General features: G+C 34.8%; 1 protein-coding gene across 1 annotated transcript; it reads right to left on the bottom strand.

Annotated features, from left to right (window-relative positions):
- Positions 1–16787: 16787 nt before the first annotated feature.
- Positions 16788–59611, bottom strand: LanB2 (Laminin B2). Its single transcript, XM_053767696.2, has 29 exons — positions 59369–59611; positions 46651–46769; positions 45860–46011; positions 45461–45578; positions 45041–45224; positions 44082–44287; positions 42997–43100; positions 39423–39608; positions 38786–39011; positions 38195–38409; positions 37858–38072; positions 37389–37752; positions 36917–37102; positions 36388–36585; positions 35997–36166; positions 35765–35889; positions 35163–35318; positions 34880–35000; positions 34212–34396; positions 33838–33955; positions 33454–33695; positions 32682–32886; positions 32019–32256; positions 30874–31076; positions 30408–30489; positions 29349–29437; positions 28679–28808; positions 17766–17859; positions 16788–17231 (listed from the first exon to the last, which is right to left on the bottom strand). Exons 1-29 carry the CDS (start codon positions 59522–59524, stop codon positions 17081–17083), a joined length of 4938 nt encoding a protein of 1645 aa, XP_053623671.1. The 5' UTR covers positions 59525–59611; the 3' UTR covers positions 16788–17080.
- Between the last annotated feature and the right edge of the window lie 4219 nt (positions 59612–63830).

The following is a 63830-nucleotide window of genomic DNA, read 5'->3' as shown; positions in this document are numbered from 1 at the left end:
CAGTTACTAAATAAATCAAATTTGGGAGTCCATTACCCATTCATTTGGCCATAAAGTGGTGAAGGGCCGAAAGGGCGAAGTGTACACAATGGCAACTAATTGTTGTTATAAATCATTAGACGTTTGTGGCCTGTGTTATTGCACTATATTCTGCCCACTGTTTCATTCGTATGAAATATACGTTTAAAACTTGAAATTATTGAATCAGTGACGCCGGGACGGGATGATAGTAACAATATAAATATACTTAGGATAATATCCGGCAGCTAGATGGGTCGATGATGTGAAGGAAATTGCTGGCAACAACTGTATGGGGATGGCCCTGAACAGAGGTCGTTAGCGGAGACGTAAGGAGGCCTATGCCCAGCAGTGGGTCACGGAGGGCTCATGATGACGATTATGATGATATACATCAGCTATCTACGTCAAAATTTAGTTAACCACAGATTTTTTGCCGTAGTTGATCGCGAACGGACAGACAGACACGTCAGAGGACTTTGTTTTGTAATGTGTAAGGATTTATTATTATTAACACACGAAACAAATTACAATCCAATATTTTTTTGTGTTAAGAGCATTAGTTATTAGTATTGTTTTAAATTATAATCCAAATCATTTGTGCCTAAAAGCTTCTTATCCTTATTATTAAAATAAGTTTTGTCTCATCTGTATGAACGCGGCAATCTCAAAAACTACAGGATAGGTTTTTATATAGTTCTCATTAATAGAGACAGTGATTCCTGAGGATGGTTTGTAACGCCACGCATTATGACCTCTTTAGTCACATCGCGTGCGCGCTGCCATGATTTTTATTTCTTTCAGTCTAAATTCAAAATTTTAAATTATTGTTCCACTTGATATTTTGAAATCACATTTTGACTCATTCATTACCATAACGATATCGGCACGTACCACAGTACGGTGTAATAATAATAAAATATATATATATATATATATATATAATAAAATATCTTAAATTATTTATGACCCTTGAAGGGTAAGTGTTTTAATATGTTTCGGAAAAGTGTTCTAAATTTTACAGTGATTTAGTGCTATAGTTTATGTATTTTTTTATTGTTCACAGGTCTGTATTTTACTTATCAATTATACTTTTATACAACTGTCTGCCTTTGCATATTTCTACTCCAACCTACCCTGAGATTACCCTACCACCTAACAATGGCGCCCAACCTGGGGCCACCTAACAGGTACCCTACCACCTAACAGGTTTAGGTTTATTATTATGGTTTTGTCCGATTGAAGCCGTGAAATCACAGGTTAAAGTCATTATCAGTCAGCTTTGACGTTGACTTTAACCTGTGATTAATTTAGCTAATTTAAAAAGACCACACAGGACATCTAAACGAACGACCTAACATCATTTATTAACACCTAAAAATTTACTTGAAACTAATTCTGAAATATTGGCACATATCGTCTGACGTTCCAAACTAGTGGAGGAACAATTTGCAGAGATGTCTATTAAAAAGCAAAAATAAAACGGAGAATTTGAACAATACTCGGGGAAGTAAAAGAATAAGCCAAATCAAATCACTTTCAGAGTAAGTGGTGTATCTGGTACGGAACTGGGCTATAAATAAATCAATTCAATTCGAGTGGGTGTCCGCGCCGCCTGGGGAACCCTAAATTTAGAAGGCGCGTCAATGTATCATTGTTGTTGAAAATGTTGTGACTGGTGCAATGCGTTGCGCGCTTTTAGATCATTAGCCAGGTCTATGGAATTAGTAAGCACAAGGTACAAGTACTTACTAAATCCATGGACAGGATATGTGACAATGAGCGTCGATATTACTTCTCAACTTTGGCAAATTCATCGTTTTGGCGAACGATGGAGCCACAAAAGAAAGAAAATTGGTTTGTTAGGTTATGATTAAACTAGCTTTGGCCCACGGCTCCGCCCGCGTGTATTTCCCACGGGAGTAGTCATTTTTCGAGGATGGAAGGTACCCTATTGGATGGAAGGTACCCGATGGAAGGTATCCTTCTCCGTACTTTAAACTACAAGTATACAAAACTTCAAGATGTTTATTTAGTTGAGCAGGTAAAGCATGAAGAGATAACAAACAAACTTACGTTCACTTTCATCATATTAGTTGGGATTTTGTCACTAGATAATATTTTAGGTAAAATCTATGTCATAAAATAATATGGATTAAAAGGAACGTCTGTTACCAGCCCTACAAAATATTATTATCCCGATCTTTCAGATATTTTTGTATATTATTGACAACATAAAATATGTGGTTTATAAGTTCTCCTTTTATTTAAAATTTCGGATAGATTCAAATTTGATACCAAGAAATATCTTATTTTTGTCATTAAAAAAATAACATGTTCACCGTTTGCATTATAGAACCAAACTATGTTTTAAAAAGCTATATCTACTCATCTGGTATATAGTAAGCTGAAACGATTGACACCAAAATCTAAATTTTGTCACGATTTAATTTGTTAAAAACGTTTTCGCCCGGAACGCAAAGTTTATCAAAAATACACCTATACGTCAAATTCCAAGTCACGCACGATCAGCATTAGTCACCAGCACAGCGGTAGTGATACTCGTAGCATTTTTTTTCTAAATACCTATTTCGTAAATATTCAATTCGCTAGACTAAGAGCTAAAGGACACGTTTTACCTGACGTGAAACAATCTCTGCTCGTAGCCCATGGAGCGATTACTGTCGTAGCTTGAAGTATTACTACGAAGCACTCCGAAGTGCCCGTGCAGATACGAAGTGCTACGAACTTTGTAGCGAACGCTATTTGTATATTTGTAGCGAAACAAATGTAGTAAATAACTATACAAATCGCCAGTTTTACAATTTATGATTTTGATAGTTTCTGCTAATGTCACAAAGGGATAAATAGTAGAATTGACGTTGTTCAGGTGGCCAGTTGTAAAATCGCAGACGAATCTTTAAAATTTTAAATTTATTTTTACGCTAACACCGGCCTTCGCTGCGTCACAGCCCCGAAGGCAACTAGAAACTTACAGACATGAGAAATAAATACGTATTTTATATTTCAAACACAAAGTTTAAATACCATATAAAAACGCAAATGAAAAATATACATATGTAATGACGCGCTTAAATTATTTTGGCACTTTACTCTCGAAATCACGCTAAATATCATTTGAAACAGCTATCAAGCTGGTGTGATAAATTTCAACAAAATTGTGTTAGTGGTTAAGCCGCGATCGAGTAATAAGCCGGCAAACTTTCGTTCATAAAATATTATTGGCATACTAAGTATCTAATTTGACGTTAGGAACTAGGAACCCATTAAAATGAAACGACAGTATTACAAAAGGGAAAACATGGCGTCGTCGGGATTGAAGTGAGGTTTAGCGACGTGGAAAAATCAGTGGCTGAAGTACTGAAGTATTCACGCGAAAAAACGGATAATGAGGGGAGCTGATCAAAGTTTCATATAGGCTAGTGTTGCGCCCTGTCGATATCGATGAGGGGTGATAAGTCTGTGGTGATGCCGCTGAGAAATTCTTTGTTCTCGAAAATTTGTCACTGGAACTTCCGCAGATTTCCAACTGAAATTTTAATTAAACATTTTATTGAAGGGTACTAATAGATAGAAGGATTGATAGATACATATAATATATTTTGTATTTATTTCAATCAATAGCCACTAGCGCAATTTTACAATAATAACAAAAGTATATTTGAGATCCTCATAACGAGCCATTTCAGTTGACACAATATGACTCAATAAGGTTCACGAAACTTTATAATTTCCCCGAAAATCACTCTTTATTTTTATTTATTCTGCACGTCTGTGTTTGGATCATAGGATTACCAACCTTTTAACAAATTTCACCTGCTTTAGTCCAGTAGATTCGGTGCGAATTGTCTGTATCGGACGTACGACAGGCGCACGAGTGATCCTATAAGGGTACCGTTTTTTTTTTTAATTTTGTACGGAACCCTAAATAAAATGTTGAAAAAGAATATTTCAGAAATAAATGTCCACATATTCAGAATAGAGATCCCTATTTTAAATTAATATTTCATTAATGTGGAAGTCAGTCGTTAAATATTTTATCATAATGCCTATACTGAGTAATATTATTATTTTCTGTACTGAATTACATTTGTCAATATCTATCTGATCTTTTTAAGAGATGGCAGCTTAAGAAATAATATGTTTCATAGACTCAGACAGAATTATGTCCCATCACTACTCCGGTCTTCACTACGCATCGTGGGTGGGTATTTATGAACGTGGTTGATGTATAGGCATTCACTGGTTTAGGTAAGTGCTTAACCTGTATTGTCTATCTTCGATTAAAGCTTACTTGTCCACTTCAATAACTTAATAGACATAATGGCTTTAACTGCGTATTATTAGATATGAAACACAGGTATATAGGTTTTGATTACGCATTTTTATTACGACTTTGTACGTGGGAAATAATCACGATTTTCCCTGTTTTCCGTGGGAGAAGAACTTTGTTCATTGTTTAAGTATTTTATCAATCAATCAATTAATCAAATCATTTATTTCGTGAATATATATAACAGTTATCAATACTCAATACATATAATAAATTTGAAGAAAGGCCAAATTTGTACATTGGATATTTTTATTAAATTCTTCATGGAATATACTTAGTTACTGATATAGAGACGAAAATATAGTTTTGGAAATTCTTGTCTGTCTGTCTGTCTGTCTGTCTGTCTGTCTGTCTGAACGCGCATCACTCGAAATCTACTGGACCGATTTGCTTGGTATGTAGGTACCTTATATACCGGGTTAACATCTTCGATACATTTCATCCAGGTAAATGGTCAGGTTCCCGTAGGATAATTTAAAAACTAATTATGAATAAAAATGCCTCAGAATCCTGGGTTAACATCTTATAGACATTTCATCCCGGAAAATGAGGAGGATCCTGTAGGAAAATTAGATACATTTCATCCCGGTAAATGGTCAGGTTCCCGTAGGATAATTGAAAAACTAATTATGAATCAAAAATTCCTCGGGATCCCGGGTTAACATCTTATAGACATTTCATCCCGGAAAATGAGGGAGACCTGTAGGAAAATTAAAATAACAATCCACGGAGTCGATTTACTTTAAAATGTTGTAGAAGGGTATAAACAGAATATAAACAAATTGTTTTTATCGATTAAAGTCTGATATAGATATAATGGGCGCAGTATGTATCAATATATCAGAATAAAACTCTTCCGTTAGTGACTGACTGACTGACAGACAACGTACACCCGAAACTGCTGGGTGGGAAGCTGAAATTTGGCATATAGGTGAGTGTAGGTGAGCACTAAGAGAGGATTTTTGGAAATTCTACTCCGAAGGGGGTGAGCGAGGTGAAAAACTGTAAATATGAAAGTTCTGTTGTTGTTCAGTTGTTTATAACAAAGTAATGAATAAGTGTTTCAGATTTTTTTGAAAATTAACCCTCAACCCCTTTATAAGGGTGCTGAAAGATTGTGTGCGACTTAATACAAATTTTCAAGATAAAAAGCTGAAAATTGGTACACTTACTTTTTGTAGTAAATAACACATAATAATAGTAATAGTAAATACAAAAAAAAATTAATTTACGTTTGTGGTTAATAAAAAATCGAGACGTAAAACGTCATGGAAAATGGGACGGCATGCGTTACAGAAAGCGGGAGTGTGAATAGGAGCGGGAAATGGGAAGGACACGTAGTGGGAAACGGGACGGAACACATTGCAAAAAACATGATGGCACAATATGTAGGAAACGGTACGGGATATCTACTTTATATTACATAGCAGGAAGCGGGATTGGACAAGTTTGCGGGACGAGACACGCAGCAGGAAACAGGAAATGGAACTAAAGATGAGAAAAAATGCGAATTTGAATCATATATGTTTACCAGTCTTACAGTGTACGCGATAAAAAAATTTACTGAGATTTTGCTATGAAATTCACGCGGGCGAAGCCGCGGGTAAAAGCTAGTTATACATAAAGATGCACTTCTCTATGTCCCGCCATAAGGCATACGATATTTATTTAAATAGTTATGGTTAAGTTTACGTTGTTAGATTATAATAATATTTAGGAAATATTGAGGAATATAACAAGAAATAAATAATTGAATAAATTGAAATTACCATTTAGATATTCAGTGATCTGTCACTGATATAATGAGCTTTGACAAGTAGCTTTGATATTTTTGATTGTTTTATATAACAAAGTATTATAATTTTGTAAAATAAAATGGCATAGAATCCTATTGTCAGTAAAAGTAACTGTATTTATTCATGTGTTTTTTTATGTTTATTTGTAATTTTTATGTTTATTTGTTCTTGCTGCAATTTGATTTAAACTAATATTTAGCATGCTATGTGTAATATTGTTGGTCAATTTGGTTAAATATAGTAATTATATTTTTTAATATAGTGAGTAGATACTCACTATATACACTCAGACACATGCCGACGTGAACGCGTGAATATTGCCTTGTTAGTATGAATGCTTTTATTTACAGCAATGCAGAAAAACCAGCAATGTTTACCGAATCCTCCAAAGTTTGGCAAACTGTTCGGCGACTGTATAAGGAAACTGTATAAGTGACACTAAGCATTCTTTAAGTAATGAGTGTGAACATAGGTATTTTCGCTATGAAATCGCGTAGGGAGCAACATAAAACGCGGCGGCGCGCGAATATCAAAATTATATTTTTACGACAACTCGAAAGTTACTTTAGTATTCCCCTCTTGCGCAGTTTTATTACTGCGAAATTGACTAATTAATTTTTTTTTTCGAGTAAAAATTACCAGACCGACGAACCGAGACATTCCGCCTTAAAATTTACACCTTATTTTATTACTTGGGCTTTTAATCACTTTTCTTTTGAGTGGCCTTTTCTAAGGCAATATTTTTTAAAAATTCAAATTAATTTTGCTTTTAATTCCCTTTTGAGTTTTGCCCCGGGCGTCGGATACATTTGGGACATTATCGAATTTGCGTTACTTTGTTATGTACATTATAACCTAAAATATGTCAATATGGATAGACAAAATTAATAATATCTCTTAATTAATAAAAAGTTAATGATTTTAACCAAAAAAACGTCTCAATGTTACCGAAATCATGTTTCAGTACAATACATAATTAAAATGTATAAAACAAAGTATAAAACAAGCCTTCCCGCCGTCTGTCTGTCCCTATGTATTTTTAGATCTTCAAAGGATTTTCATGCGTTTTTTTTTTATAGATACAGTTATTTAAGAAGAACATTTAGATGGGTATATAGTTCAACATGGATTCACGAAACCGGCACGAGCCGTCAGATTTTCTTATAAATGGAAAATTTAATATTTTGGTATCCGAAGCCGAATCTTAAAATCATAAGGTTTTTATTTACACCGACCCTGGGCTTCGCGGCTTCACAACCCCGAACGAAACATGCAGAGATGAGAGAGAAATTAATAAGGAGTAGCAAATGACAACTAAATGGAAAGAATTTATAGGAATACTATGAACGTTAAGTGAGAAAGGTCAAGAAGATGAAGAATTAATTAATTAACCTGCTGAAATATATAACTAACTACCATGAATCTATACATAATTGAAGTATTATATACATACTGTTACCGTTTTATAACATTCATCCAATCAAAATGAAATACAAATCTAAAACAGAGAGTTTTATATTTTGTATTTCTATGCATAGTTGAACAACTGCGATTGTATGGCAAAAGTCGTTATTTTTTTATGAAAATTCCTATTGGTTCGGTTCAATAGTAGTATGATATTTGATGGCAGGTATAGGTACGTGTAATTTGTCCAGTATCGACTTGCTCCGTACATTATGACTGTGTCGGTAGCCGCTTGTGTACTCGTATACCGCATCGATTTTCTCATCAAATAAGGTCTAGGCGAGATTAAAATGATATCTAGTTTTATGTCTTCGGTATATACATACTGAGTAAGAATACTTTAGTGTTAGGATCTTGTGAGCTGGTTTACTTAATTTGCGGCTGCATGTTCTCAACAGCTTTTGCAATATTTGATTTAAGACCCGCCCCGAGTTTGCACGGGCGTAATATTATGTATATTATACACAAAACACCCAAATATTGAAGCATTCATTTAAAAAAATGCACCGCAAAATCAGTTGCGTAGTTTTACAGATCTAAGCATACATAGGTACAGACAGAGGGGAGCTACTTTGTTTTATATTCTCACTAGCGACCCGTCGCGGCTTCGCTCGTGTAATATACTGAATTACACACCTAAACCTGGAATCACACTATATATTGATGAAAACCGCATGAAAATCCGTGCAGTCGTCGTGGTTATCGCAGACAGACAGATGCGTCAGAGGACTTTGTTTTATAATATGTAGGATCTAAACTATTATTATAAAAAGGTAAGCGTTTGTAAGTTTGTATGTTTGAGGTGGATAATCTACGAAACTATCGAACTGATTTCAAAAATTCTTTCATCATTAGAAAGGTACTTTATCCAAGATTGCTATAGGCTATATTTTATCTTAAAATTCGCAAGGGAGCGAAGCCCCGGGCAACATCTAGTCATCTATAAATTTATGAATTGTTTTATGTTCGTGTTGATGATAGTATGTTCCATTCTACTCTGTTACCTGTCATAGATTTTAGCTCCCATTTTATCTTGTCTTTTATTTCATCTATGAATACCCTTCTTGGATTTCCTTTCCCTTTTCTAGCTTGTTATTACACTATGCAGCGATGATAATGATAATCAAAAATGAAAATTTAAATGCTACCAAGGCTGAGATAGTTATATGTCAATTGCAAACGATTTCTAATGTATTTACAGATTTTATTTTACAAAGTTGCAACGTTAGTTTTTCATGCCAGCAGTTAACTAAGCCCGTATCGTCCAGTTATTCGGTTGAAAGGCAATTTTTCATAAAATCCGTCTGCCATCAACTATTCCATTAAGTGAGATTTTTGGAAGCCTCGCGAGCGAGCTAGCGAGCCGCTTCATAATCTCTACCGGATTCACCCAATTCCACTCACTCTTAATTCGTTTAGGGAGTTACTTTGCTGCAGATGTAATTAAGAAAAGTTTTCGGATTAACCGCCTTGTTTTTCCACTTGCAAACGCCATTTTTTCCTGACCCGTTTCTCCCCTCTTCGCAGTCATCGAAACGGGGCCTTTAGAGGAGGTATGTCACAAATGGGGTGTCACAATTAGATGGACGGTGGTGTGCCATTTTTCGGCTACTTATTTAGTTTTGCAGTGCCACATTATGGTAGTCTCTGCCCTTGGACATTGAGGTATTTTCTAATTTCCCGTGGTGAATTTGTTTTTCCATTCCTATCGTGAACTCGTGTGTCTCGTGTTTATTTTGTAATGCTCGAATCGTTTTGTTGAAAAATAGACAACTGGAATACTGTGTGTTGTTAAACAAATATGTAATTCGTTCAGGTCTTTCATAGTTGTTTGCAGTTAATTAAGGGCGTATTTCAAGTACCTATATATTCTTTCACAAATGTTCACTGTATTACCCAAGATTGGCTGTTAGATTTTAGCATCCTTCTAGAACTACGATCTGTTAAAGTTCCTTAGTCGCCACTACAGATATGGAATTCAAACATAATCTTTATGTTATGTACTTTATCTAAGCATAAGAATATAAGTAAATACGCCAAATAATTGTACATACTTGCGTTCTTTCAATGAACAAACACATCATCTACAATCCTGAGGGTCTCAATCCCTAGAGGGTTATATACCAACATATATATAAGTTTTATATGTAACGCGTGTTTAAGGAGCTGTGTCTGAAAAAAAACAAAAGAAAATTCCGTAGAATGCGCCACATAAATTTGTGCTACTCCTGAGGGTACTACAGTTTGCATACAGTCGTAGTATGGTGCATACGCTGTTTGCGGAAACGGGACATTCTTTAATTTAAATTGTTTGAGTCAACGTGTGGAATACTGACGAGGTTACGTGCCCAATCCTCAATCCTCATATGTACCTATACATCACTTACATTTTACATAACTGATGCTCCGACGTCCGTGCGCCTCGATGTCCTGTAAACTGCGACGAATTACATCACAGTAGTGGGGAGGAAGTGAATATACCTACGCATTCACTACACAAGTAATTTCTTTTCTTTTTATTTGGGAAACCTAATAACCTTACATAAAAAATCTGAACAAGATTAATAAGATGTACCTTCGATATTAAATATTATATATGGTATTCCACAAGGTTCTGTGTTTGGGTACCTATGCTTTTCGTAATTTATATCAAGAGCTGCTATCGTCTTTACACTTAATATGACATTATTTGCAGACAATATATATAATAAATATATTAGGACAAATCACACAGATTGAGCTAGCCCCAAAGTAAGTTCGAGACTTGTCTTATGTTGTGTTAAATTTGTTTGTTTTCGGTTCAGTGGCAAGAACTTTACCACTGCGCCACCGAGGTCGTCTTAATCGTAATAAATCTTATTACAACTTAACAATCCATAATTAAACTGCTTGATAAAAATAATTAAAACATAAATCTCGAAAAAAAAACAATGCATTTTAATAAAATTGATTCAACAAAAGCTAAATAAATATTAAAAATTAATTTGATACAGCTAAATGAATTTTATTTTCTAGATTCTATGTTAACAGACAGAAGTGGTTACCCTACCTCACGCACACAGAGACAAGCCTTGCCGATACACACCCCCGCGCGCTAGGGTCGTGTAACGCGCACTCCTCTGTTATTGCAGGCAGCCCTGATTTCCCGCGTGGTACAACCCTAGTGCAGCACTTAAACTTTATCATCTCAAGTTATCTACGTACATTTTCTTAAGACCTTTTACTATTCCCATACTCTTTATCATTTTATTTGACATAGGTATATGTTTTTATGTTTTGTTTTATGTAAACTCACCTACATTTTGTAGGCAATTTATCTATATAAAAATATCTGATAATAATATATCTTTTAGTTTTTACCGAAGGTCTACTACTTAATAATTTACAAGCTTTTATTTCATTTGCAATGTATGTCCCTATATCTATTCGGATGGAATCTCGATACTCAATTTTGAAGCAGATACCTTGAATCGATTGAGCTGAAATTTTGTACACACGTGTAGTTTGGACGACAACACTTTATTCTGATGATTTGATAGTGCACCCAAGAACGGCTCCATGCATTATTTAATTACATGTCACATTCTCAATGCAATAAGATTTTTCTGACAATAATAAATGCTTGTGTCAAAAATGTCGTTTTTTAAATGGAATTAGTAGTTACTCCGTAGACCCTACTAATTCCATGCTTATACCGCGTCTTGATAAATATTGACATTAATAAACCTATGGGTTTTATATTATTAATCTCAAATTTCGATTCTCTTAATACTTACAAGAGGAATTTTGAACAACGCAAGTACACTACCTGCTTCGCTCGGGTAAAAACATAAATAGCCTATATTACTCCAGAATGATTCGTCTGTCCCTTTGTCAAATATCATCAGAATCTAAACTCAAAAACTAAAAAACTATAAACTAAAATACTACTAAGTTTTTGAGTTTATGCATTACAAACAAAAAAAACATATCTTTGCTTTTTATAATATTAGTATGGATTAGTGTAGATATGGATATGACTTACTGTTGTACTTTAACCTGTGATCCTGAAGATAATAAAAATAACTGAACAAATAATAATACATGGTTACAGGTATCAAACGCAAAACCTCCTAAAGACTACTTGGGTACTCAAAACAAGCAACATTTATTCTACGACTTCGTGATTCGTAATTTTTTCTTTCATATAAAAAAAAATACAATCTAATTTGCGATTCTACACATCTTAACTCTATATGTTAAACGTGGCGGAATCGAACATAGAGTTAACGTTACAGAAACGACATTGCAACTAAAAAAGGTTTATATTTTTATTTATTACGTTTAGACAAAAATCGTGGAACAAAAGGTATTAGTCTCTATGTACCTTATGCGCCTTTGAAAGGTTATGCGTTAGACACAAGTAAACCTGTATAATTGATAGGTTTCATTGGTTTGTTTGTACCCACTGCTGTATAAAGGCCTTTGCCTCATGTCTTCCGTCGTCTTTCACTCATTTACGTCCCACTATTGGGGCACAGACCTTCTCTGGATGGCCACTATCCACCACGCGGCCCGTTGCGGATTGGCGGGTTTAACGACTGCAAATACAATTGGGACCAACGGTTTAACGTGATTTCAAAAGCGCAGAGGAGCTCAAGATAATACATTTTTTGTTACCTATCCAATTACTGTGATAATGGCAGTTAAACCACTCTGACTTAACCGCCATTATCACATTGTGTCTTCGGTAATTTATTGCCAGTTGAAAATAATGTAGGGTTGTGTATCTTGCGTCAGTCGGGAACTAAATAAAAAAAACTAAATAGTACAATTAAACATTTAATATCAAATAAATAAACATTAATTTAACGGTTCCGCGAACGAAACATTTAAGTATGTTTAAATTGAAAATTATTACATCTTTGGCGAAGTGAAATTAATTTTTCGAGAGCAAACAGTTATATTTCGGAAAATTACAGAAATTGTAAACAATTATTACCATACAACGACAATGAGATGTTACTATATAAGTGGATCGCACATAGTATAGTGAATTATCATTTTAGTTCAATTTCGAAAGTAAATTTGTTATGGGTACCTAAGAAATTCAACAAAGTATTGACATATAATCGCGATTTATGTTCCCAATGTGATAATGAGAATTATTTTTTTCGTAAACAAGTAGGTACCCAACATTAATATTAAAAATACATATATCTTGCACAACAGGTATACACTTAGCTTAAGTTTAGCACGATACAACATCTATGACCATCAATTACAAACAGGTGGGACACATGGGATACATTCCCACAAAAATGATAAAGAAAATGGGATATTTGATACATTTTTTTGGGGGGCAATAGGTATTAGTAATTCATGTATACTTTTGAAACGGTTAAGCGGTACGAGCTGTCGACGGTAGTCAACGCTGTTATGTACAGTCGACAACACATCAGCACATCCAAGTACACAGCAAATTATACGCTATTACCACGGCATAAAGTTCCATGTAGTAATATGATATGCGGTCGATGGTACTCGCACCGTTTAGACAAGAATCTTAACGACTAAACATTAATGTGATACTCAGGCTCATGGGAGCAACGCCTAAACTAGATGTTTTAAATTTATTTACCTTTATATTTTTGAAAAGAAATTAATGACCAACGTTGTGTACTTAAAAATAAAATCAGTTAAAAATGACATGAAATTATAGATTCAAAAAGACAAGGATATTAAAATTAGACAAGGATATTAAACTGGTTGGTTCTTAAAAGTTCGTAATTTTGAGAAATTCTTTATTAAACAAAAATATGAAGCGAAAAAGTGCCGATGAATCTATAATTCCTTTATTAATGCTTTCCTTCATCTGGCGAACGAAATTGGAAGCTTTCAAAAGACGTTGTAAAATTAAAAAATCTGCCATTCAAATTCGACAGCAGCGACGCACATCGGACCCGATATCCTTGTCGACCATTACTATAATATTAATATAGATCTTAATTTACGATTAGATAATTTTACAGACAAATACCATGTTTTCGGTTAAGATTAATGCTTAACTAAGTTTGAATTGAATAATAAGTGCAATATTCTTATAACTTAGTTACTACCTGGGTTGAATTTGTCAACCACGCTACTGAATCGGCCAAATATGCCTATAACTATTAAGTCGTACTATATGTACAATTTCACCGACTGTTTACTTATGAATCTAATTTTATCCGCTAAGTTATAACTTAAACCAAACATTATACTCGTTAAGTGTTAAAAATAAAAATAAAAAAAAACATCATTCATGATATTAATCATGCATCGCAATAAATAACTATGATAATATGAAAAATATTTTTGGAATTTGTTCGGATAATCCTATCGAAGGTTTACGTATAAAACAATTGAAACGTTCATTAATCGTGTACACACAATATTTTTCCAAAAGTATTTTTTGACAAAATTATAATAATACGAACTAAATATATATTTAAAAAAAAACAAAATTATTCTGTTTTTCAGTTACAAAAATCATTCAATACAATTAAAATATAATTTGTACCAAATTATGAATCAAACTTTAACTTGTTTGAATAAATAAATCTAATAAAAATCCTTCATGTTACACCTCAAATTCCTAATTAATAACCATGTTGATATCTAATTGTACTTTTAAGTACATTCTTTTGTTATGATATACTTAATCAATATGGCGCTTATGTAGTACATAGGACTTTGCTTATTTAATTTAAGAGTTATACAAAATTAGTATATTACTACAGATACATAAATGCTTATGCCACTCCAGTCATTAATTCATATTTACTTTAAGCTTATTTTATTATTTTCATATTTAAATTGCATTACTATTTTTCTGTTTCAAAAATATATTACTTTTCACAATGACAGAAAAATATGATCTCATTTCTTATTTATTTAATAATGAGAGACATTGATTTCATAGCATTTGTATACTATATCTGATTAATTTATGTTTGATTGAAAGGCGAAACAGTACTATCTAACGATTATTTTCAAAACGAGAAAATTAATTTTCTTGAAAAAAGAAAAAAATCTAACGACGGACCACAAATCATGTTTTCCCTTCAAGTAGATGATAAAATTAATGTTTCTATAGATTAGAAAATGAGATTTTTCAAAAACAAACTACTAAAAATATTGATTAAAATAATTCATAGTGCATCATAGTACGTCAATTGGTAATTGACGGGTTTTCATTAAGTTTACGTAGGTTTAATAATAAAATAATGTGAACACCTAATTTAATCATTACTAATTTAATTTATTCTAAGAAACCAGGGACGTATGAGAATTTTGTTACAAGTAATTTTGCCGTTTGTTATAGAAATCAAAGTTTCAAAGCTGAATGCAATTTATCTTTGGATTCTGAAAAAAATAATCGAATGTTGTTGAATTCGATTCGAACCGAATCGAAATCTGAATTACAAATCAAAATTTCCACATTGTCAGATGCAGCAATGAAGCATTATGAATCACTATAAGTATGGTGATGAATTTAAAAAAATATATAATACAATAATGGACAAGCTTCCTGATTTTAGAATATTTTGCTATTTAATTTGTTAGGATTTAAATTTATGGATATAAGTATGTTAAAACTCTTAAACTTATCTCAAAATACCTGAACGAAATGGTAAGATATACTATATGTAGTAATCAACCGAAAATAACCTTTTTTTTTTTTAATTTGTATGAAAGTCAACTCTTTACCATATATCGCTATAAAAATAAAGTTTTTGGAAAATTATCTATACTATACTATTATTATGAAGAGACCGAGACGAAACTACCGGATAGATTTCAAAAATTCTTTCACCATTAGTAAGGTACATTATCCAAGATTGCTATAGGCTATATTTTATCTCAAAATTCCCACGGGAGCGAGGCCTTGGGCAACATCTAGTATAAAATATAAACATGGCGTCATAATGTCAAGATTCTAATTCCGTAACTTATCCAAGAAATCCATAAAATAAAGATGAATATTGTTTTTTTTTTATTTGTAAGTTAATGATGACAAAAACAAGTAGGTACATTTAATGATTCATCCAAATACTTAGGTAACTTGTCCATTACGTAAATTAAGGGAAAAAATGCTGGTTTAAATAATCAAAACATCAAAGATGAGGCCATGATCGATATTTTTAAGATTATGAAATATAACTTTTTCTTATATGGTTCATTATTTATGAAATAATAGTATAAATAAAACTATTACGATGCAAAATATTATAAATGTTATCGTTATTAAATATAAATACGTCAAGAATAAACAAATAATTACTTACGTAAATCGCAAATAAACAATATTAATTGTGAAAGTGCAAGGAATAAAAATATCGATTCATGCAACATCGAGTATTTAATCGTTAGGTATAACTGGGCAGCATGGGAAATATCGACGAGAATCGATAGGCAATCGATTCAGTTTGTTCGTTACAGACTGGAATTATATAGTATATAGACAATGGCTTCGCGTGGAATTTTTCGCTTTCATTATATTTTTTTTCTTTTTTATTATTATTTTTTACTTTACATTTTAGTGATGCAAAGATAAAAAAGACTTAAGACCGCCAAACCCGTTTCTTCTCATGTGTTCATTTGCTTTCTCTTTCTTGTGTGAGCGAAACGAAATATATGACAGTATCTAACGTTTTTAAAGTCTACGTAATGACTACATTGATATCGTGATCATTTAATAGCACAATATGTTATGGACCTGGATTATTAGGACGCTCAAAAAAAAAAGATAATTCAAAGTGCACGGGAATTATTAATGGTATCGTAATTAGTAATCGGTCCATAACATATTCTTTGATAATTTATGGCCACGCAAAACTGTTCTCTATGATCTATAATTATCGTGTCTACGACTAACAACCGAAGTCGGTCGCTATCTCGACTGACATTCATCGACGCTCCCAGGGCAGGCAGCGGTGAATGCCTTTCGAATATCAGCATTCGAACACTACAATATAATTTATATACGACACCTGCAAAATAAAGGTGACCCTCGCTGAATACAAACTTCATTTAAACATGTCCAAACATAATTATTTCGTGTTATATTAACACTTAATGACAGCGATGAGCGTTTTTTGTTTTTTTTTTTCTTCAAAATAAGAACTCACAAAGCAGACTGGCAGAAAATTTTATTCTACGAAAAAAAAAAACTGGAAATGCGAATATATGATGGACGTGGGACAAATTGAATTTTATTATTATTTTCTTAATATCCGCATGCAGGCGTCGTACAATGCACTATGTATCACCCGAAAGAAAGTAAGATTCACGACTCGGGTATTCGCGGCCCTCGACATGCGTCTCCGGCTCTAAGATAATATACCCTTGTTAGAAGATGCTTTCTTTTCTCGGTGTACAATGTGCTATTAAATATATGTATTTATGTATCTATATGTCGTATATTCTATCTAAGGGCTGCTGGCCGGCTGGGTCCCTCGGTTGGTTCCAATTCGATCCTCTTGAAACATCCATTCGGAAGTTGTTCCAGAATATCCTTCACATTATCAACCTCAAGACGCAAATGGTCATGCTCGTCTTGGTATTGTTTCATCCATCTGGAATCATGTCAGGTGTTTCAATGATTTTGTCTAGTTTATAGTCAATAGCTTTTATTTCTAGTCGGATAATATTAAACAAGTGTTTAACTTTAATATTATTTAAAATCCATATGTAGTGAGACGATATTGTTTCCTAATCTAAAAAGTGATTATAAACTGTCGAGGAATTGTGAACTGTATAAACATTGACAACAATAATAGTTTACAAAACTGACTGCATTGTCTGGTCTGTCATAATTAAGCGATGGTAGTCCTATAAAAATGGTTTAGACTAGTCCTGATGATAAAACTACCATATTGGTATAGCATCAGTCGATTTTGAATGTTGAACCTTTCAGGACGACCGTCAGGATTTAACCTATGGACCACCGCGCTTCGTTTAACTCAGTGACGAATGAGATAGTAGATATATTTACCTGTATTTAGTAGATATATTTACCTATATTTAGTAGATATATTTACCTATATTTAGTAGATATATTTACCTATATTTAGTAGATATATTTACCTATATTTAGTAGATATATTTACCTTTGATGGTTATTCTTAGCTTCTGTGAGTGACTTGATTTTCCCCTCAAGGTCTTCGGCCATAAGAGCAGCTTCGGCCTTATCTAAGCTATCCTCTGAAAAACGGTGTAATATATAAATGAAATATTCGACAAATATATATTACATCCACACAAACATTCGCCTCACAGCAAGTAACAAAAGAAAATTATAATTCCTACAAAAACACAAAGCCACATTTTTAAAAATCAATTAATGTATTTCATTTTACTTTTCAAATTATCAAGAATTATATGTAATTCGGCATGCATTATTCAATTTACAAATTGAATTCATGAATATTTTGTGTCCGGGGATCGAACCCGGAGTTTGTGCTCATTGTGTGTGTAGAGAAATATTTTGATTTTTTAACAATATTATATCACAAAATACCTAGTCTGATTTTTGAAAATTATTAAACTAAGTTATCAATCTAACCGTCTTAAAAAGCTATTAAAGAAAATTAATCTAAGAAATTAAGTAAGAAGCGGCTTAATATTATTGTTAACTTACATGTTATCGTAAATCTCGCGAGCTACTGTGGTGCTTGAAAATATAATTAAAAAGCAGCATGCAACCGAAATATAATATATATTTACATATATATACATATATATACATATATATACTATCTACCAAATAAATTACATAAAGATATAAAAGTGCCTGCAAAAAATACAAATAAAAAATAAATTTAAACTATTTTGTAATAATACTCAAAGTATAAAAGTAAACTAAAACTAGTATGATTTGAAAAAGTAAACTAGTATAAATAAAAAATAATAAAATAATATTATAATATCTAAATTTATAGTCTAATCCCTTGTTTGATGCTATTTAGAAATTCTACGCTTTACCGTGTCTTTTAATATTCACATATTGTATATCTAATCACTATAATTATTGTTTTTAGAAAAATATATTTTTCTAACCTACATTTTAATTCTAATGTTACGACTAAATGGATGAAGTCGCGGATTTTGACTCTGACTTTTGATACCTCCAGAAAATGAAACGTCAAGCATATTTTTTTTTTTTCAAAAATTTGGTCCACTTTTGTTTAATTAAATAATGATACTAAAATTGCTACGCAAAGGAATAGGTAATATTAAAAAAACTTGTTGAAATTCAGACGTTAAAAAATAAGTTTTCCTTTTCCAAAATAAAACTTCGTAAAAGTGTTTTTGAACTTTACTAAGTTTTACTTACATTTTGATATATAATTTTTGTTCAAACACAAAACTTTTAATCCGGCTTCTCCGCATCGATTTTTTGTCAGGTTAATATTGAAAATGATTTTATATAGGGGGATGTTTATATACATTTATATCATTATTAATCAATGTATGTATTATATTTATTTACTTACTACTTAACTTCAGACTTTGCCACATATACTATACATAATATAAACTATTTTATACACAATACAAAACTTATTATTTACTTAGTCTTGTCGTGGCAAAGTTTAAGGCTATCCGAATGCCTTCCAAAAATTATATACAAAAACAAAAATCTATTATCTATTTATATGTTGTATTTATTATTGTATTTATTATTACGATACTAATAATAAATAATGTTGTGCCGTATTGTATGTAAAATTATCCAATGGAACTACTGAAAAGGATTGCAATAAATGCTTTAAATTGAAAAAAAAAAGAAACAGAAACATTAATTAGGTCCTGCAAATGTGTTGTAGATTTTGAAAAGCAAGTTTCGGAATGCTAAATACTTACTACGCGTGTGTTTGTTTGACAAATTAACCGAAATTTAATTTAATTTAAATCTAATCTAATTTAAATTTAATTTAATTACAAAATAATCTAGACATTTATTTACAGTTTAATTTTAATCATGAAGACGCGGCATCTTTTAAATGAACAGGGTCTTATATGTACACGTGACAAATAACTCATTATTTTTAAGTCTAACCTAGCATTGCCCTTATTATTCAATTCATTTTCATATGTTACACATCTATTTTTAAAGTTAAAATTACCAAAGATTCTTACAATTATTACATTTATTAATTTTTTTTGTTCTTTTCTTTTTTTTATTTTTTATTTTTTTATCGAACTACTGACAATGTATTAATTTAGAATAAACTTAATATCACAAAAATGTAAAGTCTTCATAGACAACAAAAATAACACGTTTTTTTTTATAGTTTTTCAAACTGTCTTTTTTATTGTACGGCTTTTGAAAAGTCAAGTACCTTAAATAGAAATACCCAATTTCTTAGAAATAACTAAACTAGGTGACATTTTTAAATATCAGTCAGAAAAACACTAGAATTAATTTAAACAAGGTACAATTTACATTTAAAGATATATTTAGCTCCCTGTTTTGAATAATTTGGTAAAACTTATTTTTAATTTAAATTTTTTTTTGTCCATTATAATTGACTTAAAGTTCAGTATAAAATAATGACATTTTAATATCAACCTGCACATAAAACTAAATTACACACCTTCTCGCATAGAAGTGATGGCATTGCAATCGGGAGGGTCTCTTAAAATGGTATTCTTATATTTTTTTTATTATTCCTCATGGCTGAGCTCCGTGGCCATTATATGAAACACGCGTAACGATTTCCTGGGCAATATTAATGGGTTGATTTGCCGTTACCTTATTCATTTTATACCTGATTTATCATTAACCCAAAAGGACATTTATTTCCTTTCTTTCTTTATAGTTTAAAATAAAATATTACATTTATCAATTTATAATTTAATTTTAAATGGGATTGGAATAGTTGTAATAAAATAACCATAGCGTATTTAAAATACACACAGCGCCATCTAGCGCTTTAATTGCGAAGTTTATTTCATTAGCATTTAGCGCCACCTACAATAGAATACAGGTTTTTCGCAAATCCCACGGGAACAATAGCTTTTTCCCGGATGAAAGATACCCTATGTCCTTCTCCATATGCACGCACGGGTGCAATATCATTCATGTTATATACGAGTACATATAAACCTTTCTCTTGAACCACCTTACGTATTGAATAAAACGGTCAAGAGCAAGTTAGACTCGCACACCAGGAGGTTCCGTACAAAGTTATAAAATGTGTAAGAGATGTTCCTTTACAAAACAATTTTTTTTTTCGGCCAACTCCGAACCGTTAACTCTGTTAGTCTGGGAACTCCTTCATCAAACTTAATCCCAATTCCACACCCTTAACCGCTGGGCCAGCGAGAGCTTACTGCATTTGACGAAATTTCCAATAGGATTGAAGAATTTTTGTTTCGAAAATGTTAAATGGTAATTTTTTAAACAAGCTTTAAATTACGACGAAATTCAAATTATGACGACCTCGGTGGCGCAGTGGTAAAGTTCTTGCCACTGGACCGAGAGGTCCCGGGTTCGATCCCCGGTCGGGTCATAATGGAAAATGATCTTTTTCTGATTGTCCCGGGTCTTGGATGTTTATTTATATATGTATTTGTTATAAAATATAGTATCGTTGAGTTAGTATCCCATAACACAAGTCTCGAACTTACTTTGGGGCTGGCTCAATCTGTGTGATTTGTCCTAATATATTTATTTATTTATTACATAATTTTAAATTACTACCCAACTCTTCCAAATTTAATTACTTTTTTACACTAACTCTGGGCTTATAGGCGTCATAGCTCAGAATGAAACCGATAACACGCGAATATGAGTAAGCTTTAAGTTGCTAACTTTCGGATTTATTCCTCTTATACATATATTTTAGGTCTATCATTTCGTCAAATTTCATTATTCTAGGTCCACGCACCATTCGAGTACATTAGGTTTTCCTATGTAGTCGTGAAATTTGCGACATTAAATGGTAATTGTTATATAATATGTAATGATCATAAGTAATGATGAATTTAGGGTTCGACGTCTCATTAACTTCCCAAAATGTCCCATTTCATAAAATGTCCTGTATCTAAACCTTTTATTAACAAACTATAGTAGGTAGTGTATTACACTATCGAAAATTAAAACTAAATCACACATCATACCACACATCACGCATCACACATCATATTGCACGTCACATCGCACATCGCATCACACATCAAATCACAAATCACATCACACAAATAAATAAAATAGAAGTGTCAACTATATTTTTTAAATTGTATTAGAATTGTGTTCTAATGATAATGATAATTATGAAAAAATGTTTATCTTTATTATTATCCACGTTTCTTGGAGACAACTCATGCTTTAGGAGCAGAACTACCTACAGACAGACAGCCAAACGGACAGATGGACGGACGGACGGATAGACGGACAGGTGGACAACATGTCCGTATGTCAAGGGCCCTTTTCTCAGGAATGCGTACACATTCAAGCTGAAATTTACAAGAAATATCCGCGTCGATGGTAACTTATGGCTGTGAATAAATCAAACTTGTAAGCCAATGCATTAATAATAATACATTTATGTTAAAAATTTCGCAGGAAACTAAAAACCTATAGGGTACTTCCTTTTAACTTAGAATCATGAAATTTGTCAAGCAATTAGAATTAACAATAACATATAAAGGAAAAAATCCGAAAATATGTCATTTGATCGTTAGAAAAAAAAAAAACGACCATTTGAAGCCGCAAATTTTACGACTAAGTACATATGGTAAGTACTTCCCGCGGACCTAAAATAATGAAATTTGACATAGTGATCGACCTGCAAATGTTGACTTGGAATCAATTAAATTTTAACGTAATTTTTTTTTTATATTACGGCACAACACTGTCTCATATTCGGATATGAATATAATATTATAGAATTTTGTAGACACACGCTGCTCTTCTGCTACTGTATACAGTAGCAGCATGCGTCCAAATTTTTAAAATAATTAAGTGATGTTTCGTGACAAAAAATATTAAAGAAAATAATCTACGTCAGGATCGATACGTGACGACCTCGGTGCCGCAGTGGTAAAGTTCTTGCCACTGAACCAAGAGGTCCCGGGTTCGATCCTCGGTCGGGTCATGATGGAAAATGATCTTTTTCTAATTAAATAAATAAATATAATTTATTATTTATTTATTTATATATATAAATAGGTTAATCCACGCTCTTAACCGCGGCTCCAGCGAAGGCCAACCGCAAATGGCAACATTTCAAATGGGATTTTAGAACTTTTGACATGTTAGAAGAACGCAGTAATAAGTATAGAAATTATTAAAATAAATATCAAAAATCCATTATTGGTCTAAAGTATAATACGTAGGTTTGTAATAGACTTTGTAAGTTTGTAATGGAAAATACACATCTTTTAAAGATTCGTTTTCTCTATCCGCTTTTTTTTTCATAGTCGTATTCCTCGTGGCTGAGAGTTGTGGTCATTGCTTGAAAATAAACACACATAACGACTTTCTTGGCACTATTAATGGAGTGATTTGCCATTGCCTTCTCCATTTCACACACAATTTGACAATCAACCAGAGTGCAGGTGACCTCGCCGTGTTTTCCTTCACCGGAAGCAAGTGGTGGTCGTAGGTTTCCTTCACCGGAAGAAAAATTACTACACATGATTTAGATTGGTATACAAACACATATGGCACGAGTAGGGTTCGAACCTGGGACCTTTCGGTTCACAGGCGGCGTCTTAACCATTACACAACATCACCACCGCTGCGCTTCTCTTTTATTATATAGTTATTAACATTATAGTATTTAACTTTGAACCTAATTTCATTATTCTATGTCCACGGGAAGTACTATATAGATTTTTATTTTCCTGTGTAAAATCTGCGACAGACGGTCAACGAAGTTATCCTATAAGAGATCCGTTTTTCCTTTTGATGTACGGAACCCAAAAAATATAATCAAAAGCTGTTTATAATATCTACACAGGTGGATGGATCCTGGATTTATGCTTATAACTCCGAAACTAAGCAACAATCAACAGTTTGGGTGAACCCAAACTTTTTAGACTATTTTTTTTTACTATAAATAGACACGTGGCTAGTGTAACACTAGAAAATCGTAAATCTATTAATTCGGAGTGTACACGACCATTTGTTTGTCAGAAGTATTGAACAGAAATTTAGAAGAACAGAGTCCTCTTCGAACACGACAATGCAAGCTGTCACGTTTCGGGTGAAACGGTGGAATTAACGGCTTGCTCCGCCATACAGTTTTGATTTGGCACCGAAATACTCCTTTTTATTTTCAACTGTGAAGAATAAAATAGAAGACCATCGATTTCCAATCCAAAAAGCCGTCCTAGGCATTGGAAAATCATGTTTTGGAGATACAGCCTACCGATTATAAAAAGTGCTATCAAAATTGATTTCACCGAATGCAAAAGTCTGTGGCAAAAGTGCATCGATCATCACGGCGAATATTTTGAAAAGCAATAAGATATTATTGCTTTTCAAAATATTCGCCGGTGCCAAATCAAAACTGTATGGCGGAGCAAGCCGTTAATTCCACCGTTTCACCCGAAACGTGACAGCTTGCATTGTCGTGTTCGAAGAGGATTCTGTTCTTCTAAATTTCTGTTAAGACTTCTGACAAACAAATAGTCGTGTACGCTCCGAATTAATAGATTTACGATTTTCTAGTGTTACACTAGCCACGTGTCCATTTATAGTAAAAAAAAAAACTATTAAATGTGATAACATTTAATAGTTTTTTTCATTCCGGATATAGATGTAACTAACGGTCTACGTATAATTCTAAATTTTGCAAATAAATATATGTTTTCTAGCCCGCTGTGTGAGAAGGTGTGGGTTAATAGGACAATTCCAAATATCGTATAGGTAATCAAATAATTTACTTAATGTAATTATAGAATTGCTACCAACCTAATAATTCCGTGTTTTTTACTCTACGAGTATCGAGTATTATACTCAATTAGCCACCATTTAATAATTAACTTCAACAAGAAGTTTACTTAGCTCGTACGTTACTATGATATATCTACCAAAAAAATTTTTTTTTTGAGAAATATACAGTTCCAAAAGTTCTTACAAGTTATAAAATTTATTAAAACTACGTACCTAATTTAATGTTAAAAATCACACGTCTTGATTATAATACACGTGGTTTTACTACAATTATGAACTAAAATAATTTGGACAGTCTTTTCATAGTGGGTGTAAAATTTATGTACATTCTTACTCATTAAAGTAACACCTATTAATTTAACTCCTATATCTATTCATTTTAATTCTATACAAGTCCAAACTCTCCAAAAATTTTACAAGTTAAGATTTTCCTGGACCACAATATGTTTTCAAAACCCTTATTTTATGAAAATTAATCAAATTTCGTTATTTATGGATGATTATTATTATTATTATTATTCATAAATTCTTATAAATTCTTCCAAACATTTTAAAATTATTATTATATTTATTTTCATTTTACTTTTTTGTATGACCGACATCTTAAACAATTTATTAAAGAAACATTTTAGAGCCAAAATAATATTACATAGTGAATGTCATGTTTTGTATGTTTCATTATGATGGTGATGACATAAGCCTATCTCGTTTTAAGACGTTCACCATAACTCCTCTTTCCATAAAATGTATGGTTATAATTATATTATACCTAGTGCTGTTAAAGCGCGTACGTTAAAATACTCGAATCGAGTTTCATACTTAAACGCATTTTTTGAATTTGTAGTATGCACTGTTAAGTTGGTTTAATGATATTACTAGAATTATATTATTTACAAGTTATTAGTTAGATATTTTGCAAAATCACATAAATAATTCTGACAAATATTAATCACACGTCTCATAATAAATAAATATATGTATAATGTTAAAAAAAAAGTGACTTTCATTATTATAAGTATAAATATGATTATAAAGCAATAAAATATTAATCATAAACGAAAATGCGATCAAATAAATATTTATATCACGTGTACCATTGTGTCTAAAACTATTATTTTAAGACAAATTATTATATGATTATTATAACATGAATATGAATATACTGAGCATAGTCACGCTCTGTGCCTTAACTATTATTAATTAAGTAGTTTATTTCGCAGATTTCGTGAGAAATTTTAGAATTATATCAATCCGTATCGGACACAATGGAACATTATAACAAAAGCTATAAAATTACTTAAACATATAATACGAATAATAATAGCCAAATCAGGCTTATGATACGGCGTGTACGCTAGAAAATTAATAAATAAAATTAGTAAAGTTATTTACTGGGATGAACGAAACTAAAAGGTTAGTAAAATATTATAATTCTCTTCATAGCTTCTTTTAAACCAGTTCTTTTTGTTTACGCAATATGTGGAAATACCAAATCGAGGATCACAGATAAATTGGGAAAGGCATGTGGTCAACCGCAGCCTTCAGACACGCTTACAACACTAGTGGTGTCACATTCGCGTTGTCGACTTTATGTCCTATGTATTTTGCCAAAGTACACTGCGTCTCTCAATTTCTGTTTATGTATTACAATTAATTCAAAATTCCAATAAAATTTTTAGTTTGATAAGATCATTGATTTGATTTTGAAAGAAGCTATTTAAATAAAACCATTTTCGCAGTAGTCCTAGAACGCGTCTAATCTAAGAATTATTATAAGTTTTAAGCTTTAACGGAGGAGGCTTTAAGGAAGCAAGCTAAAGCGAAAAATTTCTAATAAAAAGTATCTATTCTAAGACCACTACGTAGATGATTTATGCACTAAAGTTAAAAATTATATATTTTTTGCTTTTTCTACAAAACAGTCGAGCGAATTGATGATGATACGATGAAACAAGATTCGCTCAACAATTTTGAATTTCAAACGCACCTACGAATACAAAGTTAAATCACGCTCACGTTCAATTTTAACGTGACATAAATTACTAATTCTTGGTTCCTCGTAGGTATCGCAAAAAATACGAATCATACTTATCATATTTCACTAAGCAAAAAATTACTATGTAGGTAGTGCCGGTACTAATTGCGTATAAGATTTTTAACAGCTTCTATTCGTCAAATTAAACTTTCTCTTTCTCGTCTGTTATTGCTTGTATGTTTCTGAAGACCTGCCACGAAACATACAAACAAATAGCACACATAGCATTGTGAACGTCCATATCATCGTGTAAATAATAGAGAGAACTTATGGACGCAATAACGTGCTACGTGTTGTATGTTTCATGGCAGCCTTTTTGATTCGCCATGAATTTTACGGTCGCTACGACCATATAATATAATTATAAAGACCATAATACAATTCAATATTCCATTTTATAATTCTGTAAGTTTTTTTGTACTATTATTTTTGCTTAGTGAAATCGATAGAGTTTAATAATTAATAGCATTGCTTTTTTTAATTTTGACAAATATAATATGTAACTCTTAAGGAACACCGAAATATTAATTCTTACTGATAAGGATATAATGAAGCCCTTGGTTTGTAGAAAACTTCTTCAATATTAAAAACAAAAATGAATTTACGAACAAAATATTTTTACTTAAGTACTTAGTTAAAATTATTGAAATGTTCCATTTTAAAAGTAAATTTTATCTGTCAAAATCATTTTCATATTGAGGATATTAATATATATCTTGGCAAAATATAGTGGAGACTAAGCACGTGAGTGTGTTAGTAATGATATGTATGTTATAATTAAGTATATTTACGAATATATGTACATTTCAATAAAAATACTTATGTATACTCTGATTTATTATTTTGTTCTACGCATATCCCACTATTTTTTTACAAGATATATTTCGAAACAGATTGTTTTCTCCTGTCTGGCCATAAGTATTGTTTTGTTATTTTCTTTTTTAAATTGTAACGCGTCGTTAAACTAAAAAGTTATAGGGTAGTTGCTTGGTTACAAATAAAATGTAACACATTCACACAATGAAACACGACAATTAATTGTCACTTTAATATTATTAATCGTATGATTTATGTATTTTTAGTTCTCAAGAACAAATTAAAACTTAATATTCGGACAAATTTGCACATGAAACGTAAAAATAAATAATAAGAAAAACGAAACTCTTTACTAGTTTTTGTTTTTGACATAAAAAGTGTCTAATTTGACATAAAGGCCCTATTGTAAAATACCATTACATAAAAATACAAAAAACACATATGACCACACTCATTAACAGCCCAAGAGACGATGACATGAAATAATTGTCATTATTATAAGTAGTAAGATTATCTTTATTATAAGTACTAGTTAATATTTCAAAACTGACGTATTTTTTTTTTAATGGATTCTGTGTCACCGGCTCCTAGGTTATTAATACATACTCCCAAATTTTGAGCCCTCTGCCAATCACTAACTACAGAAAAATATCGATATATGACGCTTTCATTAGTTTATCGATAACCTATTCAATTCGATATGACTATGAATAGTTTTAAAAAGGACCGATTACGCGCTTTTTAATAATCGAAAAAGCAATATTAGTCCAATGAAAATTATCCAATAATCATATTATTTCTAGAGGTCAACTATCGATAGTGGAATTGTAGACAGTTCAGAATCACGAACTTTTAAGGCTGGTTGTCTTCATTGAGATAAAGCGGCGCGATGAATGGTCGCATATGTATTTGTCTTGTTCTATGGAATTAGTAAGTACTCCGTAAAGTACTTACTAAATCCATGATGGATACAGACATATTACTATATGTCAATATTTGTGTAGTCTATGGACACAAATATACATCAATTTATCTGTTAGTAGCGTGTAATTATAATACTAAAGCCATTGTTAGTACTTTGTAGCTTGTGATAAATAACTATTTAATATAGAAATTGACGTGAAAAAGTGCCTGCGAAGGTCTAATTTCTGAATATTTTTTTTTAATTTGAATTTGTTATTTTCCGGCCACATCGCGCCACTTCGGCTGAATGAAAACCCTTTTTTTTTCTCTAGATTTTATTTCTTAGACTAAATACTTACTCAATTTATCCAAAGAATCATCGTCCAATGTGGGAAGATTAGTTAGTTCATCCATAATGACCTTCAGGTCTTCCAGTCCTTTGGAGACCTGTTTCTCGGCTTCCCTGGCATCGGTATTTGCCTGGCCAACCTATTGTGAACAAGCAAGCAATCCTTGATTGTCAATATACTCGTTACAAGTTTTTGGTTTGAAATTTTCCCATCGAGACATTTCACAAGATTTTAATTTACATATTTGAATGTTTTCGTGAAGTGAGATCCAGCTAACCAAACACATTGCAATAATGTTCGTCGTCGTGTCACAATAACACGCTATATGATTGGTTGTCTGCGTATCACTGCTAGCAATCGCGACAGTGGAACGTGAATTGCAAACAAGCCCTCAGATATAGCGATGTTGAGTTCGAAAATAAATCACGATTATTGATAACATATAAGTCTCTCTAATCTAAACAAAAGCCAGCTTCGAAACACAGGGTCCTTTCAAGAGGCAGCTGTATACATTAGATCGACCGCCTATCTAACGTTAGTCCTCTTTGGGAAAGCACTTGTTTCTTATGTGATGTCAAATATTGAATACTACATTGTATGATATCTCCGGGAAAAAATGCAGTGGTTCTATAATAGGGCAGAAACTACACGCCGCATTATATAAATAAACATTATTTACTTTAGTTTTGGCATCATGAGTGAGTTTCATGTTCTCTGCAGCATCTTGTTCCAACTTCTTTAACTGTTGTTCCGTGCCTTGAACACGGGCTGAAAGAAATAAATCATCAATATATATTAAACTCTTCCGTAGCTGATGAGACAAATCAGAAGATACTATTGTGGTTAGAGAGCTAAAATCTGGTAAGTTAAGACAGAGAGAGAATGAAATATATTCTTGACAAATTATACCACAAAAGATGAAGGTTTTTATTAGGAAGTGTTGTTAGGAAGTGAAGTTTTCTGTTACGACCGTGTTATCTGGTGACGGTTGATTACATGGATTTATGAGCCCACAGTTTAGTCAATTTGGACTAAATAGAAAGAAATATAAAATTGATCTATGGAAACAACAGGACATCTATCGTGCTTGGATCACTTTTAACTTGAAACTTTGTAAATATCGACAGTACGGCAATTGTGGAAAAAATATCGATATCCTAATTATATTTTGAGGTGTCATCGTGATTGCAGCCTATATATATAATAAATATAAGAATTCGTCTTTGGTTCAACGATTTATAAGTATTTTTTATTTCACTATCAATTTACTATTCTACTGCTGCTAATTATTAAACTATTTTACTACCTATCATATCTTATACTATAAGGATAATGTCTTCTAAAACGACTCTAACGATTTATTCGAAATCCGAGCATTACGGATCACAATGCTTACCTACGGAGCACAAAATCAGTCTATTCAGATTTTCCTTGAACCATTCAACTTTATATTTTACTAGCAGCTCCCCGGAGCTTCGCTCCTGTGTGAATTTCATGATAAAAGTACCATATAAGTTTTCCTAGGTTATATTCTACCCGTGTACCAAATTATATAATAATCGGTCCAGTAAATTTTGCGTGAAAGAGTAACAAAGAACATACATAGACAAGACACATCTTTACAAACTTTTGCATTTATAACACTAGTAGGAAATCTTTGGTTAATCTATGAGGTGAAGGTAGGTACCTAGTATATACCTAGTAACGATTAATAGTATAAAAGAACTGAAGTACTTACTAGACAGTTTATCAGCTTCGTCTCTCAACCTAACGGCGTCCACTCGAGCTAAAGATGCTTTCTTTTTAATTTCATGTGCCGCCTGTGAATGTACACTTTATTATTAATACAAATCTTAGAAATCTTCCTTAAAGAAGTAAAATCAATCAATCAGTACACGGTGTCAATCGTCTCTGATTCTGAATAAAAGAAAGAAATAATTCCATTTCACACGTAACCATGTTGTCATGTTCCTTTCTCAAGTGGTGGTTATATTTTTAATGTTGGCTCCACACTATTGCCAAAATCGGACAGAAGCATGTGCATTGCGTAGTTAGTATGAGTGCTTTAATATATGAAAAATCAGCAATGTATACAGAATCCGCTGAAATTTGTCAAACTGTTCGATGACAGTGTGGAGCAGCATCTGCCAAAGTTCGACGAGAGTGTGGAGCGTACATGATAATTAAACACTCTTATAATTTACCTCGGAAGCCTTATCGGCATATTCCTTTCGCGCCTCTTGAGCCAAGTCCCTAGCTTCCTTCGCCTTTTCCCCAGCCGTGTACAGCTCTTCAGTGACGAAGTTGATGCTCTCTTCAGCGACAGTCAACTTCTCCTGGATTGAAGGCACGTCTTGCACGGCCTGGGCTGCTTTCTGGCGGGACTGCTCCACTTGATCAGTGAATTCTGAAAATTAGATGAATACTTCATACTGCTAAACGACGTGTGATTCCCGCGATAAAATAGTAGCCGCGCGCTACGCTACGCCAACGCCGCAACTAACTGCCCAACGCAGTAATGTAAAATAAAAAAATGTTATACTTTTTATTGCAGTCATAGATTTAAATTACAAGTTAAAAACAAAATAAAATGCACAAGTAAATAACAACAGCTCAGTGACTACAACAACTTTTCCAAAGAGGGTAGGCGTCAGGCAGTCAGCCGGTAATAAAACCACAGCTGTTTTAAAATTTTAAGATACTTTCTTTACTTTTATCATATATGCAATTGTATTCAAGAACACTCAGAGAACAAGAAAAGGGTGAGCCATGACTGCCATCTATCGGAAATCAGTTGCACTAACAAATCCCGAATTCTCCAGAATATACACGAATGATTGAACCCATTGCTTCCTTGTGATTGTCAACTACGTGCAAATGACCCGAAACTCCACTAGAGGGCGCTAACTATCGTGTTTCGTGTTTACTCACTAGTTGGCGCTACCTGGACACGTGAGGTCCTGACATTGCTGATATTAAAAAAAAGACTGGAATTTTAGCACAGATTTATATTTTGCTTTGCTTGTCTGCTCTAACTTCGAATTCAATTGCATTAGCCCTCAAAGTCAGAAAAAGACGAATAAAATCAAATTCATCGAACACAACAAAAACTCTTCGGCAAATCTAAGAAATACTGGCTTGATGTCGTCAAGAATTATATGTACCTGCACCTATAGTCTATGATAAGTATTAATCCTTCACGATCATCTTTGACGCATCTTCGCGTAGAAAAATCATCACGCAGAAAATCTTCGGAAATTGATGAAAAAAATAGGAAAATGGGATCTTCGGCTCCATGGCTGAGGAAATAAAACGCTCAAATGAAAGAGAGAACAGTTCACAAACATACCTTTCAGAGTTTTGTAGATTTCGTTGGCTTCTTTCAACGTGGCATTAGTTAGCTCGACGTCGTTTTTGGCCTGAGCGTGAAGCTCGTCGAGCTTAGCCAACAAATCGTTGAGTTCGTCCTGTCTATCGTGGCCGAGGTCCATCAGTTCCCTGCCGCGTTGCACCGCATCTTGGAGGTTATTGAGTACCTCTTTATTGTTCGACATCAAGCGGTCCAAGTCTGCAGATTTATCCTCGATCTGTTTTGATGAATCGTGAAATGTGAGTTGAAGTTTCCTTTGATTCCGTTTTTGGTTTTTGTTGCGAGAATGGAAAGAGTGATGTGTGTAGCAAGCAAGGGTTGTTCACACTTGTTTTACTTTCCTATGATAAACTACTACTGTCCAGTAGAACCGACAAATCTGTTAGGATTTCAAGTGAAAATCTAGGTTCCCATACAAACAGGGGTGAAATTTCGAACCATAAAGCTTGGCTCCTCATATTGAAACCGGCAAGCTTTTTAGAGTGATTCTCGTTCCTCCGATAGGAAGAATATTAAATAGTTCCCATCAAAATAGTTCAAGAATTCACTTTTTATTATGTACACCAACTGTTCCAGATATTACGTTTTTACGCAAAGGTTTATAGATCAGGTAAGGTTCAATAAATAAAAAAAACAACCTACCGTTTTATTCATAGCAGTAGCTTCCTGCTTCAACTTGTCAATGTTGATATCTGGCAGCATAGTTGTGTTGACTTGGGCATATAGTCCTAAAGCCTCATCGTACACGTCTTTAGCCCTGGCGAGAGCCTGGTCAGCCAGCTCGACCATACTGTTCAGCTTGCCAGAAGCCGCGTTCAGTTCCGTAGTAAGAATCTGGATCTCGTTGCTTGTGGAAAGAATTGTATATTTAGATCGTTACAAACATAATATTTCTTTTATCTATGGTTACAAACAATGAATTCAATATTTTTGTATAATCTAAAGTTTGGTAGATAATGTTAATTGCCATTCCATCCATCGTGATTTCACTGCTTGTAGGTATTACTGAAAGAGCTATTATATTGACGTTTATTGAATTTATTGTAAGTACGTGAAGAAAATACGGATTTATTTTTCCCGAAATGTCACTAATATTCAAAATAATCCTTTCCCGATAAAAAATCCTGATTCTAACCGTTTAAAAAAGTCCAAGTCCACAAGTTTTGGTTCATTTTATGCTATTTTTATAAAACCTCTTTACCAAAGTTGATGCGATATTTACTTTCATAACGAGGATATTTTAGAGTAGAAACATTTTGGGAAAGAACGTTTTGAAACGTTGGTAGTGGGAGATTCCGGATCCCAACCACGTGTACATCCAAAAGCGAAACAATTTTTAAACAAAATGGGGCTAGGTATAATAAAACACAAATAGACATCATTTTTATTGAAAAGATAAATAAAAACCGCTTACCTAATATTAGCTTGCTTATTGATGCCGTCTTTGGCGTTCTTATTGGCAGCTATAGAGTTATTGAAGGCGCTTACAGCTATGTCTCTGATATTTCTAGCCTCCGCTTCGATTTTCTCTGCCAAGCGACGAGATTCCTTAGCGAGATCCGACATCTCACCCGACTGTTTACCAAACTGGTCGGATCGATCTCGAGCCTTGTTGAATGCGGCTGCTCCTTCCCCATCCAAGTACTCCAAAGCGCTCTGTGGAGGATTAACTTATTTATTTTTAAAGTTGATCTATATAGTTATTATTCTAGACTTGAAATCTTCTAATGAAAATGAAATAACACAAAATGTCGTCGTCGGCGACCAATCAGCTCGTTTGATGGTTAGGTTTACTTACATTGATCTCTTTACCAGCTGCTTCGATTGTGTCTTCAGCTTTAGAAAGACTGGCCCTGCTCTCTGCTACCGCTTCTTTACCATCGTAACTCTCGTCTTCAATCTTTCGGAGCATGTTTCTAAAGAAAAAAATCACCATAATTTTTGGTTTACCATTTACAAATCAGTGAATTATAGACGAAGAGTTGAGAATAAAAAAATATGTCGATGATCAAGTTATAAATATTTTTTTCTAATATTTGATCTGAACCAGAAAAATGTGGATTCTTCGAGTGGAATAGTAAAAATGTTTTTTTTTCCTAAATGAATGCAGCAGCAACTACTAATTTATTTTCTAAAATTGAGCATGATTTTCAGATGAGGATAGGTACTTACTTAACATCAGAGAGCCTATTGGCCAGTTCAGAGAGGGTGTCAGTGAGACTTTCTCCAGAACCGGTTCCAGCTTCAGACTGCGCATCCCTAGACAGAGCCTCGATTTCAGCGCGTACTCGAGCCAGTTCGTTGTCGAAATCGGCATTCTCCACCACAGTTGGAGCTTTGGAGATCTTCGAAAGAATCTGTGGAGATGACATGTTACTACCTATTTCTATTTTGTTTGTTAAAACTCCTTCGTGTGGAAGGGATATAGTCTAATTACCCAATTTGATTACCGATTGAATTGGGTACAATCTGATCGTCCGTCCACACGTGCACAACTTAATCGCCAATTTCAGTATTTGACTGAGCAATTCCAAATCGAGCGATACCGACCATCCAATTGACCTTGAACTTCATATTTCCGTCCACACGACCCAATTTGATTGTTAATCTAATCAAACTGGGCGTAAAATCGAGTCGTGTGGAAGGGGTTTTAGATGATCATACTGACAAGTTATAACTGTAATATTTTAGAGGTTATGATTTTAATTCCCTCATTCTTTTACGATGCAAACAAGCATGTGCATCATCGAAAAAGAGGAAATTATCTTCTATCTCTTTTTGCTCTTCGACTGATGATTCATGGCATAATTTATTTCAGGAGTACCACCATCATTACTTACATCATCTAATTCCTTGAGCTCTTTTCTGTGCTGGTTGACAGCATCCAACACAAGGTTATAGCAAGCAGGGCAGTCTTCACACCCAAAACCATCACCTCGACGCCGCTTGTTTTCCATACATCTGATGCGAAAAGCACATTATTTTATAACAATAGAAAACTTAACTAAGAATTCACATTAAAATTTGTACTACGTAATTATTGTTGAGCTGTTTCGACAGCTGCTAAATTATCTGTTTTCTTTGTGTTTGCCTGTATTGAGTTTGAACATGGGAGTAACTTGCCTGTCACAACGACGTCCCTCCACATTCTTCTGGCAGGAGCACTGTCCGGACATGTCACACTGGTAGGTGTTGGAGCCCCAGTCGTCACAATCACAATTATGGCAACCATCGGGAGAGAAGCCATAGTGGTATTGTTTGCAACGGTCACAGTGGATCCTGTGATCAGAAGTAATGTGATATTAAGGTTATAAATATTAAAATAAAAAATCTATTAGCTATGTAAATCTTAGCATATCCACGGCATGGTTGCATCATCGTCCTCTGCTGTTTTGACAACGCAGATATTGTATGAACTTAAATCAAAACTTGTGGAAAACAACGGAGCACAACAGTCACGACACGTCACGTCGCAACGGTGGAACAAAACCGGGCTGCAGCAAATTGGCGAAAAATAAAAACGATATCATTAAGAATATAAGGATATAGAAGTACAGGTTTTTCATCAAGTTCAAGCTACAGCTCCCACAAAATTTCTCTAGATCCTATATAATTCAAGCATTATTCCCTTGTTATTGTTTACTTTAAAGATTACTTGTAAAATACCCATAAATGTAGTAATAAAGATTTTTATATTTATATGTTTTAATTTTTTATTTACTTACCCGTCAATTCCGGGCTTGCAGTAGCACTGGCCGGTAAGAGGATGACAAGTGGAGTTAAACGACCCTTCCAAGTTGCATTCACAAGGCTTACAGCCTTCCCCGGAGAAGATATTGTAATATCCGTCCTAAGAAATTAGAAAATATAAAAACAAAGGGTGAGTGAGTTGAGTGGAAATAAAGAAACGAAAACAATTAATTCTTCAAGTCTAATGTTTCTGTTCAAAGATCTTACTTCACACTTATCACAGTTTCTCCCAACGACGTGAGGTCTGCACGAGCAATACCCCGTCAGGCCGTCACACTGAGGGGCTCCATCAGGGCTCTCCAGGGTACCAGCTTCGAGGCACTGGCACGGCTTGCAGTCGCCCTTCTTCTTGGGGTCCAAGGCATCTCCAAAGAAACCTATTAAGCACAAACCAAGTGAATCACGCTTTGTTTAAAGCTAGACAAAAAACAAGGAAATATTCATGCCAATAGCTTGCACTCTTGTACGCCAACTACCGGTATGTGTACTCGACACACATTCAAAAAGAAGGCCAGCTAACTGTCCGTTTTTCTTGCATGTGTATCTTCGCCCTTAGTAAAAATAATATTGTAGATATAATAGTAGAAAAATAAATTACCACTCAAGCACTTGTCGCAGTGATCGCCGGCAGTATTATAGATGCACTTGAGACACTCCCCAGTAGTTCTGTTGCAGTTGCCGACAGCGTTTGGGTCCACGTTAGCGTTGCATTGGCACTCTGTGCACTTCGAGGGGGGCCCAAACTGGCCCGTAGGGTCACCGAAGTGACCGTCAGCGCAGACCTCACATCGCGGCCCTGATACATCAATAAACTTGTTTAGACCTGTTTAGAAGTCGTTGAATTTGACTAGAATTATTCAAATTCATCAAGAATATTTTTTTTATCTATGCAGTTTCTCGAGTAAGTAAATCCCTATTTTAACCGTTTACGACAAGTTATTCTTTATTTTTTTTAGACATGTCTAGAAATTAAAAATAAAACAGCCGAATCTTTGAAATTTTCATGTTTATTGTTTAGACCACACTTTTCATGCTCTATAGTCAGGAATTTAACCGGATACACATAAGGATGAGAGAAAGAAAGGTCCTTAATATTTTTTAAAATTACCCTAAGATTGTAATCTTACCAGCATATCCTACAGGGCAGTCGGTACACACAATGCTGTTGTCCATCAACTGGATACACCCGCTATCTTCAGGGCACGGGCAAGGTTTGCAGTCGTCGGGAGTCCCCGTGATGGCGTTCCCGTAGAAACCCTTGGCGCAGAGCTCACAATTACTGCCGGTTGTGTTGTGCTTGCAGATACAGAAACCTGAACGATACACCAAAGAGTGTTGAAGGTACCGATGCCATGAAAAAAGCATTTAATTTACTAGATAGTTTTGTTAAAAGAACCATCTAAAAGTTTATTTAAAAAATATTAGGAAATGAGAAAATTTTGAAAATGAGAAAACTCATTTTCTAAAATAAAGACTGGAGCAGAGTAATCTAAATGTTCACTGTACATTATCGTTATCGCACATTATTAGTTAAACTATTTTTTTGTTATACTTTTGGGCCACTTATTTAAGTCATTTTCGAGAAGTTTCACAACTTACCAGTAGCTGTATCACAAATGTGGGCGTGACCATTACAGTCACAAGGTATGCATGTAGAATAAGGTCCTCCATTCGCGGGCTCATGCTTGTAGCCAGGGGCGCACTCTTCACAGTAGTCACCCACATACGCGCTTGGGCAAGTACACTTCTCCACCCAGTTAGCCGGCGCCGATCCCCTCTCCCTCCCAACTTTGGCGGTCTCTAATTTGAAATTCATCAAATACCCTAAACCTCCCTTATTGTACGTCCCTCTAACTTTGATAGCAGTTAGGTTTTGAAGTATCGACATGAATTCGAAATTTGACAATGTAGGCGTCCACCCATATTTAGGATCTTCATGAAGTCTGAAGGTATATTCTTGAGCCTGAAACAAAATTCACGTTCCAAATAAACTGTACACAGGATGAAAATAAAAACAATCGCATTGCTTCAGTCGCCGAGCAAAACATTGATCTGGGAAGCTGCTTACCTGATCTGAAGGTTCAGGGTTGTTTTGGCCGTAAATGTTGAGGGAGACAGACGTGCGAGCTCCTTCAAGGATGACGTCTTGCGAAGATGGATAGCCTCTTGCCTCGCCAAGCCGCAAAGTGAACTTGAGATCGTGATTATACGAAGGTCGTTGGTCGCCAAGGAAGTTGTTAGAAGCCACGAAATACACCACTTCGGGGCCACGTGCTTGAACGGCTGTTGAAGAATTAGATCAATCCGTCATGAAAACTGTTTTTCAATGAATCCGGAAGGAAATATTGCAAAAATTGCGAGTTTTGCAACTCAATTACTGATCATAAGTTCAAAACATTCTTTACCAATATTTTGCGTGTTAGCATTGAATTTCAGCTCAGCAGAATTGGAGTTTTCATCTTCCGCAGTCCACTTCTCGGCGTCCCTGATGTAGTGCGCGCTGATCTCGTGGGCCTGGTACTTCGGAGCCGAGCTGCATTCTGATGAATGGCCGAAACAGAAGCATGGCGTGCATCCGAACTCGTTGTCCAAGTCCAAGTTGAAGAAACCCGGCTTGCATCTGAAATTTTAAGCATTGTTGAATCACTTTGTACCAACTAATTTTGTAGTATTTCAAATATGTGTTATTGGCAGTCAATCCAATTAAAGTCAAAAACAGAGAGATCTCTCCTGACGTAGTGTCATGACACAAGTCCATGACGCTGGTTTTCAGGGAGACCTAATGAAGTATGATACTCGTAGATAGCACTTTGTAGTCAGAAACTAACCGGTGTAAATATAATTTGAATGCGGAACTGGGGTTTATAATGTTTGTTGATAAGGATATTATTCTCTCTACATTATGTATGCAAAAGGTCGTCACTAAATGGGTGTTAGAGTGACTTGTATGATTATGGTTACCCAGACAAATACATGTCATGTAGTCGATAACTTACTCTCTACAACGCTTGCCCTCCACGTTCTGTTTGCAGACACAAACACCCGTGTCCGGATGGCACTGAGGCGAGTTGCCGTATGAACCTGGTTCGTAACAATCGCATGGCTTGCATCCCTGGATGGTGAAGTCGTAATGGTTGGCTGCGCATACGTCGCACTTGTCGCCTGTCACTCCAGGCTTGCACGGGCAACGCCCTTCAGCATTACACTGCAGACTTCGAGAGCCTAGAATTGGCAGATGTGAAAATAAGTAGTGATTTAAGTTGCCAAGTGCTTGGAAGATTTATTTCAAGCGCTTGTTTGGATGTGTAAATTATTTCTAGACTTTGGCATACATGGGGGGACGTCTGGGGATATCTGGGGGCACGGCACTGCCACCGCCAAGTCGAGCATTATAGCATTATATACACATTTTCGTTTATGTAGACTCTATTCAACGTACCTAGTTAAAAATTTTGAGTCTCAGATAACCTGATGCTGCCAGTTATATCCTTCTTGAGCTTTTCCCCACTCATACGGAGTTGGCACAGTATGTCGACTCCTTCAATTTAACTCCATTTCACTCAACCCAATTCATACTTTTTTTGGTGCACTCAAACCACTAGTTCTACAAAGAGATGAAAGGTCGACTCTTACCAACAGTATCGCAGTTACACGGCAAGCAAATCTCCCTCTCTCCTTGATAGTAGTTCTCGCGGCACCGCTCACAATTGGGCCCGTCTCTGTTCTCAGCGCAGTCAATGCAATGTCCTCCGTGACCTGACTGCTCATACAACTCCTGGTCGAAGTAGCACTTATCGGAGAAGCCGTTGCAGTTGCAAGCTGTTGACAATAGCTCAGGTGTAACCAAGCTGCATTACCGAGCTGTCAGCTCGGTAGGACAGGATTTCGCAGAGCTGGCATTTTTTTTATTTAGAATTTTTTTAGCAAAGCCCTGGTGGAGTTCCAGTAACAGAAATTCATCTCTTGGTGTGAGAATGAAGGTAAATATTTCTTTTATTAACAGAATACGAAATTCGCGGTCATACATTACATCATTATTGAATTGATTCAAGATTTAAAAAAATAAATTGAATTGAATTAAAGAAACAAATGACAGCTTCGTCCAGCAGTGGGACGTGTGATTGGAAGGTAAAAAAAATTAGATAAATTATTATCAAACGAACTAAAACTGAAAAAAACGTCTTACCTTCACACTTGCACACAGCTTCACACCGATAGTGTGTGACAATAAATTCCCCAGCCAACAAAATAGGCATACCTACGTATAATGTGAAAACATTACACATACGTAGGTATTTTTAATGTTGAGTGTGAGGTTTAACATAGCAGGACATAACAGTGTTAACATGGAGAGTACAAATTGTTAAAGTATCAACAAAATCAATAAATTTTATTTCATAAAACACGGGAAATAAAAAAAAGGTAAATTAACAATACCAAAACATTTATGTTCTGAAACCAGTCAACAATAGTACCTACGCTTTGACATTTCAAAAGTTACGCGTGGGTATTATTGCAATCATTATCCCCTAAACCTTTACGAATAAAAAGCCAATTGTATTTTTGTGTTGTTAGCATCTAAACGACATTTATCGATACTTTTAACCTATTTATGTTACTTCGGGGTTTAGCTTACTAATATTAATAAATTAAAAATAAATAAATAGTAAAGTCTGTATGTCAGTTTCACTTTCACGTCTAAACCACTGGACCGATTTTGGTGAAATTTGGTGTGCATGTAGTTAAAGACCTCAGTTCATTACCGCCGTTGAGCCATGCATGGCGAATGCATGCACATTGTACGTACAAACGTAGTATGTATGAGTGATTTTGTTTGCCGCAATGAAAAACCAGTAATGTATGCCGAATCTGAAGTTTGGCGAACTATTCGCGGATAATGTGGAGCCCGCATGAGATAATTGTCTAATTTTATCTATTGACCTTGTTTAATATGTAGGTACCATTCTAACTTTTGATTTTGGTGTAATTAGATAAGAAGAATACCCAACTAATGAATGAGTTGATACATCATTAGAAATAATTTTATTAAGATACTAGAGCTGCAACTTGCTATTGTTTTCTTTTTAAAAATACTTAGGTTTTAATGCACACTAGCGCCATCTACTTTATAACGTTTTATATACGTTGACTATCAGAATTTTCGACCAAACCCTTCGGGAATCGCTTTCAGGATCAAAGTACCCTATATATTAATCCAAGGTATCAGCTACCTCAATAACAAATTTCTCAAAAATTGGCCCACCCGTTTTAGCGTGAAGAAATAACAAACATACTCAAGTGGGTTATTATGAATGATACATCCTAATTCATACACGCCCACGTTCAGGATGCTCCCACATATTTCCATAAAAAACCTATTGTTCACAACATTAAGAAGGGTGTCCACAGTTCACGGAATCAAAAATCTTTATCACAAGCACGTTTCGTCGGAAAATTTAATTTTGTTTCTCTAAATCTAAATAAGCTTGAATTTAAATAATCGGTAAATTCAGTTCTGCTTGACATACGTAATTGGGTTACGTAAGATCATGATAATAAAGTTTAAGTGATTAACTTGAAATATATAAAGCCGGGTTGCACTCCGGGAGTGCCGGCAGTAGTGAAAACTTGAATATTAACGTTATGACATCTTACGAATTTTCGATCAAGATCACGTGTGCTGACGCGAGTTTAACATTTTTTACCCATTACAAAAAGTGCACAACGCCGCTAAAGAAGTTTTCACTTCAAAAAAATGTTCGGCGAAACGTGCTTTCGATGGAAATGATTCTGTAAACTGTGGACACCCCAGTGTAAGAACGTATGAACTTTACGTTTAACCTTATGTCAAACAGTTGAATCGCAGTGTTACATCATTTTTGACAACTCTACTTACACACACTTGTATGATATGATTCTTATCTACTTGTGTTGAGGTGTTTATTTCATTCATTCATTCAGTAGTCATTCGCTTTGCTTGAATCGCATCAGCTGTAAGTACATTTTTACTTAAAATACTATGATTTCAAAAGCATAGGGTCGACCTTAGAACACGTCTTACTTCTTCTTCATAGTCGTATTCCTCATGGCTGAGGGTGGTGGTCATTACATGGAATGAAACACACACAACAACTTTCTTGGCATTATTAATGGAGTGGTTTGCCATTGCCTTCTCAATTTCACACTCAAGTTAATAATAATTAACCAGTGTGCAGATTTCCTCACGATGTTTTCCTTCACCGGAAGCAAGTGGTGGTCTATGAAAACTACTATACATGAGTCAGATTATACAAACTCATGTGGCACGAGTACGATTCGAACCTGAGACCTTTCGATCCACAGGCAGGCGTCTTAACCATTACACCGCCACCGCGTAAAGTTGCATAAAACGACCGAAAAATTTTGGGGAAAATTTCTATTTCCCCAAAAATTCTAAAATTTTTCTGACTCATGTACCTATAATAGTTTTCATAGACCACCACTTGCTTCCGGTGAAGAAAAACATCGTGTGCAAACCTGCACACAGAAACCAGATCTAAAAATGATATGTTTTATTGCATTGTAATTAGTAGTAACAGTTTTGTAGACCACTGTAATACCGGCCACACTCTATCGCCGAACTCGGACAGATGCCGGCGCGAATACACAAACATTGCGCTTTTATTTACCGCAATGAAAAACCAGCAATTTATGACAAATCCGTCAAAGTTCCGCGAACATTTTCGAGCCAGCTTTAAAATGTACTTATATCTACCGTTCGACAGTCTTATCTGTTCAATGTTCTAAAAATGAAGTTTGATCGTGCCCGCTCATGGAATTAGTAGGTACTCCGGTTGTACGAAGTATTTACTGAATTCATGAGCCCGCTACATACTATCGACGACCTCAGACATATAACGACGCGACACGAATGCTAGAACATTGCGTAATTTTCTATGAAAACATTTATTTATCGTAATGAAAAATCAGCAACGCATCGCGTACATTTTTGGCGGACTATAACGCGATAATGTGTAACCGGCATCTAAATATAAAAAGATCAATGAGTGAAAACAATGAAAAGTAAAAAAAAAAAAACTTACTCAAATTAGAATGAGAATGAGTTACATTTTTTTTTAAGTTTATTCAACAACGGTATGCTTTTAGGTACTTCGAGATACCAGAAAAAAATGTCGCTGTGCTCATGAAATTATAATTTGCACCGTACCTTTGCACTCGTGTACGTTAGTGGACGACGCGCGGCCCCACGGTGCGTCGTTGTAGAAGTCCAAACATTTCCCACATTCTCTGCCGGCTGTGTTGTGTTCACACCTGTACACCAAACAATTTATCAAGAACCACTTTAGAATGCTAATATTTTTATTTTATACCATAGTGGGCATACGAACATGCAAATCGCCTGATGGTAAGCAAACACCGTAGCCCATGAACCCGATACGCGTTGCCGTTGCACTTTTTAAGAAAGCGATAGGCACTTTTCAATATTCACAAAAACCAAATCTCTCATCTCCTCGTGTTTCTGGTGGGCTGTGGCTGTGACCCAACGAGGTCAGTTTAAATATAACCTTTACAAAATTTAAGATCAGGCTGTAATTTTACAAGCGGCAGCCTGCCTGACGTCAACCCTTAAAAATACTATTATTGCTTAATCGCTGCCTTGGCCAAGTGTCCCCTCGTCACCTTCCCTCGTACGTCATCCACTGGAGGATATGGATTACAAGGCGGCACAACACGCAATGAGGAAAACAATAAGAAAAATATGGCACAAACAATTCATAACAATTTCTATATTTTCCAGTGTGTGGGTCGAGAAACCTTTTTAATTGGCTCAAATGTTTTGACAGTTACTTTTTATTATATAAAATATAACAATATATCTGATGTAGGATCTCATTTAATGTATATATACAATACAATCGCCTTTCAAAACAATTGAACAGAGGTCACGTCTAAAAACATCTACTATTCCATCGAACCACTTGATAAGCGTAAACAAATGAGGAGGAAAATATAAGTCTTAATTTTTTTTTTTTAATAACATCTGAAATAATGAGAAAGCTATAAATAGCAAAACTGAAAACAAACAAATTGGTAAAATACAAGTAATATACAGCAGCTGCCGCCCGAGGATCATCAAATTCCTTCAATTCCGTACTTTATTAATCCGAGATATCATTATTTTTACAAATCAACAACATAAAAAACATAAAAAAGAAAATTAAAAAAAAAAAAAAACAACAACAATAATTATCACTGGCCAGTTTGTTTTTCAAATGGAAACTATTGTCTCACCTGCAAGATCTACTCCTGGTGCCATCAGGCAACTCACGGGTGTCGCAGACAGAGGCGTGTCCGTTGCACTTGCATCTACCACCCACGTTGATGTCCGCGATGGCATACCAGTAGGATTGCAAGACTTGGGCATCATCGAAGATCTCGTCTCCGAAGGTGTTCAGACGCTCCAGGGAAATGCGCAGGTCTGTCGCCGTTACCCATTCCTGGATTGAAAGGTCAGTATTTGAAGACCCGCTACGAATTGAGATTGATAACTATGGCTATGGTTTGGGCATCGACAATAGAACTAATGATGAATACGTAATAAATATCGTTGTAAGCCGAACATAGTTTTTGTTGCTTCTGTATTAGATAGAGAATAGAAATGAACGAAGGGATTAGTGCGGGTTAGCATTTCACTTCTCATAATCGAATCGATTCAAAAATGAGACACAGCGAGCCAATCACATTGCGACATTGTGACGCAACGACAACCACACTTCAATGTCATTGGTCCGCTGCGTCACATTTCGAATCGATTCGTTGGTGAGAAGTGAAAATACAAGACACGTTGTTCGAATGGAAAGAGAGCAACTGCGGGGGTGGAGATCATGTGCTGACACGAGGCAGCAAGGTGATCCTTTGAGATGGAAAGACAACTTTATCAGGAACACAGGATGGGATTGGATATCGATCTCTAAAGACTATCAGAAGTGGAGAACGTTGGAAGAAGCTTTTGTTAAGAATTAGATGTAGAAGATAATTGTTGTGGAAACATGATATCTAGACAGATTAATAGAGAATTATTGTCATCGATGCAATGCGATGTCCATACATATGAAATTTTCACGTTACGTCGAAACGCGTCTGTTAAGGACAAAATATAAGAATCACAACGACGGTATACAAAACAAGTGAAACTTGAAGGAAATAATTCGTTCTCGATTTCGGTACAAGTATACTTTATCAATAGGTACCTGTAACTCTGGGCTGCTGTCGAAGGTGTACGCTGAGGGCCGGCCCTCCAGCGTGGAGAATAGCACGTTACCCCCTGACAAGGGCGAGATGTCAGAGTACTCGCTAGTGCACAGCGCTCGGGTTTCGTCGTTTATTTCCGCGGACTTCTGCTCGTTCACGCCGTAGGTGTCACGGCAGGAGGCGCTGATTTGGAAGTACAAGAAATATATACGTGGACAATCACACAGATTGTATAATAAATAGCTAGCCCCAAAGTTCGAGACTTGAATTATTATACTAACTCAACGATACTATATTTTATAACCATACATAATTTGATAAATATTCAATACTAGGTCAATTTGAAAAAGATCATTTTCCATCTAGATCTGACCGGGGTTCGAACTTCACTGCTTCAACCGTTTAACCTTCAAGGTTACCTGAAATATTGGAAGGGTTCCCAATCTCTGTCTTCGCTGGTTTTCTTGTATATGGCGAAACTATGGGGTCGCGGAGAGTAGAACACCACCTTTACGTACGTCACATCATACGCCTTTCCTGTATACAGAATATTAATATTATAAAAGGAAAATATTTGTATTTTTGTTTGTAATAGATAAACTCAACCAACTGGGCCGAATTTGATAAAATTTGGCACAGAGATAGACAAAACTTCAGGAGTGACATAGGCTACTTTTTTATTCTGATTTTACCAGACCGAAGCCGGGGCGCCGGCCCCGGCTTCGGTCTAGTAAAGTATAAAATTTGTGTCTAAAATTTGCGCTATAGTCAGATAGTGACATTCGCTAGTGTATTTGTGGCTTAATGTATAAACTTGCCCAGGTGCAGTGTGAGGTTCACCCGGTACGGGTGGTGTTGTCGGTTCTCCATCATGGTCTCCGACTGCCACCAGGTCTGATTGTTCTGCTCGTGGTGAAGGTCAGTGAGGAAGTAGCTGGAGAATTGGCCCGGCTGGCAGTAATCGCACGACCTGAATGCATTTGAAAAGATCAATTGATGTTGTTGTTGGCAACACAAGGTTATTATTTCCTTTTTTATAGGATTTTTTAAAGTTTCGAATTATTCAAACCTAAATTATTGTTAATTGAAACTTTATTGTTTTCCATTGTGGTGCGAGTCCTATATTGTAATAATAAATAAATAAATATATTAGGTCAAATCACATAGATTGAGCAAGCCCCAAAGTAAGTTCTAGACTTGTGTAATGGGATACTAATATCTATAACTATTTTATAACATATACATATATAGTTAAACATCCAAGACCCGGGCCAATCAGAAAAAGATCATTTTCCGTCATGACCCGACCGGGGATCGAACCCGGTACCTCTCGGTTCAGAGGCAAGCTCTGCGCCACCGAGGTCAAATATATGCGATGTGATAAAGCGGTAAATATACATCATAATTAAACAATCAAAGTCATTTTTAGAGTTTCGTAAACCTCAAAATACGTCGCAGTCTATCCAATTGTTCACCTATCCTCCTGTCCGGCTGTCTGTCTGTCCGCCTGTCTGTCTGTCCGCCTGGCCGCCTGTCCGTCTGTCCGTCAGTCCGTCTGTCCATATATGAATAAGTATGTTATTTCCGTCAAATACATCTATCCACGTACCTGGTCGAAGTTCCAGCCGAAGTTTGAATGCAGTACATCTTGGGACCGTTTTCACCACAGGTGTTGGTTGCTTCCATTTGTACCATGAAAGCAGCGTTCTCGAACTCCGGGATGCATCGCTAGTGAAGGAAAAACAAGTAAATATAAGTATAATTGTAGTTAGTACTTAACTAGTATGTTATATTTATATACGTTACAGAACGCTACAGAATCTAGAATTTTTACACTCTATTATAGTACTCGTAAATTAGAATATTTTAAAATATATCGCAAAATATATTGCACTTATATAAAAATTTCAAATTTATAACTTTTTACATCAATACCTATTTCATTTTGTTTTGAAATTTTGTCAAAAAAAAAATTTTTTTTCGCGTAATTTTTCAATTGAATTGAGCAAAAACATTTGTATATGACAAATGTTTTTGCTCAATTCAATGTTTCAATTTCAAAAAACAATGATGTGTCTATATTTTGGTCAAAATGGTTAGACAACAATTGAACCCAGTGGTATTTATATGTATTTATGCTATTTTATAATCAATTATTTCAATAATTTCTGAGAAAAGTAGGAGTGAAGGTCGAACAGACAGACACACGTGAGTGTTTTGATAAGGATTCCGTTTTTGAGATATAAATTTTTGGAAACTTGCAAAAGAACCACTCTTACTCAATCGGTTTTATAGGATGTTATTGCTTTAAGCTACGAAATCGCAGTGCGTTTTGTCGCACGCGCACGCGCATCAGTGTGAACGTCCTGCGTTCTAAAAATAGCGCACTATTTGTGAACACCACCATCTGTGCGCTGGCGCACGAAACCGCCTTCCGTATGCCGTGATATCATGTCCAATTAAATTATCTAAACATTGTGACGTTTTACAAAATATCGTATTATGCTCATTTATAATAATCTAGCAACCCGTCCCGGCTTTGTTCGGGTAAAATCATAACAAAATATACGCCTAAACCTTCCTCAGGAAACACACTATCTTTATGTAAAAACCGTACAAAAATTCCGTCCGGTAGTTTTCGAGTATGTCGCGTTCATACAGGATAGACGCGACTGGGGCGAAGCTTGTAATATATGAACATTTTGTTTCGTAGACTGCTGTAACGTTCACATTGAAATTGGGTATAATGAGAGTATGCAGTTGGTATTGTATATTCCTACAGCGATTTGTTCACACGGCAGCGATTTTTTATCGCAAATGTTTTTCTATCGCATTTTGGACGCTGTCCATTGGACGGAAGGTTGAATCTCGAATGCCACATATATGTCGAAAGTCGTTTCGCTAGTCATTTACAAGTGGGAGCGGCCAACTAATGCCATAAAAGATTCAGAATACTAAAGCAGAATTGATCTTAGCAGATACTATTTGCAATTGCGACACATTTACTTGTAAAACATATACGTGATTTGTGATCTTCAAGTGTCTGAAAGTAACATATGGTGGCGGCGTCGTGGATCGGGTCGGGAGGTTCCCTCTATTGTGGTTGAGCTTCGCGATGGCTGACTCACGCGTCAACTCGTGAACGGGTGCTGCCGGGGGGGAACTAGTCAGCTCGATCTTTTATTAAAAGTTTTATTTTTGTTTGGTTAATTATACATATATATATTTTTTTCCTTTCATCAGCACTTGATCACAATCATAATATGTTTCAGTACCTTTTGACCATGTACTTTATTGTGTACTTTCATTGTTATTGTACTGATAAAAAATTATACATAAATTTAAAAAATGGTAAGCCCTTCTAGCATAATATGGACCAACACTGTTTGAATGAGTATCTTTCGGCATTTATTGAAATGCTAGTAGTTTGTAGCTTTGGTAAACATCATTTAATTTAGAATATGACGTGAAAAACTGCCTGTGAAGGCCTAATTTCTGAATAAATGATTTGATTTGATTTGATTTTTATTTTGACACAACTGTGGACTTTCTATTGAACGACTGGCATAAAACAAAACACTTAAGTGTTTTGATGTTGTCAAAGATGATACGCATGCCAATGGCTGCTGAGAGAGAGAGAGAGAGAGAGAAAGAGAAAGGGAGACTAAAGTTGGCATCTGACTGAGTACGGCGATAGTGTGGAACCGGCAATACTAACACCGCATCGAGGTCATAGATTAATGATGTAATGAATGTAATTTTTTGACAAGCGTATACGAAGCGCGAATGTTGCTCCTGAAGTATGTACCACCTTTTAAAAATTTATCGTATTTAGGTACCTTACTTATTTGTAAACATTATTTGTTTTCCAACTAGTCAAATCAGATACATTATTCTATAATGCCAAATCAGAAATATATGTATTTGGAGCTTGTATGTCATTGACATTCTGTGACGTCACAATTTGAGAGTTATATACAGCATTCCCATGGAATTAGTAGGTACTCCGAACTACATACTATCCACGGGCACTCCTAATACACTTTAATCTGAACAAAACAAGTTAATTTGTTAAAAAAGACCCCGACTTTACAATATTCACCTTGCAACAACTTTTGAACGGCTATACCGATTTTGAGATCAAACATATCTAAGAGCCAAGCATATTAATTAGCTATCCAATAAATAATACCGCGTTCAAATCGGTTCACCCGTTGTTGACCTAGGGTGCCACGTACGCAGACAGACACACTTACTGGTCAAACTTATGACTTATATATTTTTGCGTCGGGGGTTAAAAATAGCAAATCGCGCAAATGAATAAAAAATGATGAATTGAAGTGACACGAAATTATCGTGTTTGATTATTAAAATTAATTGGCTAAACAGCCAATTACAAATTAAGGTAAGTAAATTTGTAATTGGCTGTTTAGCCAATTAAATGGTTCAGATAAGTATTTAATCCCGTGTTATCGATTAATGGAGATACAATACAAACAATTAAGCCGATTAAGACTAATAATTCTTAAATTTTCATAAAACTTCTGTAGTTATCTCGTCTTATTTTCATGAAAAGCTTTCGACAACTTAAGTACTGGGGTATTATTTAATCTGTGACTTAAGTATATGTTACTGCACGTTAGTTTTATAACGCAATCGTGCATTGTTACTTTGATATCGCGCAACCATCCAAGAATTCAGATCAATAAGCCGAATAGAAATGCAATTAATATTATTTGAAATGAAAAATCTTTAGTTCTGATGCAAAAAACCATATAACACAGCCATATTACCGCGATTAAAGGAAAACACAACTTGAGATTTAATAGACAACAATCGCATTCCCAAAGAGGTTGGTGTCGTAATGGCGGCCAGTCTTAAAATTACGGTCGAATTTTGGTTTCAACGTTTATTATTACGCGGTCCCGCGTGTGGGCACCAATCTGAGAGAACACACCCAAATTAATGAAAACTCTTCCTGTTTACCTCTTCCTCCTACGTCCCATTCAGTACGGTTAGCAGTGTCACAGCCGATACGAATGTCGTGATATTTTCGTTACTTGTTTTGCATACCGTACTGCGGTACAATATGTAAAACCTGCAAGCAAAAAATGTGAGTTGCACCGTCAAGATTGACGTTGATTTTAACGGGCGCGCCGCTGACATTTAGACAGATTGGCATACTTTTGCGTTTTTCTGCACAAATTAAAGTGAACGTCAAAGTTGCAACGGTGCAACCCACCCTTAGACGTGACTCCGTGACAAATTATTATCATACCCATTTACAAGAATCGTATTGAAAATATTATATCAATTATTGAATTTCTTTGAATTCCTCTACGCGCCTTAATTTTTTTTATTTCTATGGTCGCTACTGTATGACTCAGCTTCCAGGGAATGTGTTTGAGCCATCTTATCGGATGAAATCGGGGTTGTGTTGTGGTTTCGTATAAACTTAACTAACTGTTCTCAGAAGTAAGATGGTCCACAATCAGTTAGACCATAGGCCGCGTTCATATTTCTGAGGGCTTACTGCGTGTTAGCATTTATTTCTCACCATCGAATCGATTCGAAGTGAGATGCAGCGAACCAATCACATTGCAGTGTGCTTGTCATTGTCATAATGGCGCGTCAGTCTGTCTGTCACGCTTGCACTAGTAAACTGCTAGGGTAAATTCAGAATAAATTTTAATATAAATAAATATATTAGGACAAGTCACACAATATAAACAATATACTTAGCAAGAACTTTAAAAAGTGTATGAAAGTATAGAGCCATTTTACTTTGAAGTGATGGTAGTGTAATGGTTAAGACGCCTGTGGATCGAAAGGTCCCAAGTTCGTTCCTATCCTATTCGTGCCACATGAGTTTTTATACCAATTTAACTCGTGTATGGTAATTTTTATCGACCACCACTTGCTTCCAGTAAAGGAAATCCTCGTGAGGAAACCTGCGCACTGGTTGATTATTAACTCGTATATAAAATGGAGAAGGCAATGGCAAACCACTCCAACAAAGTTCTTGTGTGTGTTTCATTCCACGTAACGACAACGAGAGAGATGTATTATCTCTGAAATTCGCCAGAGGAATGCTCAGGAAACGTAAAAGTTACGTTTACTTTCATCTCTGCATGTTTCCTGTACCGTTCGGGATTGTGAAGTCGCGAAGCCGGCGGGGTCATTGTAAAAAAAAATCTTAAAATTTTGAAGATTCGGACGTGGTTTTACAACCGGCCACCTACGTGGGCCCCCCTTGGGAATGCTATGGTTGCTAATCAGTAGCCTAGTACGATATCCACGGCAGGATATAGAGTGGTCCTATTCTATGGCGGAATCACACACACAAAAATAAATATTTAATGAGCACATCAATATTTTGGCAATTTATTACCGATTTCTGTGTTGTATTCATGTTAATTGCAAATTATATATTTTATTACAATAAAAATGTCCACGTATTCGTGTGGGTGCGTGTCGTGTAGGCGTCGTCTTAATATTTCATTAAGCATTTGGAAAAAATCTTTTTTTACATTTTTCACTCTCCTACACGTTCCTTTTTAGATAGAACAAAAGCAGATTTTTCGAAACCTCCAGAGATTACGCGGAACAAGGTTAATATACCCACTTCCATTTGTAACCACCGACGCAAAAAGAGGGATGTTATAAGTTTAACGTGTCTGTCTGTATATCTATGTATGTGTCAGTGTTATCGTAGCTCCCAAACGGATGAACCGATTTTCGTTTAGGTTTTTTTTTTTTTGGGTCACAGATAATTTTATCCCGAGTGTTCTTAGTCACGTTTCATGAAAATCGATTCAGCTATTCAAAAGTTGTAGCGAAATTAATATTGAAAGACGGGGTATTTTTTATTTGTCTAACAAATAAACTTGACAATTAATTCAATGCACTGTATTATGAAAAGTATTATGTAGTGCAGACGACAATGATTGTGCTAGCATTGCCATCGGGAGTCGTCAGGGTTAGACATCTTTTTAATTCGAAATAGATGAACACACTAATAAAGCATAATTTGATTCCCATTCACAATATAGACGAGAAGGCACAGCGGAAAATATAATGGGCAAACGATCTTTACTTGAAGCTCAAAATTATCATATTTTTTATACTTATTTAAAAATGTAACATTATATAAAATCTATAAAGAGAGTAGTGACTTTCACATTGTTTTTTTTTGTAGTATATGGCTACGCTAGTGTACCTGCTGTAGGCAAATCAATAGGTGCCATGTTGCACAGTACATGACATTCATGTCATATTTTATAATGCTATAGCAGACCGATCATTCACTATGCCAGCACACTAATATTCCCATTAACTAAAATGTCATTAGTTTCTAAGTTAAATAGACATTGTTAAGTTTGGGTATCAAATTAACTCGCACACTTTGGTAGTCCGGTTGTAGTATTGAACCAAAATACTGTTTCCAATCATGCAACAAGCAAATTAAAAAAACAATATGTCACTGCGGCAACATATTGCTACAAAATATGCTATTTGCATTCTATTTAATCTTGATTCTGGTCACTAAAAGAAAAAAAATAAAAATTTAAAAAGCGAAGCCATTTGAAATAATTGTGGTTCGTTATTTCGACAACATATTTTAGGGTCCTGGATCCCAGTGTAACTGCACCAGGATCGATGCGGCGCGACAGTCTCCCTCGCCGATATCGTATCTATAGCATATTCTATAGCTAACTTCATTGGCTAGGCCCACAGAGTCGAAATATACATAATATAATTCACTCGTCATGATTGACTTGAGATTGGTTGTGAGAGGTAGGTTTGTTATTAAATTCATAGTTAGATTTTAAATAATTAAAAGAAAATCAAATACCCTTATGAAATTTGGTACACGGGTGGAATTAAAAATAGCTTATTGGGTATTTTTAACCCAATTAAACGTGTACGAAGCCATAAGGCGAAGCTCGTAGGAAGTACTATTCATTCCAAAAATAGGTATTTTCCGGGAGCGAATCCATACTGATATTATAAATGCAAAAGTCTGTCTATCTATATGTCTGTCTGTTCCGTTTTCACGGTTTAACCGCTGGACCAATCAAATTTTGTTGAAATTTAGTATGCATGTAGTTAAAGTCCTCCGTTTAAACATAGTCTACTTTGTTTTCCAAAAATCAACCCACAAATTACTTTAACGGAGGGTGAAAGTAAGAAAATCGTCTATTCCTTTATTCCGTTTTCCTTTTGCTTTCGCAGATAAATTCACGCGGGCGAAGCCGCGGGCAAGAGCTAGTTCTTTACAAATTTAGAACTCACACGACGATAAAGACAACAATAAATATAACAAGGAAATCTCAATCAGTTAGGTCCAAATTAATTTCGAAATATATATATATGAAGAATAGGTTTCACAGTAGAAAAAGTTTGAAACAAATATACAAAAAAATACTTTATTTTATTATTTCGTAAAAAGTTTACCTATACGCCATCCGATCCCATAAAACTGCATTGCCATCCATTACGTAAATCCCATATCTCCCTATCTGAAAGCCAATTACTGCTTGCTAGTTCGATGGACACGTGAAACTCGAATAAAATATTGCAATTAACGAACCCCACCTAGGACACCCCGCCTGGGTAGGACCCTAAATTAGTGTTCACCCTATCATATACCTAGATACTTATTTCCAAATGTAAGCGCTGTTTGAAACCCTGTCGCCGCCGACGCGATCAGTATGTATTGCTTCATATAGTCACATAGAAGGGGAACGGACGCCACGCTACACGCCCGACGCTGCAAAACTTTTTCGTTTTTCAATGGTGCACCAGACGTTTCCGCTAACTATATCGCCTGTAGCTATGGTTTTGGCGTTTTGACGCGACGAATCGATCGACTGCAGTCTGGGACCTTTGATGCTACCGGTTTTATTAAATGAATGAGTTTGGCACTGTTTAAGCTTAAAGGGGGCTATAATGAATTGAATCGCATATGGGAGAAGCAGATGTATGTACAATAACATTGTTACTGACCAGCGTTTCAATGTCAACTTCTAAAGTGATGATTGTGACTTTTGAATGGTATTCTGTTGAAAGTAAGCACTAAGTTGATAGCCCGGTTCGTTTACTGGATTGGTGGGTGAACGGGTAATTCTCGATTCCACATCTACTCCACTGCAATGCAGCGTGTTTGAGATGAACCAACATTGGAAAAAGTATAATTAAGTTGTTTTAATTAGAAGCTATGAAATTATTTACTTGTCTAAGTTTTATGTTGAATTATATTATATTCGACACAAATCACGACAACCTCGGTGGCGCAGTGGTAAGGTTCTTGCCACTGAACCGAGAGGTCCCGGGTTCGATCCCCGGTCGGGTCATGATGGAAAATGATCTTTTTCTGATTGGCCCGGGTCTTGGATGTTTATTTATATATGTATTTATTATAAAATATAGTATCGTTGAGTTAGTATCCCATAACACAGTCTCGAACTTACTTTGGGACTAGCTCAATCTGTGTGATTTGTCCCAATATATTTATTTATTTATTTATTTATTTATCACGGACTCAGTATTTGTTATAAAGAATTATTTAAAGTTGATTATAGAATTTATAGGATAAAAATTCGTAGCGATATAGATTTAAAATTCAGACTCGAATATCTCTTAAAGTAATAACAAAACTGATAATGGAATGAAACAAAACGTCTGAATTTTTTAAAGTCCATCGGTTAGGCCATGAGTTTCCATTCGTGTAAGAGCGAAAGCTTCAAAGCTCCGCGCCGCACAGACCGTGACGAGACGGGCTTTTTGAAGCTTACCTCGTGTTTTGTTTCTTAAAACTGCTTGCATTGTGCAAACAGCATTTTTAAAATTTTGTAAGCTCTTTTCTGATCCCTGCAATGTAGTTCTGTTATGTTATTTTTTTTTAAATAGTTGAGTATGTCATGTTGAGTTTTTTTTTAAGGACAATGTCTGGAGTTGATTGATTCCAAAAATAATTGTACAATTATTTAGTTTTAAACAAATCATATTAAAAAAAATGTCTTAATTTTCCCAATTATTATCCTACTAACTTTCATTATTAAACTATAAATATATATTTTATTTAATCAAATAATATTGAAAGTGCCTTAAATGCCAGCACAGGTAGCGGACATTTTTACATCTAGAATGGGAGACGTAGAGGAAGTGTGATTATGATGTAATTACGCCATCTTTGTTTGATATCATGACCTATATTGTCCAAGAATAAGAAGCAACGAATATGTTCATGGATTACGTTTTAAGAGATTTTTGTAACAACGTAAAAATGCTAGCAATATGTATTTATACGTAAAATTCGCTGCTATTGGGGGAATTCTTTGGCAGCGCATATCTAGCTTCATTTAGGTCAAGAGATCGCCAATAAATGTGCTATATAAATTAGCTACTAGTCAGTATTTAATTATCTGTCAATAAACACTATTTCGGTAGACAATTCAAGGTTTTTTATTCACAATCAATGATAATTTCACATAGTGTAAGAACTATCACCATTTCCTACAGACTATTGTCGATTCTTCTTTATAGTCGTATTCCTCATGGCTGAGGGTCGTGGTTACGTGATTACGTGGAATGAAACACACACAACTACTTTCTTGGGAGTGGTTTGCCATTGTCTTCTCCATTTCACACACAAGTTATTAAGAATCAACAGGTTTCCTCACGATAATTTCCTTCACCGGAAGCAAGTGGTGGTCGATGAAAACTACTATACATGAGTCAGATTGGTATACAAACTCATGTGGCACGAGTAGGATTCGAACCTGGGACCTTTCGATCCACAGGCGTTTTAATCATTACACCACCACCGTTATTGTCGATTGCTGTGGGGAAAACGGTGGTACAATCAACAGCACATAAAGTTACCCTGCATAAACCTCTATGGCGCGGTAATAGCGGCGATTTTTGCAATGATTTTCGGTAGGTTAATGAGCTGTTGACTGTACCAAGGGGTTGATTTCGTATAAAGTCATTATCATAGCCATTTCAATTTCCCCATAGTTAGAGCACCGGTTTTCTTTATTAATGGACCAGATGTTGCCCCAGGCTTCGCTCCCGTGGGAATTTTGAGAGAAAATATAGCAATCTTAGATTATGTACCTTTCTAATGGTGAAGGAATTGTTAAAATCGGTTCAGTAGTTTCGGAGATTACACGCCTCAAACTATCAAACGCTTACCTCTTTATAATATTAGTATGGATAAGGTGGTAGGACATGATAAGTGTAACGACAGCAAATACAGCACACATTGTCACAGGTCGAGCGCGTAAACCATCGCGCCACAAGGCTCTCATTAGAATAGTAAGTAGTGCTTTAATTAGCTAAGTGCTTTTTGTCATCAGTAGCTCAGCTCAGCTCTCAGCTATAAAGGATTAATTTGCTCGTTCGTATTGACAATAATAAACTTCGCACAGATTTAAAGAAATCGCTTGTTTCATCCAAATGTGGGAATTAGTTTATAAGTTTTTTGTTGGGTAATCAAAGATAAAGTGAGTTTTGATGTACTTTATTTTAAAGACTTAAGTGTGTACTTTAAAATAGTTTTTTTGTTATTAGTAGAATTTTCTTCTAATTTTATATTATGTCCCTTGCATTGATAATATGAATACTTAAACTTGTATAACTTGTCACATTTTCAAAAGATCCAATCAAATTTGTTATTAAAAAAATTACCGTAACTATAATCACGTTTTTCCTAATAATACTAGACTAGCGCCGGTTGTTGAATCTGAAACCGACTCTGTTCATGGCCGCCGGCACAAAAAAAACTCTCAAAAAATTTTACCAATTTTTTTAAATCTTTTTTTTTTATTGTGGAGTGAAGAGAACTTGATATTTAAATTGATTTTGTGTAATCCAATCGGATAGTAATTTGTTTGTTTCGTTTCATTGAACGGCCTAAGCCCTAAGCAATATGATCCGTTCGAAAGCAATTAGCTCCTCTAATCCATTAGACAGCCTATTGGCTTTAATTTAGGCTTTAATTATTAATTAGCCAAGAAAATCGTTTATTGTTTAAGCCAAGAAAGTGTACCACGAAACGTAAAAGACGCAGCACGTCACAGCGTGGACGCCAAGACGACGCTCGGACGTTAGTATACTTGTTGTTTTTTGAAATCGGTTCGGAGATTAGGTAGTTACATACAAACTCACAAACGCTTACCTCTTTATAATAATAGTAAAGAGTATAGATTTCAACCGAGACGATCGACAGAATATGTAACTTAGTGCTTATATTATATTAGTAGTAGCGAAGCTCGAAGCAATGATTACGCAGAAATTAATGCTACAGGCCGATATTTGAGTCGTAGTTGAGTTACGTCATCACGTCACAGACATACATACCGGCTAGATAAGACATTGACCATCGTATAAAGTCCATGCCATGAAAGTCCCTCAGGCGTGTCGCTACTGTCGCAGCAAATAAAGCGGGCTATCAGCTGCAATTGATAGTTCCTCATTTTGCCACGCCCTTCCATTCGTGGCATGGTCTCTACTGTCAACTTTACAAAATGACCACCGCTCGCAATATGCCTACTTCGCGCAATGGCAAGTTATCAAAACAAAAACTTCGCATATTGCTTATTTGACATTTTAATAAAAATAATTAATTATGTGATTTTAATAAATTCATTAAAACCACACATATTTCAGGTACCTAATAGGTACAAGAGAGTACCGCATATATATATTATGACGCCAAAGGGTTATGAAATTTATATTGTGTAAATTTTGTAAAATTTAAATATTGGGAATGAATGAATACAAAAGAAGATAACATTTGTTAAAATGTAACTTTTAATAAAACGTGATAATAATATATTTTTAAATTTAATATACATAATATATTTTGTTTATTATGTCAACTTTTTTCTCTGACTTGATCGATTTTAAAACGATATCGATAATATTACGTATTTTATTTTTGTAAATTCTTTGTTTTTATACGAATTTTTATGTTGATTTTACATTGCCATCTTTTATTATTTTATTCGGTTGTTATTTTTAATTAGTTTTAATTTTAGCTTTTTTATTTACTTGTAGTTTAATGTAAAGAAATTATTTTCGTAAGCTTTATTAAAAATATGAGGTAAAGATTTTATACACGATAAAATTACAAAAGAGAGAGAACTTGTAAGCATCTGTTTGTCATTTTATAAACTTTTATTGTCTTTTAGTTTTTATATATTTGTTTTTTATTCTGTTTTATTTAAAGAGGAGCTATATTTTATATTCAAAGTAACGCTTACTTAGATCATGCTTTATTATTTCCATTCTGACATTGATTGGATCGCATCGTTATGTTTTGGTATCTTCTATTTAATGTGGGCGATGCGCTCTCTATTCAGATGTATATCTGTGATCTGTGACTTATTAGCTTTGTCATATCATCAGAAATTTAATGCAATAGTTATTATATTATATTTATTTTTATTCTTTTTATTTACACTTTTATAAACCATATTTTATTCCGATTTTAGACAAATAAAAATAAAACTAACTCTACTTTATTGCCGGTTAGTGTAGTAGGACATACAACACTAACCGGCACACCTGTATAGACTCCCATATTGGCTCAGTTTTTTTAATTTTATTTATATAAACATAATTTATTCGTGTGAATAAGTTGTAGGCAGCATAAATAACTTATGACGTCATAATTATGATAAATTGTCCAATGAAGTACCAGTACCTATTTATGTACATCAATCGTCAAAGCTCACGCCGAAATTGAGTTTACAATAAACTTAACGATAAAAAAAATGCAATTCACATTGTAAAAAAAAAAATAATACCTATAAGTCAAGACATAATTATATGCAAAGGCATAAAAAACACATCAAATTTATATCGTCTCGCTGTAGAGGTCCATACCGTAAAAAAAAACAACAAAAAGTTCTTAATTTTATAATTAAACTAATAAGGCGAAAGTTAAAACTTAACATCATAAATAAATTGAGACATGAAAAATACATCAATGAGGCGGACGAACAAAGTGTATAGAAGTATCAGACAACGGATATACCGATAGTGTGTTCCGTTTGTTTCTGATAACAATACCAACAGAGCAAGAGTTAATGGACTCATTTACTGACTTACACAACTAGCTGATAACCTCTCAACTGCCAAATACATAGTTACTAACCGTTAAACTTACAGATAAATAGGTCGTTGAGCTGTAAATCGCATTTCAAACGAATAAAATATCGAGGAAGTATTTTAGTGTCCGGCGGCGCGCAGAAGTTGTTCCGTGCAAGCCATACTTGTGAACTTCGTTGAAAGTCAAAAAGTTTTGTATCGCTTACCTGAGGTCTGCCGTCGCTTGCGTAACACGAGGCAAGTTTTTGAGGTCCTATACGGGGGGTGTGATAATAGTCTTGTCCTTGTACAGTTTGTATTAAAGTCAGTAGGGATAGTATTAGTAACTGGGCCATACTGAGCCCGCGCGTGAACCACGGCATTGCGCTCGATTGCCGGCAGACGACTGACGCTGGGAGCCGCTTCACATCGAGGGGGCAAAGATTATACGCGCAGCCTGTCCGCGCCTGTCTGGCTGTCTCCACGAGGACACATATAAAGCATAGTACATCACCTCATTGGGGGATGCACTTGTGTGCGGTCCAGTCAAAGAGCACCCTTTGATTTTTTTTTTAATGTCGATATTTCAAAGAACTTCCGACGAGATTATGAAACGCATTTTTCTAAATACGAATTGTTATTAGTGAAATGTTTTTGCCGCAAATGGATGACTTATTTTCTTTTCAACGACGCGATTATTTATTTTATTATTCCCTTATTGCTTGAAGCTATGTAATTATATTTCTTAATTACCGCAAACATTAATTAATTTATTTTCATAGCTTCATATTATGTATGTGATTTAATTGTACTAGATTGCAAGTGAATTAATTTAGAACCCATATTAGATTTAGTATGTAAGGGGTGATATTTTCAAACTCGTAAAACTATCGAAACGGATGATAAATTAAAAATGCTGCTATTTCCCTAGTTCTGCATCTCTGTTTGATGTCATGGCTGGCACATCGTTTCTTCGCCTAGTTTGTTCTTTGTCATCTCGTCAGCCGGCGTGGTTGCTTCATCTCCGGGCCCTTTTTTGTGTACAAACCAGAAAAGGCGCCCTTTGTTTCCGAGCCACTCCATGCGCGGCCCTTCGTAGAAAACACAGCTATGTGACAGTCAGGTAGTTGTTTTAGCATATTACTATCTGACTAACAATATTTTATTACTATGTGACTATGGTTTTCTTTATTTGTAATATATTTTTGTACAACATATGTAATATACAATATATTCACGGTTTAGATATCAATTTGTTTTATAAATACACTATTTTATTGCAAGGATTAGAGTTAAATAAATAAAATTAAGTAATCTTTATTCAATCAATTAGATGCATAATAATTACAATAGGTAGTCATACAAATAATTAATTGTTATATTTATCTGTTTCAAATTGTATAACATTGAGTGCCAATATAAAGAAACGTATACCAAACACTCGATTTGTTTTCACAGAATAAATCAACCATTCGCAATCTAATTCGCACACGAAATTAAATTGGTAAAGGTGCGATTTGAGAATAGTTCGCCAAAGTTCCGAACATTTGCAATCGCGCACCTGTCTAGCCCACGAGACTTTGTCTCCACAGTATTACTATTAGCTAGGGTTGTCGATATTTTGACATCTTAATTATATTTTCATATTTTAACACATTCGTCCCTATTATCAGTACTATCTCAATTGAATGACGAGCAAAACACTCATTCAAAACGCTGAACGTGGTGTGTTGTTTGGCGACTGGGACCGCATAAACTGGGACCGCGGTCCCAGTCTATACTTGAGAATGTTTTCTTTGTCACAATATACCCAGATCAAAACACAATGGCAATCGTTCAATCAAAAATTTCGAAAAGCAATACTATCGTGTTTTGCGTCTTATATAGATTGGTTCATTTACATCTGCTCAGTTTATTTGTATCCATATTATATTTATATATCCTTAAAAGCAACTCAAAACTTATTCTTTCATGATTTCCAAATTATATCACAAATATCAAATTGTCCTTAAAAATCCAAAAAAACCAATTCAAAATTCAATTAACGCTTCAGGTTTTTTTTTTAAAGAAACGAAAATCCTTCCAGGTATTAGTAACAGGCACATGCAACAAATATATAAAAATATACTTAATTAAGGATGGTAGCGTTTGGCAGCCCTAATGCACGGATTTTCCGTCTCGCTCGCTCCGAGCCTAGACACGCGCTAGGGCTCCCCTGGCGGCCCGGGCACGGCCTAGTGCGCCGGTCCGGTCTGGGAGCCCTGACATGCAGATATGCACCTGTATGAACACTATTGATTGAGCTTGTACGCGTCTGGGAGGCTGCGTTTAAAATTTGAACAAAGATTGTGCGTTAAGCGATATTTCGATTCAGACGGCCAGGTTTTACGACAAGATTAGAACTTCTTAATTATTGGAATGCCTTTATGATAATCGGTTATTTGATAAATTATAAATAATAATACATATATAGGTACTATATATTTATAACTATATAATAAAATAAATAATAAATATTCATATTATTTATACGCCAACTAAGTGTTACAATGATCTTAAAGTAATTACAATTAGTGCTTATAACTTAGTCAACTTTTACAGGTATTGCAAATTTCGGCGCCTACCTGTATTATGATATTAATAGACATTCACATCTACGAGTATAATAATTATATCGATATTTAAATAATTAAACATAATAAAGAAATATTACTTTAATTAATCATTTTTATTAACAGGTAATTTACCTACTATTTTTTTGTTCTCTTAATGAGAAAAAAAATGTAAACTTACTTAAGATTCTCTACTTAAGTAAGTTTACATTTTTTTTATATACTAATAAATAAAATCACTAATAAATTATTTTGACTCCAAAAATCGTGACTTCATTGCACATCATTGTAATATAAGCTCCATATATTTTGTGTTTTTGGATTTACTTTATTCATTTCACACAAGAAAGACAGTTTACGTCGCTCTTGTTTTAGTTTTATCTGATGAATTAAGTTTTAAAATTTAATATCGCAAGTTCATCCTTTTCCTCTGCACAAACACTTAAACACCCTTCTCTGTGTCTAGACGGTTGTTTGACCGGGTGTCTTGGGTAAACGAGTGAACGCTGCACGACGCGATACAATTCTCTGAGTAAGATGTAAATCCCACTTCGATTCATCGACTAACTCTCTTTACATTGTCGTATTTCCTCATGGCTAAGGGTCGTGGTCATTATTTGGAATGAAACAACAACTTTCTTGGCACTATTAATGGAGTGGTTTGCCATTGCCTTCTTCATTTCACACACAAGTTAACAATCAACCAGGTATGCAGGACTGTCCCGATGTTTTCCTTCACCGGAAGCTGACGGTGGTCGATGAGAACTACTATAATAAGTCAGATTGGTGTAAAAGTGCGGGCACTAGATTTTGATTCTGTTCATTGGTAGGTATTTCCTAGTTTAAAGCCTACCCTACTATGTTTAAAATTTGTGGAACAAAATATTTTTTTTATTTACTTTTTATGATTTTATCTGTCGCTCACCTAGGACACCAAGATTGAAGGTACTTCATTCGCGTTATTTTTGTTGTAGAGTAAGTTGCAGAGCGATGTTAGAAACTTTATGATAAGAGCGGAATACCGGAAATAGCTATTAATTAAATAATTAAACAAAAACCCTCAATTTTTGATGGTACCGACCCAGACTTAAGAAGGGATAAAATAGTGTACTGTGTTATATTCTGAGTACAATTAGTGTAGATTGTGTACTAATTTTTAAAGTATTGACTTCATATCTCTGGCCACAGAAAGTATGAGCTCACTCTTGACTATAATTACAAACCGGTCCGTGACGACATGCGTGTGACGTGGTCTTCACAGATGGCCATCGTAATATTCAAATGCTTAGACCATATTTTTCTGTAGTCGTTATTTTATTTTTAAATGCAGTACTCCCAAAGTTGCATAAATTGGTTTTAACCGAATTAATTATCTCGAAGGTGAAAAAAAATTTGCTGTGTACCTAAGCTTAATTTCTGAAAAAATTCTTTGTGCTTGACTAAAAAACGAGTTATTTTAGAAAGAAACACGATTTTATGCGTGCCTTTATCAGAGCGTCTAGCGTCTCTCCTGAACGGATCCAATTCACATTTCAATGAACTTGGCGATTGTGTTCGGAACAAACCGGGTACCTACACACTTTTCTATTCATTTTGCATTGCACAAACATCTCTTGTGTTGTTCCGGTTCAGCGGATTAAATAAAATACAATTTGTAATATCTGCAATACTGGAAACTAGACAAAGACAAAGTTGGTATACTTAGTTGTGTCTTCGTGACTGGTTTCTATGTCCGTTCCGTTTCATTTACATAGATACGCGATATCAATACTCTTTTCTATAGTTCTATTATGTGAGGCCGCGGAGGTCGAGTTTAGCTAAAAAACAACCTTGAAATTTTCAAGATTCGGCGTTATTTTTACAACAGTCTACCAGCCTGACGTCAACCGTACTCGGGAATTTAATACTATACTTTAAGACATGTCAGTTATAACTTAAGTCAGATTTATTTACTCATTCGTGAGTAGCGTAATGTGTGCACGGATGTTCCGGGTCCGATCCACTGCCAATATTAAAAATAATATATGTCACATTGACCTATGTTTTTGATGTCTATCAATATGTTGTATACGTTATT

This window comes from Plodia interpunctella, chromosome Z (genome assembly GCF_027563975.2).
Source record: "Plodia interpunctella isolate USDA-ARS_2022_Savannah chromosome Z, ilPloInte3.2, whole genome shotgun sequence".
In the NCBI taxonomy this organism is placed as follows: Eukaryota; Metazoa; Arthropoda; class Insecta; order Lepidoptera; family Pyralidae; genus Plodia; species Plodia interpunctella.
This window is presented reverse-complemented; position numbering and strand designations above follow the sequence as displayed.

Bases quoted from the DNA above. Each gene is read 5' to 3' on its own strand.
- LanB2 (XM_053767696.2), bottom strand. From the start codon at position 59,524: ATGCCGTGGTTCACGCGCGGGCTCAGTATGGCCCAGTTACTAATACTA. The intron at 46,012-46,650 runs GTACGTGGATAG...AAATGCATTCAG, and splicing joins TCGGCTGGAACTTCGACCAG to GTCGTGCGATTACTGCCAGC. The intron at 35,890-35,996 runs GTAAGATCTTTG...CTAATTTCTTAG, and splicing joins GAAACTGTGATAAGTGTGAA to GACGGATATTACAATATCTT.